Source organism: Neovison vison, chromosome 12, assembly GCF_020171115.1.
Source record: "Neovison vison isolate M4711 chromosome 12, ASM_NN_V1, whole genome shotgun sequence".
Taxonomy (NCBI): Eukaryota; Metazoa; Chordata; class Mammalia; order Carnivora; family Mustelidae; genus Neogale; species Neogale vison.
In genome coordinates this window covers 135,509,787-135,581,875 of record NC_058102.1, presented here as the reverse complement: position 1 = coordinate 135,581,875, position 72,089 = coordinate 135,509,787, and the positions used below count along the sequence as shown (strand labels likewise).

Here is a 72,089-nt window from a genome sequence, read left to right as displayed (position 1 = left end):
TTTTTATGACATTTCATTCTATACTATATATACTTAAGAAACCATTTCCCTAAAAGTAGAGGAATCATGGTTTTAAATAATAAAACTCTGCAACTACAGTTTCACGGAAAGTAAATTCAGTGGGTAGGAAAAAAGGGGTATTGAACTACACTAAGATCCCTGACTTTTCAGGCTATAAAAGAGGCAGGTAAAAAAGATGGATTCACAAAAAAAAAAAAAAAAAAAAAAAAAAAAAGATGGATTCACAATGGTGATAGAAAAATATAAGGTTACCAATTTAAAGAAGAAGATATATAACTTTCAAATCACAAAAGTATTTTAAAAGGAAGGACAAGAGTGATGAAGGGATGGGGGAGAGGGAAAAAGGAGACAGGATAAGAAATAAGAGTACTTGATTGATAGGTTAAAAAGAAAGTACAATAAATGGGAAACATACACCAAGGTCAGAGCTATAAGACTACATCAATTACTGCAGTAAAAATGAATGGGTTAAATCCAGCAAAAAAAAAAAAAAAAAAAAAAAAAAAATTCTTAGACTGACCTAAGAAATAGAAACAAATTAAATTCAGCTGTATGCTGTTTACAGAAAATGCGCCATAAATCAAAATGACACAAAAATGGAAGATAACAGAGTTGAAACTGATAAACGAGGTGAATGCTCACACTCGGGCACTATTAATGTCAGCCTAAACATAATCAAAGCAGAAAACACATTTTGTTTAAAAGATACAAATAAGAGAAGTGCCTTCTGTGTAACATGGAGACTCATAAAGTAAAAAGAACAGGAAGCTCTGTGAAACAAGTTACCAGTGGGCGAATGAGGACAAAAAGAGTGAGGGGTTATCCACACACCGTGGCACACTAGGAAGGTTCCCACCTCGGGGGGAGGTGGCTGAAAGGATACAGACAGACAAATACAGACTATGTCCTACTAAGGAATTTAGGCTGAGCAGTTTTATGTGAGAAAAGAGATTACTTTTTTACGGAGGCCTTACTGATTTGTCTTTTTCTTCTATTGAGATCACTGAAAACATAGTCTATACGATTTCATTCTCTTGAAATCCACTGAGACCTGTTTCATGGCTCAGGATATGACCCATTTTGGGTGACCATACCATGTGGGTTTCTTTTTGAAAGATTGTATTTTGAAAGAGAGTGCATGTGCGAGTGGGGGGAGGGGCGCAGAGAGAGAGAGAGACTCTCACGCAGAATCCACGCTAAGTGCACAGCCTGGTGCAGGGCTCAATCTCATGACCCTGAGATCATGACCTGAGCTGAAACTGCTATAGAACAGAGACAAATGTAAATGAAAACAGAAAATACCAAAATCTGTGACACAGTACGAGAGTGTTAAGGGGGAAATTTATAGGTATAAATGCTAATATTAAAATATACAAGAGGGGTACCTGGGTGGCTCAGTCGTTAAGCCTCTGCCTTCAGCTCAGGTCATGATCTCAGGGTCCTGGGATCAAGCCCTGCATCGGGCTCCCTGCTCAGCGGGAAGCCTGCTTCTCCTTCTCCCGCTCCCCCTGCTTGTATTACCTCTCTCACTGTCTCTCTGTCAAATAAATAAATAAAAATCTTTAAAAAAACCTGGAAAAAAAAACGTACAAGAAAGATCTCAAATCAACAATCTAATTTAGAAGGCACATTTCTTTAGTGAAGTGGCATTAAAATAAAAGCAGGGAGAGCATTATTTAAATACTGTAATTGTGTATATTTACTCAGATGCAACTTATCCAAGAGCTGGAGCTCAAAGTTGCTGCTGGTGCTGCAGAAATAAACTTACATAGAACTTCTCTACTAGATGCTAATAGAGAAACTAAAAAAAGAAGAAAGTAAACACTGAGCTAGCAGAAGGAAATAATAAATACTGGAGCAGAGAACAATAAAATAGAGAATAGAAAAAAAAATAGAGGAAGTCAACCTAACAAAAAATCAGTTCTTTGAAAAAATCAACAAAATTGACAAACCTTTGGCTAGATGGGCTAAGAAAAAAAGAGGGAAGACTCGAATTATTAAAATCAGAAATGAAAGTGGGAACATCACTACCAATTCTACAGAGTACTATGAACAACTATACAACAAACTGGATAACCTAAATGAAATTGACAAATTCCTAGAAACATAAAACCTACCAAGTCTACCTTATGAGACATAGAAAATCTGAATAGACCCATTACTAGTAAAAAGATTGACTCAGGGGTGCCTGGGTGGCTCAGTGGGTTAAGGCCTCTGCCTTCGGCTCAGGTGATGATCTCAGGGTCCTGGGATCGAGCCTCGCATCCGGCTCTCTGCTCGGCGGGGAGCCTGCTTCCCCCTCCCTCTCTCTCTGCCTGCCTCTCTGCCTACTTGTGATCTCTGTCAGTCAAATAAATAAAATCTTTTAAAAAAAAAATTGACTCAGTAATCCAAAATCTGGCAAGGAAAAGCCCAGGAACAGATGGCTTCACTGGTGAATTCTACCAACATTTAAATAACATCAGTACTTCTCAAACTTCTCCAAAAAAGTGAAGACACTCCAAGCTCATTCTGTAAAGCCAGCATTACTCTGACACCAAAGTCAGATAAAGACACTACAAGAAAACTACAGACCCATATCCTTTATGAACATTGATGTGCCTATACCCCCCCCAAATACTAGCAAACCAAATTCAGCAGTAGAGTAAAAGGATTATACACCATGACCAAGTGGTATTTATTCTTGGGTGTAAAGATGTTCAGAATACAAAGATTGACACATTAACAAAATCACAGACCAAAACTCATATGATCATCTCAATTGATGCAGCAAAAGCTTTCGAAAAAATTCAGTACCCTTTCATGAGAAAACACACACACTCAACAAACTAGGAATGGAAGGAAACTATCTCAACATAATCAAATCCATCTGTGAAAAATCCACAGTGAACATCATACCCTTGAACAGGAACAAGGCAAAGATGCCCATTTTTACCACTTCTGTTCTACCTAGTACTGTAAGTTCTAGCCAGAGGAATTAAGCAAAAGTAAATAAGTAAATAAATAAATAAATAGTATTCAAATTGAAAGGAAAAGGTAAAAGTATTTCTGTTCACAGATGATATGATCTTCTATGTAGAAAACCCTGAAGAGTTTACACATGCACTCACACACCAAGCTATTAAAATAAATGAATTCAGTAAGGAGCTGAATAAACGTATAGAGTTAACACAGAAAGCAGTTGTATTCTATGTATAAGCAATGAAAAATCTGAAATGGAAATTATAAAACTATTCCATTTTCAAACATCAAGAAGAATAAAATTCTTAGGAATTAACCAAGAAGATGAAAGACTTGTAAAATGAAAACTATAAAATATTGTTGAAAGAAAATAAAGATATAAATAAATGGAGATATATTCCATATTTGTGGGTAACAAAACCCAATATTATTAAGATGACAATACCACCCAAAGAAATAGACAGATTCAGTGCAATCCCCATCAAAATCCCAAAGTCATTTTTTGTAGAAAAAGAAAAACTTATCCTAAAATTCCTATAACCAGTCAAGGGACCTCACATAGCCAAAACAATCATTTAAAAGACTAAAGCTATAGGACTCACACTTCCTGTTTTCAAAGCTTACTACAAAGTTACAGTGATCAAAGCAGCCTGGTACTGGCATAAAAACAGACATGTAGAATAGAGACCCCAAAAATAAACCCTTGCATATATGAGCAAATGATTATTGACGCAGCTGCCAAGAACATTCAATGGGGAATTAAAGTTTTTTTTTTTTAAGATTTTATGTATTTATTTGAGAAAGAGAGAGAGACCATGGGCACAAGCAGGGAGAGAAGCAGAGGGGAAGGGAGGAGGTTGGGGGAAGAATCTCAAGCAGACTCCCTGCTGAGCGGAGCCCAAGGTGGGGCTCAATCTCACCAGAAGCCTGAGATCACGACCTGAGGCAAAACCAAGTCAGAGGCTTAACTGACTAAGCCACCAGGTGTCCCAAGACAGTCTTTTTAATAAATGATGCTGGGAGGGACGCCTCGGTGGCTCAGTCGAGTAAGTGGCTGTTTTCGGCTTGAGTGGTGATCCTTAGTTCCTGGGATTGAGTCCCGCATTGGGCTTCTTGCTAACTGGGGAGCCTGCTTCTCTGTCTGCCTGCCATTCCCCCTTGCTTGTGCTCTAACAAATTAAAAAAAAAAAAATGGTTCTGGGAAAATGCAAAAGAATAGTTGGATCCTTACCTAACATCATATACAAAAATAAACTCAAAATGGATCAACAACCTAAATGAAGATCTAATACTATAAAACTGAGAAAAAACATAGGGCAAAACCTTATCAACACTGGATTTGGCAATGATTTCTTGAATATAATACCAAAGGCACAGGCAACAAAAGAAAATATGTAAATTGAACTTTGTGAAAAATTTAAAAATTTATGGATCAAAAGACATTATCGGTAGAGTGAAAAGATAGCTAACAGAATGAGAGGAAATATCTGCAAGTCAAAAATCTGATAAGGAATTAATATCCAGAATATATTCTGAACTCCTAAAATTCAACAATATAAAAAGAAACAACATGATTCAACAATGGGCAAAAGACTTGAATTGACATTTCTCTGAAGAAGACACATAAACAACCAATAAACACATGAAAATATGCTCACCATCACTAATCATCAGGGAAATACAAATCAAAACTAAAATGAGATGCCACTTCACACCCATTAAGAAATCTAGTATTCAAAAAACAGTAATTAAGTGTTGACAATGATGTGGAGACATTGAAACCCTTGTGCATGGATAATGGGGAACAGCCATTGTAGAAAATAATATGGTGGTTCCTCAAAAATTAAAAATAGAATTACCATATTTTCTAGCAATTCCAGTTTTCAGTATATACCCAGAAGAACTGAAAGTAGGATATTAAAGAGACATTTGTAAATTCATGTTAATAGCAACATTAGTTATAATAAGCTGAAACTTGGAAACAACCAATGTGTTCACTGGCAAATAAATGGATAAATATAATGTGGTATACCTACATAATGGAGTATTATTCAGACTTAACAAGGAAGGAAATTCTGTAATGTGCTCCAACATGAATGAACCTTGAGGACATTTTGCTAAGTAAAATATGCCAATCAAAAAAAGACAAATACTGTATGATTTCACTTACGTTAATTAAAATGGTCAAAATCATAGAGACAGAAATTAGAATGGTGATTGCTAGGACTGGGGAAAGTGGGTTGTAAGGAGTGAGGAGTTACTATTTAATGGATACAGGACTTCAGTATTATAAGATGGAAAGTGTTGTAGAGATGAATGGTAGTTACGTTACACAACATTATGAATGTAATTAATACCACTACACTCTATACTTAAAAAGGGTTATGTTGGTAAATTTTATGTTATGTATATTTTACCACAATGAAATTGAAAAAGAAATTTTTAAAAATGCTCAATTTCCTTTATAATTTCCTTTATAATTAATCAAATATAACAAACACCAAAAAAGCTAAAGATCAAAAACGCCGTAACAGAAATAATGCCTTTGATGTGTTCATTAGTAGACTAGACACTGAGGCTAAATTCAGAGAAAAGAATCACTGAGCTTGAGGATATGTCAATAAAACTTCCAAAACACAAAAACAAAGAGAAAAAAATAATGAAATACAGTGGAACTGTGGGACAAATAAGTATAACACACACATAATGGAAATACTGTAGGAGGAGAGAGAGAGGTACAGAAGAAATATGAAACAATAATAACCAAAACTTTTCCCAAATTAAAGTCAGACACCAAAGCACAGATCAGGAAACCCAACAACAGCAGGCAGAATAAATGCAAAAATAAAACAACAATAACAAAAGCTAACTATTCCTAGCTGTATCATTTTCAAACTGCAGAAAATACAAAAGAAAGATAAAATCTTGAAAGAAATCAGAAGGAAAAACCTTACCTATAAAGGAGCAAAGATAAGAATTAAATCAACTTCTCCTCAGAAACCATGCAAACAAGAAGATAATAGAGTGAAATATTTACAGTGTTGAAAGAAAAAAACACCACTCACGATTGTGTATCTTATAAAATTATCCTTTAAAAGTGCTGGGAAAATAGAACTTTTTCAAACAAATTGAGAGAATCTGTTGCCAATAACCTGCCTGCCAGAAGTGTTAAAAGAAGTTCTTTAGAAAGAAAAAAAAAATATTATGGGTTGAAAACAGATCCACAGGGATGCCTGGCTGGCTCAGTCAGTATAGCACGCCACTCTTGATCTTGGGGTTGTGAGTTCAAGCCCCATGTTGAGCATAGAGCTTAAATTAAAAAAACTAAGTAAGTAAGTAAGATCTACATAAAGAAAGGAAGAAATCAGAGAATGAATACATGCAGGTAAAATAAAAACTTTCATTTTTCTATTCTTATTCTAATAGGAACATTTGTTCAAAATCATAATAGCAACAATGTATTTGATTATGTATGCTTCTGTGTATACTTGAGTTTAAGTGAAATGAAGGACAGCAGTGACACAGGGATGAGAGCAAAGATTTGGGAATATTTTGTTTTTATAAAATACTTGTACTACTCATAAGTGGTACAATATTATTCAAAGGTGGACTTGGATTAGTTGTCAGTATATATTACAAACTCTAGAGAAAACACCAGAAAGATTTTTTTACAAAAGCATAATTAGGGCAGATGGCTCAGTTGGTAGAGCATGTGACTCTTGATCTGAGTGTTATGTATGAGTTTGAGCCTAGTGTTGGGCACAGAGCTCACCTAAAAACAGTAACAACAACAACAAAGAGTACACTTATGAGGAGCACTGAGTAATGTATAGCACTGTGGAATCACTATATTGTACACCTGAAACTAACATGACACTGTATATTAATTAGACTGGAATTTAAAATAAAATAATCTCTTAAAAAAGTATAATTGAAAGGCTAAGAAAGGAGAGAAAATGGAATCATATAAAATGTTCAATTAAGCCCACAAAAGGCAGAAAAAAAGTGAAAGGAAAGTAAGAACAAAGAGCCAGGGCAACAGATAGCAAACAGTACAAATATAAAGACATCAAACTGTATCAATAATTGCTTGGAATGCCAATAATCTAAATGTACTACACAGAGTTCTCAGAGTGGGTCAAAAACAAAACCCAACTTTGTGTTGTCTACAAGTGACCCTCTTTAAAGGTAAAGACACAGGGCTGCCTGCTGACTTAGTAGAACTTGTGACTCTTGATCTTGGGGTTGACTTTGAGCCTCATGTTAGGTGTAGAGATTACTTAAAAATAAAATCTTTAAAAAAGAGAGACATAGCTAACACTAATTTTAAAAAGGGAGTAGCTTAATTCATTTCAGACAGATCAGTCTTCCCAGAGTAAGAAAATTATTAAGGATAAATAGGGATATTAAATAATAAGAGGGGAGTCAGTTTTTTAAGAAGACATAACAATTCTTAATGTGTATGTATCTGACAACACAACATTGAAATGCAGAAGCCAAAAACTGGTAGATTTGCAAGGAGAGATAGAAGAATTCACAATGATAGCGGAGCTCTCAGCATCCCTGCATCAGAAACAGATCAGCAGGTAGAACACAAAAAACACAGCTGAACTGAACAGAACCATCAATCAACTGGTTATAACTGACCAAAGACCGCTTCGCCCAACAACGAAATACATATATTCTCCTCAATCTTATGTGGAACATTCACCAACTTAGATATTCTGAGCCACAAAAAGAGACCATAACAAATCTGAGAGAATAGAAGTCATATATGCTCTCAGATGACAATGGTATTAATCTGGAAATCAGTAACAGGAACGGCGCCTGGGTGGCTCAGTCAGTTAAGCATCTGCCTTCAGTTCAGGTCGTGATCCCAGGGTCCTGGGACCGAGCCCCATGTCCTCTCTGCTCAGCCATTTCTCCTTCTCCCTCTGCTGCTCCTCCAGCTTTTGTCAAATAAATAAATAAATAAATAAATAAAATCTTAAAAAAAAAAAAAGAAGAAATCAATAATAGGAAAATAGCTGGTATGGGATGTTGATAGTGGGGGAGGCTGTGTATATGTAGGACAGGGCCTATATGGGAACCCTGTTCTTTGACTCAATTTTGCTCTGAACTTACAAGTGCTAAAAAAAAAAAAAAAAAAGTCTACTTCTTAAAAGTAGAGGGAAGAGTTAACGTAGAAACAAAAATTAAGTAGAAATGTTACTGATAAAAATGTAGATGTTATCAATAAAACCAACGCCTTGAAAGTGGCAAGTTGATCAAGAACATTAAAGGAAAAACGACTTCTAAAGCATCTAAAAATGACTCTACCATTATGAACGCATATTTATATCAAGCGCGTCTGTCATGACTCAGGCCAGAAATAGTGTCATTTAAGCAAAGTAAGCAGAGAAAAAGAGGTAGTGCCAGATTCTGATGAAGGATACAATGACAGAATTGTCTCATAATTTGAAACATTTGGGGAAGGAAGCCTATTAGAATTAAATGTATTCAATATACTGTAGTCAAAATCATCGAACAATTTAGTTTTAAAAGTTTGGTGGAAAATGAAGTGCAATTTTAAATCCTTTATTTTAACTGAGTGTTTCCAGAAAACAGTTCCTTCGTCACAAAAAGACTAATATAATCTAAATTTTAATCTCTAAAATGATTTGAAAGCAAAAAATATAAAAGTAAATAAATCATTTTAAAGCCTGAAATGAACCGTTTAAAAAAGCATCCATGGCATCCACATTTTATCTGTAATGCCTCTATCTAATCCTCAGAAACTTCTCTTTAAAAAGATAAACGCATATCTCCGGAAGGAAGCAATCCTCGCCTCTAAAATGCAAGATCAATTATGTTTCCATTTTCTCAGTCTCCAGCCAAGTCAACCTCTGTGGATGCTGAACTGTGTGTAATTTGGCCCTGAGGACTGTTGTGAAGTCTGCCTGTTGACTTCCCCATAACTGGGCCATTTCAGAAGAGGAAGGCTCAGAGCTAATAAAAAGGTGATCCATGGCTGAACTTTGCCAAAAAAAAAAAAAAAAGAAAAAAGCAAGAATGAGAAAGAGAGACAGAGCAAAGAAAGGACAAGAAAAGAAATCTGGCAACAACAAAAAAGCACAACCTGTAAAAATTCTCAGTTGCACAGTTACAGCCTCCTGAGGGTTTGAACGTGACCAGCACGGCGGGATTTCTCAGATACCTGAAGGGCTGCTGCCACCTCCTGGCCAACGGGAAGATCTCATTTAGAGATCTTGATGCTGCCGTCACATATTTACATATCGCCTCTCTTTTAATGAGCTTTTTCCTAAAAAAGCAACCACCACAAACATTTCTTATAGAAAATGCCCATTCTTCTTGATAGATAATTTTCCTTTAAAAGCAACTGGTTCCAGGCACCTGGGTGGTTCAGGTGGTTAAGAGTCTGACTTCAGCACAGGTCATGGTCTTGGGGTCCTGGGATCCAGCCCCATTGATGGGCTCCCTGCTCAGCGGGGAATCTGCTTGTCCCTTTCCTTCTCTCTCTCTCTGACCCTCCTCTCACTCGTACTCTCTCAAATAAATAAAACTTAAAAAAAATTTTTTTAAATAAAATAACTGGTTCAAATTTTGATGACCATAGTTACATAGTGTATACATCTGAAAGGAAGAAAATACTGAGTCTCACTTTAAGTTATCGTTACTTGGATTTAGATGTATCATCCAATTCTGTTCTTCAAACATGACTATGCAGAGAAATTGACATGGCAGGCTACAATTTTGTCCTGAACACACACTTTACAAATCTTAATAGCTCGGTTTCAAAATTGAGAGAACAGCAAAGTCGAAATTATCTTAGTGTTCCATGTCTACCCTCCCTGCAACATCCTCACTGAAAATGTGCTATCTTTCCTTATTTTTTTGTATTCTGTCTCCCCAATTTTGGGTTTTATCTCAAGCCATGCAATCCTAGCCATGGAAATGTCAGGCTCAAGAGTTAACATACAATAATAAATTCATTTCCAAGAAACTTTCATGTTTTAGTGGCATGTGGCAAACAATTGAGCCCTTTTTTGCAGGAGAACATGCAATAGTGTGGATTTTGATAAAGAAAAAAGTGATGTCAAAGCCCAAATGTATTTTTTTAATTGTTTATCTTGTCCCATAAGAATATAAATTCCATGAATGTAAGGAACTTGTCTGTCTTGTCCTGGGTTATAGGCAATTAAAAATATTTCTTAAAAATTTTTTAAATAAAAAAATTAAAATATTTGTGAGTGAGAAAATTAAAACTGGTTTACACAGGAACTGCCATTTTTTTTTAAATCCAGCAACTGTTTTCTTCCTCACATCCCTATGTTTATCAAAACATTTGATGCTATGTGGATGGAAATTTCTCTACCCATCCAAAATATAAGATTGGCTTTCTTTTAAAATCAAAAAGAATCTAGAATTCAATATAGCTTTCGAATCTACTGCATTTATTTCAACTCTGTTTTCAAATACTAACCTAGGAACAGTAATATTTATCCTTTATAAGTCAAGACCCATTTTTTAAAAAAATTTATTTATTTATTTGACAGAGAGAGATGACAAGCAGGCAGAGAGGCAGGCAGAGAGAGAGGAGGAAGCAGACTCCCCGCTGAGCAGAGAGCCCAATGCGGGGCTCGATCCCAGGACCCTGAGATCATGACCTGAGCCGAAGGCAGCGGTTTAATCCACTGAGCCACCCAGGTGCCCCAGTCAAGACCCATTCTTGAAAAAAAAAAAAGTTTTTTACTCCATTTTATGAGGTATAATTGGCTAATAAAGATATTTAAAGCATACATCATGATGAGTTGGTATACATATACATTGTGAAAGTATTCCTATTTGACACATCTAAGATATAATTTATAGAATTTACATTAATCTGTGGAGACTGAAATGGTATTTCTAATAGTTGCATCTTAATTATTTGGAACTAAGTAAGTTTCAGTATTTTTATGTCCTTCCCTTTGAGTGTTTTAACCACTTCCTTTTCTTCATTAAATTTGTATAGATTTGTATAAATTTGTAAGATTTTTATAATATTGTTCACCTATCTCTGACTTTGCTCCTAATCCCGTACACTTTTGAGCTCATTTAGACCTGAAACCCGTTTGAAAACAAATCTGAATTCCTGTATTTTGCATGTTCTTCAAGTTTTTCCAAACTTGGAAGCAAAAATCTAAAGGTAAATTCCTGCTTTTGATTTTATCACCAAGGCTGATGTATACAAAATCTGGAATTTCCAAAATTAAATTATACTCCCACACACACAACTAGTAGGATTTGAACATGCATTCATATTATTCTTTATAACATAACTACATTATCTAGATTCTTTATTATGAAGATGGAAAAAAGTAATAACTATACATATAAGAATCAAATCAAATTCGCCAAAACTCAAGAGCTCAACCAACTAAACAGGACAAAAAGGGAGTATTACACAAGGATAAAAGATAGAATCATAAAGATTATATACATTGTGTTTCCTTATGAACTGAGCATAAAGCTAAAACTTCTAGAGTTAGTTATAGGAACTTGCTAAAACCATCCATCATGATAATATACATAATACAACTCTTTTAGAATTTGACAGCTCAAACAGACAAAATAACAGCAATGCCATAGAAGATGTGAGTGATACACATCTTACTTAATAGAAGCATATGTATAAAACTTTGTTTTTTACAAATTATTCTAAATATCTTATATCCATTAAATATTTTTAAAAAATCAATTAAAATCCCAACTCTCTTTATTAGCTTTTTTGACCCTGGAAGTTACTTAATCTGAGTTTCCATTCCCTTCTCTGTAAAATAAAAATTTTCACACCTACTCACTAGATTTTAAGAATGTAATGATTTGTTTTTCTAGTGCGCCTATAAACATCTTTAATACACGTGTTTTAACATAATGTATTCCATACAGTACAGTGTGGTGAACACAATTAAAGGCCTAATGATTAGTACAACTGAAAGCCAAGCACAGGAGTTAGCATCTATGAGACAGTAAACAGTAGTGTTTTTTCTCTCTGTATTATGTTTCTTCTTGGTCTGCATCTTCCCTGACTTGAGTACTAAGCACCTTTTGGTCCCTCTTCCTAGTACAGCTCTTCTCTACTTAGAAAAACTTCAGATGCCCCAAACTGAACAGCCCAACAGAGTACATCATTGTAGCATGCCAGATGACCTAACTGCTCTTGCCCTTGGCTGCCCTGGTCTATCCAACTGCAAGTTTAAAATAGTAATGATAAAATATAAACCAACCAGAAAAAATGAGTCAGATTCTTGGTCATCAAGAAAACCCTAATGAATTCCAAAAAGCAAGAGAGATTTGTATATTCTATATTTAGATATAAAGAATATTTCTATATTCTCTAACCATAATTGAATTATAAACTAGAAGTTTACAAGAAGATGAAAAAATCGGGGCACCTGGGTGGCTCAGTGGGTTAATGCCTCTGCCTTTGGCTCAGGTAATGATCCCAGGGTCCTGGGATCGAGCCCCGCATCGGGCTCTCTGCTCAGCCAGGAGCCTGCTTCTTCCTCTCTCTGCCTGCCTCTCTGCTTACTTGCGATCTCTGTCAAATAAATAAATAAAATATTAAAAAAAAAGAAAGAAGATGAAAAAATAACCTCCAGGGAAAGAAAGAAAAGAGTCCTTAAATATGAAATCAAGTCACAATCCTTGAACTAGCTCTTACCCAAAGACATGATTAAAACTAATATTACAAATAAAAAGAATACTTGATATCAAAATAAACCATCCACAGGAGAAAAGAGCTTACATGTTTCTGTTACTTAGAGACTGCCAATAAAATAGGTATGCAACTAAAGAACAGTTTTAAATATTATAACAAAACAGAGTCACAGAGAATTATGAATCAAGGACGACAAAGCACCCATACTCTTTGACACTTCCGTCCACACAGAGTGTAAACGATTGTTCACGGCAGCATAGCCTGAAACTGCAAATGATTAAAATGCCCTACAACAGGTTAATAGATAAACTGTATACTATTGCATACTATTACTACTCAGCAAGAAAAATGAGAGAACTGCTGATACCTGCAACAACTCACATGGATGAAGGGCCTATGCAGAATTATTTTTAAAAAAGCTAATCATTTATATAACATTCTCGTCATGACAAAATTCTGTAGCTGGAGAACAAAGAACTGGTTGCAAGGGTCAGAAGTGGTGGGGGAAAGGGGGCAACTATGACATAACGGGATAGAACAAGAGAGATCTTTGCAGGATAGAATTGTCCACATCTTCGATATGGTGGGTAATCAATTCCCACATGATAATGTAGCACAGAAATATATACACATGCATTTAACCATGTAAATCTCCTGCTTTTGATATTGTACCATAATTACATGAGATATAACCACTGGGGGGAAACTAAGTGAAGGGTACAAGGGACCTGTCTGCACTATCTTTACAACTACTTGTAAATCTATAATTATTGTAAAACAAAAAGTGTAAGAAAAAAAAAAGAACGAAATTTTAAAATAGAAAATAAAAATAAATTCTTGTTCTTTGAAAATACAAATAAATACCTAAGTCTGACCAAGAGGGAAAAAGGAAGTAAATAAAAATACACAATTAAGAAAAAGAAATGAGATATACAGCCATCAAAAGAAATGAAATCTTGCCATTTGCGACGACATGGATGGAACTAAAGGGTATTATGCTTAGCGAAAAAAGTCAATCGGAGAAAGACAACTATCATATGATCTCCCTGATATGAGGAAGTGGAGATGCAATGTGGGGGGTTTGGAGGGTAGGAAAAGAATAAATGAAACAAGAAGGGACTGGGAAGGAGACAAACCATAAGTGACTCTTAATCTCACAAAACAAACTGAGGGTTGTTGGGGGGAGGGGAATTGGGAAAGGTGGGGTGGGGTTATGGACATTGGGGAGGGTATGTACTATGGTGAGTGCTGTGAAGTATGTAAACCTGGCGATTCACAGACCTGTACCCCTGGGGATAAAAATACATTATATGTTTATTAAAAAATAAAAAAATTAATAAAAAAAGAATAAGAAATAAGAAACAAAGTATACCCCCAAATACAGAAGGAATTAAGAGATCTTAATTAGCAGTTAACTTGAAAATTAGGGTAAAATGATCTACTACAAGTCATTTTTCTATAGAGGGTTTCCCTGGATGGCGATGAAGTTGTGCTCCCTGAGTCCATTTCCATAATACACAGTGGAATACCTAGAGGTCTACCAGGCAGAGGAGAGAAGCTTAATAGAATGTATGAACTGCCTTTTACAATTTTCTAAAGATAGATAAATTCACAAGCATTGTCCATGTCTTCATGTTGCTTACAGATGCAAAAGTTATAAGTAAACATATAAGTTGAATCCAGTAGAGTATTTTTTAAGAAAACACTTCTGGGGGCCCCTGGGTGGCTCAGTGGGTTAAGCCGCTAACTTCGGCTCAGGTCATGATCTCAGAGTCCTGGGATCGAGTCCCGCATCGGGCTCTCTGCTCGGCGGGGAGCCTGCTTCCCTCTCTCTCTCACTGCCTGCCTCTCTGCCTACTTGTGATTTCTCTCTGTCAAATAAATAAATAAAATCTTGAAAAGAAAAAAAAAAAAAAAAAAGAAAACACTTCTGACAAGTAATACATATTCCAAGACTATAAAGATGGTTTTGCAATAGGAAATCTTCAACGTAATTCATTATATTAAACCAAGCAATAACAACTACAAAAATTTACTTATATTACTAGGTGAAAAAAAAAGAATTTGAAAAAAAATTCAGCTGCGATTCCAAATAAGATTGAAGTAAAATATTAAAAGAATGAAGCCGCTTCAACATAAAGCCACATCAACATTCTAAAATAGAAAGACTGTTTCTTTTTTTTTCTTTTTAAAGACAGACAGAGATCACAAGTAGGCAGAGAGGCAGGCAGAGAGAGGAAGGGAAGCAGGCTCCCCGCTGAGCAGAGAGTCGGATGCGGGGCTAGATCCCAGGATCCTGAGATCATGACCTGAGCCGAAGGCAGAGGCTTTAACCCAATGAGCCACCCAGGCGCCCCAGAAAGACTGTTTCTTGAAGCAAAAAAGCAAATAGTACATTAAAAGGCAAAACTATTGCGATAAAATCAGTAACAAAATTATCTTTGCTCACACATATAATTATGAATCTAGAAATACACTAAAGAGATGAGTAAGATGCTATTTATAAGAAATATATGCACTGATTTTTATTCATTACTGAGAACAATTAATGAAAAATGAAAAATATTAAAAACACTTGGTACACTGTAGTAACAATAAAAATTAGGAAATGCCCAGGAATATTTTTTTTAAACTTTTTTGAAGATTGCCTTTATTTATTTGACAGAAAGCACAAACAGGGTGAGTAGCAGAGGCAAAGGGAGAAGCAGGCTCCCTGATTAGCAGGAAGCCTGATGTGGGGCTCCATCCCAGGACCTTGGGATCATGACCCAAGCCGAAGGCAGCCACTTAACCAACTGATCTACCCAGGCACCCCTGCCCAGCAATATATTAACAAATGTAGCTAAAGGATATATATGAAGCAGATTCTAAAATTATACTGAAGGATGTAAAATAAGAACTGTAACAATGGAAAGATATGCCATGTGTCTGGGTAGGAAGACTTTTTGTGAGTTTATAAATTAATACACATATTTAATACAGCTCACGTCAGAATTCCGAAAGATTTTATTTTGTACCTAGATAAAATGATTGGCAAAATAAATTGTTAAAAAAAGCAGTGAGGGGGAGAACTTGATTTACATTCTGTAAACCTAAATAGTTGACTTTGGCAGAGCATACATCGTTGGAACAGAATCAAATCTAGAAATAGATTAAACTTTATTGACTGAAAAAAATCCACGATCCATCTAGCATCGTGGCCTCCCCACCTCCAACTATCTATTCTTCCACTCCCTTACGTGCCCACACACGGTTATAATCTTGATTTACTCCCCAAATCTCAAAGTCAAGCATTTCTCTGACATTGCCTATCTTTCTAGCTCACTTATCTTCATAGGTGCACCTCTTGATTCTACCTTTTTATTTTCCTGTCAACAATTTCTTGTTGACCTCACTAGTTAAAGGACCAATGCTCTAGCTTAAGAGATACATGTACAAGCAACATGTTTCTGTGCCCTCTTGAGAACATCTTAAAAATAAAGGAATTAAAGACTAAATCTTAATACCGAAGGCAGGGAAGTACATTATCATTATTTCTGCAGATCTATGCAAAATGGAGAAAAGCTGGATGCCTTTAATGGATAAAAGGAGAGGAAAAGGAAGTCTAGAATATCCAGGTATAGACTGTAAGAGAGGCCAGAGCCCATCTGCCTGGGGTCCACAGAGAAAGCCCCAAGCAGCATTGCGTATGGTGGAAGTGGGAAGAAGAAGGGAACCAGACATTATATACAAGAGGACCTTTTGGTAATATGCATGTTCCATTATCTTTATTGTGATAGTGACTATACAAGTGTATGTATCTACGAAAACTCATCAAAATGTGATCCTAAAATGAGTGCTTTTCATATTACATAAAATATACTTCAATAAGCATTTTAAAAATTGACTTAGGAAGCTACCCAGAGAATGAAATGCATAGTTATTCACTGTCCATTCATGGGCCACGGGTTGAACAAGCTGTGCAATCTGTAACAGAGTACTGGCAACCATTAGAAAAGAAAAAAAGAGAGAGAGAGAGAATGAGGAAGAGCTCCATGGATCAATGATACGTAGAAAGATTTCTTCAGGTTACATTGTTAGAAGAAAAAGGAAGATTAAAAAGGAAGATTCAAAAGAGTGTATGTTGTATGCTGCCTTTTCTATAAGAAATGGGGGTGTGTGTGCCTGGTGGCTCAATGGGTTAAGCCTCTGCCTTCAGCTCACGTTATGATCTTGGGGTCCTGGGGTCGAGCCCCACATCGGGCTCTCTGCTCAGTGGAGGCCTGCTTCCCCCCCTCTCTCTGCCTGCCTCTCTGCCTACTTGTGATTTCTCTGTCAGATAAATAAATAAAATCGTTAAAAAAAAATGGGAAAAAAGAATACTGCATAGAGTATTAAAAGAAACACCGGAGGAATAAATCAGAACTTAGTAATAATGACTGCATATAGTGAGGGCATGAGATCAGGATGGCATCCGTAGGAATGGGAAAAAAATCATGAGAAGGATGAAAAAGAAAGCCCTAAAATTGAATATAAATAGGAGCAAAGGAACTTGTATCAAAAAGATAATAAACCTAATCCCTAATAAACCATAGGGGAAAGTATTCAAGTAACGTGAACACTTGATTGTATGTCCTTGGCGAAATTACACCTAAGGACAAAAAGAATGCTAATGAAGCTCTACTCTCTTAGCCGGTATCTGACTGGTAATTCTATTGGTATTTTAAGTCCAGCCATTTTGTAAGAGTGATTTAATCGTATTTCCATTACTGTGAAGTGAGCTGTGCAAGAGGTAAGTGTCAGCAGACAAGTTTATGAATGTACATGGTTAAGTTATCTGGTACAAGATTTATTAGTGTAACGTTACAGAAAACTTGGATGTCAGTTGTGTTTAACCTAAAATAGGTGGTATGAGTGTGACATGTGGGAATATTTAACCAGCTTAAAGTTCCTAGTGAGGAAATTATGGCTAAAGGAACATGAAGCTAAAAAGAACAAATGTCTTGTGGCAGGATGCGTGGCAAGTTGAATGCTTGGAGCTCCTGTGGTGTGTGTAGACACATGCGAAGTCGTGCAGCCTGAGGGGAGGCCTGTCAATAGAAGGCCTCGACAGGCGTTGGCAATAGAGAACCTGGCAGTGTTCTGAGTAAGTACCTTATCTGCATTTAATCTACTCTACCTAGAAATAACTGTATTAGTTATTTCCCGTTCACTGTCATAGACTACTGTTTTGCCTGTTTTAAAAGACAACAGAGGGGCACCTGGGTGGCTCAGTGACTTACAAGTCTGCCTTTAGCTCAGGTCATAATCCCAGGGTCCTGGGATAGAGCCCTGCATCAGGCTCTCTGCTCAGAGGGGAGTCTGTTGCTCCCTCTCCCTCTGTGATCTTGTTCCCTATTGCTCTCTCTCAAGTAAATTAATGAAATCTTAAAACAAAAACAAAAACATAGAGACAAAATGCTTACAAAACAAAAAGGAAAATACACATGAATGAGAAACTATAATTTCAGAAAAATAATTTCCACATGAGTATGTCCAATTTCGTTCCAAAAATTTTTTAACCCTCACAAGAAAAAAATGTACTGTTTTCTCTCTGGGAAATAAAAAAATTGATTTAAGGAACAACAGAAAAACTGAGGCAGCTAACAACTAGGATATACTACAGTAGGCGCGAACACTTCTTGAACCACACTGTGTCAAGCTTTATACTTCCAAGGGGAGGAGCAAGATGGCGGCGGAGGAGCCCTCACATCATCGGTCCCAGGAGTTCAGCTGGATGGTTATCAAGCCATTCTGAGCACCTACACACTCAACAGGAGATCAAAGAGAAGAAGAGCAGCAACTCTAGGAACAGAAAAACGACCACTTTCTGGAACATAGGACGTGCAGAGAAGAGAATCCGAAACATCAGGAAGAGAGGCTGTGGGGGGAGGGGCGGCTCCCGGGAAGCAGTGGAGCGGTGGAGCTCAACATTGGAACTTTTAGAGTCTGCGCCACTGAGGGACTTCAATCCGGAGGCTAAGCAGGGGGTGGAGCCCTCACAAGGACAGTGTGGTCTCGGGTCCCTAGGGTCACAGAAAGACCAGGGGTGTCTGAGTGTGGCTGAGCTCCCAAGTATCGGAGCGGGGAAGCTGGCTACAGAGACGGAGCGGAGGCAGGGCTCTCAGCTCAGGCTTACCTTAAACCGTGATCCGAGGCACAATCCAGGCTGCTCTTGGAGCAGAGACCACATAAGTGGTAGATCCGGGGAGTCTCACCTTCCTTCCCCTTCCGGGAGGACAGCATGAGCATGAGGCAGGAATGGGCTGGATTTGGAGACTCCAAGTGGGGCCGCACTGGAGACAGAAATGCTTGGTCCAGGCTGGGGGAGCTCGGAGTGTGGCTGGAGACCAGAGAGCTGGGAAGGACTGACAGCTTATCTCTGAGGGCCCACTGAGGAGTGGGGCCCCACGCTCTGGGCTCCTCCAGGGCCGGAGATTGGGAAGCTGCCATCTTCCTTTCCATCCTCCAGTACGGAAAGCGATCAGGGAACAAAAGCTACAAGACCAAAACCAAGCAGATTACTTAGCTTGGCCCCTGGCAAGGGAGGGTCAATTCCACCTCAGGCAAAGACATTTGACAATCAGGGCAATAGCCCCCTTCCCGAGAACATCAGCAAGAACATCCAGCTGAGCCCAAATTCACAAATCAATGAGAGTTAGGGGAAAGCAACACATGGGATTCATAGCTTTTTCCCCCATGACTCTTTAGTCTTTCAAAGTTAAATTTTTAAATTTTTTTTTCTTACTCAATTTTTTTTAATTTTCCCTCATTCCTATTTTAACCTTTTCTTAACTATTAACTATTTCTTAACTATTTTATCTTACCTTTTAAAAAAATCTTTTTAAATTTGCATGGTTATAGTCATATTCTATCCTTTCATTATATTTAACCTTATTTTTTGTATACATATAGGTTTTTCTTTCTTTAAATTTTTGAGATAGAGTTTCTTCTAATACATCAAAATATACCTTAAGTCTAGTGCATGGCTTTGTTCTAGTTTCCAGCCTGATCACATTCTTTCCTTTTTTTCCTTTTTTCAACCAACTTATTCCTTTTTTTTTTAATATTTTTAAATTTTCATCTTTACAGTCATATTCCATCCCTTCATCCTGTTTACGCTTATTTGTGTGTGTCTGTGTGTGTCTGTATATATACATATACATACATATATATATATATATTTTTTTTTTTTTCTTTAAAATTTTAGGAGGTAGTTTCTTCTAAGAGACTAAAATACATCCAAAATCAAGGGTGTGGCCCTGTTCTATTAGCCAGTCACACATGTGTAGGGGTGTGTGTGTGTGTGTGTGTGTGTGTGTATTTTATAATATATATATATTTTTTCTTCTTTCTTCTCCGCCCAGTTTCAGGTCTCTTCCAGGTTGGATAGTGTATATACTTCTGTGGTTGTTGCTACCCTTTTAGTATTTTGTTCTCTCATTCATCTATTCTTATCTGGATAAAATAACAAGGCAGAAACACTCCAGACTTCAAGCTCTATGACAAAGCTGTCATCATCAAGACAGTATGGTACTGGCACAAAAAACAGACATATAGATCAATGGAACAGAACAGAGAGTCCAGAAATAGACCCTCGACTCTATGGTCAACTAATCTTTGATAAAGCAGGAAAGAATGTCCAATGGAAAAAAGACAGTCTCTTCAACAAATGGTGTTGGGAAAATTGGACAGCCACATGCAGAAGAATGAAACTGGACCATTTTCTTACACCACACACAAAAATTGACTCCAAATGGATGAAAGACCTCAATGTGAGACAGGAATCCATCAAAATCATTGAAGAGAACCCAGGCAGCAACCTCTTTGACCTCAGCTGCAGCAACTTCTTCCTAGAAACACTGCCAAAGGCAATGGGAGAAAGGGCAAAAATGAACTACTGGGACTTCATCAAGACCAAAAGCTTTTGCTTTTGGCAGCAAAGGAAATAGTTAACAAAACCAAAAGACAACTGACAGACTGGGAGAAGACATTTGCAAATGCATATCAGATAAAGGGGTAGTATCCAAAATCTATAAAGAACTTATCAAACTCAACACCCAAAGAACAAATAATCCAATCAGGGAATGGGCAGAAGACATTGACAGATATTTCTGCAAAGACATTCAGATTGCCAAAAGAGACATGACAAAGTACTCAACATCACTTGGCATCAGGGAAATACAAATCAAAACCACAGTGAGATACCACCTCACACCAGTCAGAATGGCTAAAATTAAACAAATCAGGAAACGACAGGTGTTGGCGAGGATGTGGAGAAAGGGGAACCCTCCTACACTGTTGGTGAGAATGCAAGCTGGTGCAACCACTTGGGAAAACAGCATGGAGGCTCCTCACAAAGTTGAAAATAGAGCTATCCTATGACCCAGCAATCGCTCTACTGGGTATTTACCCTAAAGATACAAAGGTAGTAATCCGAAGGGGCACGTGCACCTGAATGTTTATAGCAGCAATGCCCACAATAACCAAACTATGGAAAGAACCTAGATGTCCATCAACAGATGAATGGATAAAGAATGTGGTACACACACACACACAAACACACACACAATGGAGTACCATGCAGCCACCAAAATACACGAAATCTTGCCATTTGCAACGACATGGATGGAACTAGAGGGTATTATGCTAAGCGAAGTAAGTCAATTAGAGAAAGACAATTATCGTATGATCTCTCTTATATGAGGAATTTGAGAGGCAGGGCATGGGTTCATGGGACATAGGGAGGGAAAAAGTGAAACAAGATGTGACCGGGGAGGGAGACAGACCATAAGAGACTCTTATTCTCAGTAAAGAAACTGAGAGTTGTTGCCGGGGGGTGAAGGGGTGGTGGATAGGATGGTTGAGTTATAGACATTGGGGAGGGTATGTGCTAAGGGAAGTGTTGTGAATTGTGTAGGACTGATGAATCACAGACCTGTACCCTTGAAGCAAATAATACATTATATGTTAATAAAAATTTTATAAAAGGCTTTATACTCCCTTGTTCATTTAATGTTTACAACCCAACATAGTTATGGAGACTATTATCCCATTTTCTCCTCCTCCTCCTCCTTCTTCTTTTTGAGAGCCCACACACTCTGGGGGAGGGGCAAAGAAAGAGAGAATCCCAGCAGACTCTACACCCAGTGCAGCCCAATGTGAAGGCTGACCTCACAACCCTAAGATCATAACCTAAGCAGAAATCAAGAGTCAAATGCTTAACCAGCTGAGTCACCCAGGTGCCATATCCCAATTTCAGTATGAAGAAAATGAGACCCAAAAAGGTTAAGTAATTGGCCCAAGATCACTCAGCAGTAAAATAACTGAGCTGGAACATGAACATACTCTGATGCCAAGTGGCCACACCCTTAACCAGTTTGCTATACTGACTTCTAGGAATCCTGCAATGAACAGAAAATATCCCTTTTTAAAATTAAGTATTTCAGCATGTAGAAAAACATAGGAAAATCTTCCCAATTTTATGAATCTCACAGAACACAAAGTTATCAACAGAAAGGACAGCCCAGTCTCACTATTACTACATTAGAAAAAGTCAAAATGGTGGATCCCAGGGAGAGCTTGGCCCAGAGAAAACCAAAAATGCTATGGCCTGGAGACAGCTGGGAGAGCTGGGCAGTGCTGGCCAAGGAGCAGCACAGGAGTGGCCTCTACAAAAGGCTGGGGGTATGCAAACCTTAACCGCTGGTGTGAAATGGGAGGTTTTCTCTACCCACTTTGTCAGGGCACAGACTCAAAGTTATCAAAACAAGATGCCTGCAGCTTCCTTTAGATAATACACATTTTAAAATAAATTATGTAATTGTTAGTTTACCTAAAAAAAAGAAAAAAAAATAGCAGCTCTAGTTTAAATTGAAGGAGCAAGCTGATTTGGCACCTGCATAGACAGAAAAGCAACTACACAGATTCTGAAATGAGAAAACCAACTCTATTCACACTAATGAAAAAAAGAATTCCTGAGAATAACTTTTAAGAAAGTTCAGGACCTATGCAAGGAAAACTAACAGTTTTTAAAACGGTAAAAATCTGGACAGACAAAGATATCCTTATGTTTCCTAATGGCAAGTAAAAATGTCATTCCAATTAGATTCCCAGTTTTTAAAACATTGATGAAAATGAATAAATTTCTGGTTTAAGATATTTTAATTGTGCAATATTTCAAACAAATCCAAAAGAGAAATCATGACTTGAGAGAAGACTTCAGCAATATATATTAATGGTAAAGGATTAGTATCTATATCATATTTTAGAAAAAAACTCCGTTATTTAAAAAATGGGCAAAGGATAAAGTGATCTTTAAGACTCATATGTAAAAAACAAATTGAAAAAGGATGAGAAAAGGCTCACCCTACTAGCCAAAAACACATTATAGAGCCATTAACATCAAAACTATTGTTTCACCAGACCCCTGAGACAGTCTGATGAAAGCTGCAGAGCCCTTCTAAGAATGTTTTTTAAAGCATGAAACAATATGCACAGGATTAAAGAAAACCAATTACACCGAAATGCATTAACTTGTAAGGTTAAGAGACCCTAGAATAGGCCAAAGAAGATTCCAGTACTTAAGGGAATTTAATCTAGGACAAAACTGGTATTTCAACTCAGTGGGGAAAATAAAATGTATTTAATGTGTAGTGCAGGCACACTGGATATTCATATGGAGAATATGATGGCTCTCTATCTTATGACATAAGCAAAAGTAATTCCAAGTTTTAGTGGTTCAGAAAGAAAAAAGAAAACCATGATCCCAGAAGAGGCTAAGGAGACTGCATGTACAATGTGAGAGCTGGAGAACCCAGAAGGTTTAAAATACAATAATAATAATAATAATAATAATAATAAATTGTATGAAAAACCACAGCATCATTAGAGCGAAAACACAAACACAGGTCAGAAAAAAAATGCTTAAAACATACACATACGGGTTAATAGCTATACTACACAAAGAGCTTATGGAAGATAAAACCCTCAAAACTGACAGAAAAACTGGCAAAGAATATGAATAATCATTTCAAAAAAGAGCAAATCCAAATGGCCCACAGACACGAAAATATGCTCTACAGAAAATATGAACTGAAGTAAGTTACACTTTGCAAATACTAGGTAACAAAAATTAAAATTTGGTAACACTTCCTGTGGCTGATGAGGAATGCTGGTGGAAATGTTCTTTGTTACACATTTTTGGAAAGCCATCTACAGAATGTATCAAAACTAAAAAATACAATTTTGTTTGACCCATGGATCCAACTCTTAAGATATATATCCCACAGAAACAAAAAGATCTGTGCACAGAATATTTATTGCAGTACCATCTGCAAAAGCGATAAATGGAAACAATAGAAACGCCCATCACTACAGCAGTAGTTACACCCTGGTAATCCATACCCCAAACCATGGAATATTAATATTGCACAATCACTGAAATAGATGTTAGATGCATATCAATTGGTCTACAGGGATTTTCACAATCTATGGTAAGGTAAGAAAGGAAATGGGGTAAACACACAGATGATGCCATTTGTTATATAACAATGTATATATACATATTGCATATCATTTTGGAGGCAACTATGGAGGCATGGAGAAATGCAAAAGGGGATACACGCCAGGTTGTAACTGATTAGCTCAGGGAGGAGAGGTTAAGAGCTGAGTATTCATGTGACAAAGGAAACTAAACCAAAAAACATGAGACCCTATAAACGAAGAGGTCCTTAAAATCACATGTATGAATACAACTTATTTATATGAATGTCTATAAAGAAATATATGAAAGTAACCTCACTAAAATACTGTTATTTAAGAGTAATAGCTTTTCAAGTGATAGTGTTACTTTTTTCTTCCCTATGCAAATAAGTATCAATATACTGAACTCGGTGCATGGAGAGCCCTTACAAAATAAGAACATATATACTCATGTGGCATACATTTGGTACCAAGAAAAAAGAAAATCCAACTCACACTGGCTTAAACAAAAACGGAGTTTATTGGTTCACATCAGTAAAAGGTCCATAATTAGGGCTGATTTCAGGTCCAACTTGATCCAAATGTTCCAGATTTCATCAGGGCTCCAATTTAGATTCCCTCTCATTTTTTTCGGGGGGGGGGTGGGTACAGCCCTGAGGCTGGCTCCTTTTGTATTAGAAAAACTAGTTGCAGCAAGTTCAAATGTGAATCTTCACACCACACTATCTTCCAAGAAGGTGTCTTCTTTCAGCTGTTCCTAAGGAAGCCTCTTGTATCTAAGCAGTCTGAGCTGGGTCAGGTGCCTATCCTTGAATCACTTATTTTGGGGGGTGGGGGAAGAGGGACCGTTAGTAGCAATGGTTAAAGGTAACCAGGCCAGCCCTACGTAGAGGTGGGGGCATGGCAAGCCCATTATCCAAAGAAAACGTGGATGGAAGTGAATGTTAGATGGGTGACCGTAACATATAGGAGCAAGGAATTAAAGAAAATACAAACATCCAATAAAATACTGAAAGTGCCAATCTCACTAGTAATCAAAGAAATATAAATAAATTGCACAATTTATCTCTTATCACTGGTTAATTAAAAAAAAGAATTAAGTGTGAGAGATGTGGGGGGGTGCAAGACTGCGAACAGGTGTGCACATAGTTGGAAATGTATGTGGAACACAACAGCTCTGCAACTCTCTACCACAATCAGAAAGAGCATGGGTTCCTAAATAGGAAACAAAAAGCTAATAACAAATAGTAAAATTTAATGCCCCAACAGAAGTTGATTCCTTTTTTGTTGTTGTTGCTGTTGTTCAAACTGGATGCTCCCATTTGGGGGGAAAAAATCAGAGATCCCTGGGAAAATCTATATTTATATTCCTTAGGCTAAGTCTGACTTAGCCTGTTTCTTCCTATTTACTTTTTTCAACATTCTTAGACAAAACCCATGATAGTGTCTCTAGTTAATTATCCAAGGGAACAGCTGGGGTCAGAACTAGGGTAATGTCTTCCGGAAACAGATTAAAGGCTTTTTCCCTCTATCTGAACAGACAAAAAACTTTCGAAGTATGACTAATGAAATGGAACCCAAGATAAAGAAGCAAAATACTAAATATTGAGAAGAACTACAATCCAGAGTACCTAGAGGATTATCCAAGTTTGCTTGAAAATACAAAAAACTATATACTGGATTGTGTTTAAAGATATTATGGAAATGAGGTAGGTCTGTGCCATCCCACAGAGAGAAAAGGTAGTGATATAAGGGTTCTTTTATGAACTATGGGGTGACAGTTCCAAACTTGTGCAGAATCACATATACTTCTTTGAGTATGCTAAGTACAATGAATCAAAATCAAGTTCAGTTCCACTGTGTTCAATTATAAAGTCAACTCCAAGTGTGAATCTGTAGATACAGCGATTAAATACTTCAAACGAAAACATTCCCCCAGTCCCCCAGATTTCAATTTTGAGCAAAAGACTATTCTAAACAAACAAACAAAAAAAGAGACTATTCCCAGATTTAATTTTTCTCAGGTCCAATTACAAATACAAATACATCTCCTGATTTTGTATCTTTCCAAAGTCAGGGATTTTCTTTCCATTCCAAGAAGGAAAAGGACTAAGAGACCAGTCTCTCTACTCCCTTAACTTTTAGATCAAATGACTTACCTGGTTAGTTTACATCAGTGGAATTTAATTTATAACCAAAAAATCTGACCTACTCTTATTACACGTAACAAAAAAATGTCTAAAAAAAATGACAGAATGTGTTTAATCCTGTTGTGTTACAACAAAAGAGCTAGTAGGCAGCCTTAGCAAAAGGAACGATGGTTGAAACCATGGACATATGAAAAATGCCTTCACTGGACTCCAGCTCCATCACTGATGACGCTTTGTGATCTTTGGGGAGTTACCTAGCAAACCTATGTGTCATTATCCTCATTGTTAAAATGAGCATAGTAGGTGTACAAAGCAATCTCTTAAGGTTGCTGTGAGGTTTAATGAAATAAAAATAATCCAGCTCTTGGAACAACACCTGCCCTAAGGAAGCTTCTGATAAATGTTAACTATTAATCTAATATAAACTGAGTATTTATTTGTTCATTTAGGTCTGTGTCAGTACCCCTACAATTCAAAACATGACATTCCAATTGTTCCAATTTGCACCATCTGCAAAAGGCACTTTTAAACTACTTCAAATAATTTGGAAATGAAGAATTAACAAAATCCTCACCTATCCAAGTGACTAATTTCAGATATCGTAACTACTTCAGTTAGGAAACCTCCACTAGGAAATAAGCTTGCAACAAAACAGTAGAGTGAAAGCCATATAACAGATGAGAATCTGAGTAACACTATATTCAGATGTTCCTCAGCCCATGAGAGTAACAGGGAAACGTAGAATACCTCCTGCACAAATGCATCTAGGGAAAGCAGGCTGTATTTATTTCGAAAACTATAAAAGGTTACAATATAAATCTATCAAACAAAATTAGTTTTTTAAAAGTGACTCATATGTATCCAAATTTTGACCAAATCAACACAAAAATCCAATGCACAAAAAGATTATTATATAGCTCAAGGAGCAAAAAGCAATAAACAGAAATAAATGTCTTGTCAATACAGACACAACATAAATATACAAATCTACAGCTTTAATGTAACACAAATCTTAAGTACATGTGTTAGCTACCTTTCTCCAACAGTAAAGGAGTAAATGCTTTATATTTAGTAAATACATATATAATGTATAAAACCTTTAATCACATATAGTGTCACAAGCACGAACCAAGTAGAATGCAAGGTTTTCTCACGTGGAAGATGTACAGTTCATAAAGGACCCAACTTGAAGTAAACCCACTATCACAAGTTATTGCAAAGGTGACCCAGAAAAAGTCTATCATTTGCAACGTATACAAAGAACAAACTGCCCAGAAATTAGTATCAGAAATCTTAGTGAAGGCTATCATGGTAACCTGCCTGAAAGGACAAATAACTTCCTTGGGGGCTTCATATAGCCGGTATCAATGTAAATTAAGTAACATACGAGTGAAAAAAAAATGTAATGTATAATAGCAAGAGGTAGAAAACTGAATACTGTGGAAAAGATTTATTAGTCTGTACAAGTTGGTTCTGATAAACTATTGGCTACTTGTTACAGTAAATTACCAACATTTTCAATGCAACAGTATTTTCCCACACACATCAAAATCTGGAAGCAATCCGTCTTTCTCATATTGTCATTTAGTGTTCTATTTTTCCCAACCCTCAAAACACAGATATAGGTTTCTGAATATCAACTAGCCATTTAGGGAAGTCATAAGATACAGATGTTCATCAACATTACACAAGCTACAACGGACATACCCGGACAGACGCCACCAACATTTATGGAAAAAGGTGTTGGTTTTTAAAGTGGTAAGTACTACATGGGTTACATAAACACACTATTCTTCTCCTTCCAAAACCAAAATGGGGGAAAACCTTACTGCCATTCTGCCAAACACCACAGAACTAAAAACGCTGCGCAAAGGGTCAGAGTCCAATGTACATGTCACAGAGTTAAAACTCCAGTGAACAACTGAGCTACTCATTGAAGAAAATTCAAAAGTAAGACCAAACTTCTTAAAACATCAATGCTGTTTTAGAAGCATCATCAGAACAAACAGAGATTTAATTATAAATTGGCCTGAACTGCACCCTGTAGAGAATTTTGCTTAGTACTAAAAGAGAATCTGTCAGCAAACATCCTACAAAAGCTGTGGAATCATGCTCTGTGTTATTCCTGAAAGGAAATCTGCCAGGTTTGATGATACCTGAATATCTCCCAGTGGTTCTGGGAGTTCTACATACCAATTAATTCAGTAATTGATAGGAGTAGTTAAGCAAAGAGAAGACCAAAAGTAGACCTTGTATCAACATAGACTAGATAGGTGGATTTTTTAATCACATGATAAATGTAAATCATAAAATCAAATGTACTTTAAAAAGTACACTTATTTTATGTTACATAAAAAACTGTAGACTGCAAACTGTGCATGCTTACCATAACATTGTACCTGGGAAAGCTGATGAGTCTGATTTCTTGCAAATATTTACTGCCATGATACAAAACAAATATGTGCAAACTGCAAGGTCCCTAAAATAGCAGTTAGAGTTTATATACAGAAAGATGTCACTATCTGATCAAATATGCAAGAGATGGAGTTTCCCAGAGTTTATAACATAGAGCAGTAACCACCACAGGCTCCTCCTCCAGGGCCTTCTTCCCTGTGTGTCAGTTTGACTCCTTTATTCTGGTTCTCACTTTCCCACAGTCCAGGCGTCTGAATGATCTTTTCAACAAGTTCCTCAAAGGCACACTGTACACCATCACAGGTTTTTGCACTTGCCTCTGAAAGTCAAGAAAAAAATGTGAGAGTCTATTCTTTTACGGTCCTATTCCTATGCTTTTCTGGAAAATTATTATGGCATAAATATCAGCCGATAGTATATACAGAGGCAAACCAGCAGTTTCTTCGCACAGGTTTAATATTCGTGAACCTCCCCCAACTCTCAAAGTTGAGCTATTCAATTCTATCCAGACGAAGAGTGGTATGTGAGCCCGGAATTTTGTGATATGCCAAAGCTCCTTCTTAATTTTTCAGTTAGTTCTTAAAGTCAACCCCCCCAAAACAGATTATTATTCCCATTTCAGAATAAGGAAATTCAGGCTCCCAGCTGAACAGTCTGGCTGTTCTGTGCTGGCAATGAGACACGATCTCCTAAGAGCATTTATGGCCCCCAAGAAACTCATGTGGGACAGCGAGCCCTGCCCCCCAAGCCTACCTTTCCCTCGTCATTACCTTTTTGACTATCTGAGATGACCCTCTTACTCCTTTATCATAAAATTCCTCTATCTCAGCTCTTCACCTAACTTTATGTTGAGAAAAACAGAAACCATCTGACAGGAGCTACTGATCTTCCTACCTAGAGGCTCCCCAACCTGCCGGCACTTGTAACCTTAGCTCTGTCTTCGCTCCTGTGACAGCGGATGAACTGGCCCCTGCTGCAGTCTAGGCGCATCCCCTTTCCCAGCTCCTCGGATCCCACCCCTTCTCAGTCACTGAAGAATCATGGGCCCTCACTCCTGGATTGTATCAGTCAGCCCAAAAGCCTGCCGAAATTACTGTCCATCTTCCTAACCAACCAAGCAACCACCCACCCTGCATTCCAGCCCGCGCACCCGACTCGCAGCCACCCCGGCTCTCTCATCTCTTTCAAAGCGAAACAGTCATCAAGGGTCACCTACGAGTTGGTGCAGCCACTTTAGAGAACAGTGTGGAGATTCCTCAAGAAATTAAAAATAGAGCTCCCCTATGACCCTGCAATTGCACTCCTGGGTATTTACCCCAAAGATACAGATGTCGTGAAAAGAAGGGCCATCTATACCCCAATATTTATAGCAGCAATGGCCACAGTCGCCAAACTGTGGAAAGAACCAAGATGCCCTTCAATGGACGAATGGATAAGGAAGATGTGGTCCATATACACTATGGAGTATTATGCCTCCATCAGAAAGGACAAATACCCAACTTTTGTAGCAACATGGACGTGAGTGGAAGAGATTCTGCTGAGTGAAATAAGTCAAGCAGAGAGAGTCAATTATCCTATGGTTTTGCTTATTTGTGGAGCATAACAAATAACATGGAGGACATGGGGAGATGGAAAGGAGAAGGAAGTGGAGGGAAATTGGAAGGGGAGGTGAACCACGAGAGACTATGGACTCTGAAAAACAATCTGAGGGTTCTGAAGGGGCGGGGCGTGGGAGGTTGGGGGAATCAGGTGGTGGGTATTACAGAGGGCACGGATTGCATGGAGCACTGGGTGTGGTGCATAAACAATGAATTCTGTTACACTAAAAAGAAATTAAAAAAAAAAAGTTACCTACGTATGCTATTTCCCCTTTCTTTTCTCACATTTTTTCTTCAAACTCTAAACAACCTTGAACACCAGTTTGAACTGTGCTATTCCACTTACACATGGGTTTTTTTCAATAAATACAGTACAGTACTGTAAAGGTATTTTCTCCTCATGATTTTAATAACATTTTCTCTAGCTTACTTTACTGTAAGAACACAGTATGTAAGACACAGAACATGCGGAGCAGGCGTTAACTGTTTATCAGTAAGGCTTCAGATCAGCAGGAGGCTATTAGCAGCTCAGTTTTGGGGGAGGCAAAAGTCATATGCAGATTTTCAAGGTCAGGGCCCCTAACCCCTCATTGTTCAAGGGTCAACTGTACTCTAACTAGGTCTTTGTTCTCACCACTCCATTGACATTTTCTTTTAAAAAATACCAACCAACGTTCTCCATCTCGTCAAATCTACTGACCTCCTCCTACTCAACATGCAGCAGTTGATCCGGCTGATCACTTTCCTCCTTTAAATACTTTGTTCACGTGACTTTCAGAAGGACACTGAACACTCCTCGGATTCCCCCTCTCACCAGCATGTCATTCATCACAGCCTTGCTGGCCGACTCCCCCTCTTGCTGCTGACCTCTAACTGTCGGAGCACCCCAGTTTCAATCTTCTGCCGTTTTCCTCCCAGTTATTCCTGTGGCCACTTTAATTCCATGACTTAAAATACCACCTCAAGGCCAATGACCAGCATGTCCACGGGTTCTCCAAAAAATGGTTCATCCTTATGATGCAAAGCGGAATTCCTGATTCCCCACTCCCTTACCCAAACCTGTTCTTACCTCACACGCTCATACACAGCTAATGGCAGCACAGTTCACCAGTTCGCTCAGGCCAGAGACTCAGAGTTATCCCTGACTGCTCTCTCTCCTCACCCTCAATACCCAGTCTATCAGCAGAGCCTGTCACCCTTACCATCCAAATATCTCCTTGATCTGCCAACCTTCCAGAAGCTACCCACAAGCACTCCCACAGTCAAAGCCACCAGCATTATTCATCTGGGCCACTCTAAGAGAATGACAAGCCTCTTGCTTCTGTTTCTCAGGGGCCATTTTCTGTACAAACAGGTCTTTTTAAAAGAATATCAGATTACAGCACCACTCCCCTGCTTTCCACACTTAGAATAAAATTCATTTCTTTACCATACCCTGTAAGGCCCCAAATGATCTTTTAAACTTCATCTCCCATTATCACCACCTTTCCCCGCAACATACACTATACTCCAGCCCACAAGCTTTCTTCCTGTCCCTTCAACACTCTAAACTCATTCCCACCTCAGGAAGTATTTGCTATTCTCTCAACCTGAGATAGCCTCCCTCTAGATCTTCATATTACGGTTTCTAGTTCGAATGGCACACCTCAAAGAACTTCCCCGAATTACCTCCCACCCCCCGTCATACTCTCTCTCCTTCACAGCACTACTTACTCAAGCCTGTTTCCTCTACTAGAATGTGAGCTTCATGAGGTCAGGGACTTTGTCCACTTTGCTCATCTGTCTGTTATATTCTCAGAGTCCAGTAAGCGTTTTCTGAACTAATGTATCAAAATGAAGGACACCCAGCAAGTAAGCAGAAGAGGTAGTACTCAATTCCTTTCCCAAATTCCCTATTATCTTCCACTTATAGCACCCAGCTTCTATCTATAGATGATGTTCTTTTATTTCCATTTCTTAATTCCTAGAAGATTCTAACAGTGGAATAGCTCAACCAATAATTCCTAAAGCTGGCTTCACATCAGAATCAACTAGGGTGTCTTTAGAAACTGTCTTCCAGGCCCCGTTTCAGACCTGTGAAAAGGATCCAGGGAACCTGTCATGTTAAAAAAGTTCCAAAGTGATATAGTCCGTCCACTTTTCTAGACAGGGGGTGGAACAAACTTTTCCTGTAAAGAGCCAGATGGTCAATATTTTAGGCTTGGAATGCCTTACGGTTTCTGCCATAACTACTGAACTCTGCCAGGAAGCACAAAAGCAGCCACAGACAGCGTGTAGATGACCAAGGAGGTAAGGCTGTCCTCCCATACAAATGATGGGACCAGATTTGGCCCCGTGCTATAGTTTGCTGAACCCTACACTTCACCGTGCTTCTTAAGTATTAATGTGCATACAAACTACAGGAAGATCTTGTCAAAACAGAGGTTCTAATTCAGAAAAGCTGAGTTAGGCCGAAATGAAGCATTTCTAACAAGCTTCCAGGTGGTATCACTGCCGCCAGCACAAGGACCACACGGTATAACTACAGGGCTGGGTGCCTGCCTTTACTGAATGCCATCATATCTGGAGAGGAAGGATCTGTGTCCTATGCAACTTCACATAATGAGACCTGTTTTTTTTTTTGTTTTTAACTGAAGGAAAAATGAACCTGGCTCTATAGTTAGATTTCATAGCACAAGAAAATGATGAACTAAGTACATACATTTCACAGTTCATAAAGAGAAAAATGTAGCAAAAACTCCATTTTAAAATTCCTCTTTAATAATGAAAGGATATATGTTCACACACCTACCTATAAATAACATGGAATGCTTTCGTGCAAATTTCAGGCCTTCGTTTCTATCAACTTCACGATTTTCCTGAAAGGTAAATATAAAGATTAAGAAGAGCTACCAAAATACAGTCAAGATGCAAAGTGTCTGACTTCTTACCTTATCAATTTTATTTCCAACTAGCATGTTTACTATGTCATTTCTTGTGCAGTATGTTTCCAATTCATTTAACCAATTATCCAATTTAACAAAGGTATCTCTTCTTGTGACATCATAAACTGAAATAAAAAGGGTCACTTATTAAATAAGCATTAAAAATAAGAAGCAATGACATTATATTTCTGATATGTGACTAAAAGCTAATATTTCTACGTAGGTAAGTCTGTTTCTAAGCCTTCAAATGTTTAACAGTCAGTAAACTGTTAACCCAGATGGAAGAAACAAGTGTGTTAAAAAATAAGAATAAACATACACTTACACACATTTCAATTTTATTAAGACACACTCTGAGAGAAATTAAATTATATCCTGTGCAATAACTGAAAATTAACTTAAGCAAAACAACAGCTGTTCCCATTGGTAATTAAAAGACATTGATCCAAAACCCAAAATGTTCAGATCCCAATCTGTGGCAAAATACCAAATTTCTTCCATGGATTTAAACAACTGTGACCCTGTTAACTTGTTTCTTATAAGAACCAGAATTTGCAACTTTTGAAAAAATATGAAAACTTAATGGACAGGATCCTGATTGTCTCCCTGTTATCACTTTCATCTTACATCCCACTACATTTTAATATGTAAAGAGCTTATTAATATAAAGACTTTATTAATTTAAAGTGTTTTCTAGGGGCGCCTGGGTGGCTCAGTTGGTTAAGCGACTGCCTTCAGCTAAGGTCAGGATCCCAGGGTTCTGGGATTGAGTCCTGGATCTGGCTCCCTGCTCAGCCTGCTTCTCCCTCTCCCTCTGCCACTTCCCCAGTCTGTGCTCTCCTACTCTCTCTCTGTCAAATAAATAAACAAAATCTTTAAAAAAAAAAAAAGTGTTTTCTAAACTTAAAGATGCTGAACCAAAATAAGAGTTGCTGTTAAACTGATAAAATGAACCTAAAACCTCACAATTAATGACATAATATAAAAAGATAATCTTCCCTAAAATTGATCAATATTTATTTTTAGGAAGTTTCCCAGGAATATTAATAACAAGTACTTTTCAACAACTTACAGTGAGAATCCATATTTGGCTTTTAAATTCTGTATGATTATGGATCAACAATGTTAAGTGCTTTGTTGATACTCTTTAGGACTAATAAAAGAGATTCAACTAAACAACTAGCACACTTCTTCCTTTATAAATGCACAGCAAATGTTAATACACTGCTGACTGAAGATCAGTTCCTGGTAACACTCTTAAGACAGACAATTATTTGTGGATTAATCCTCAATTATATCCTCATCAACATGTGCTTTTAAAACCAAATAAATTAATCGGATCTTTATCTTTCAATCGCCAGACAAAGAACTGAAAAGAAATTTCGAAAGTTTAAATATTCATTAATACTAAATGAAGTTAATATAACTTCAAGTTAATAAAGGGACCCTCAAGAAAAATAAAAACTTACTGACCTTCGCAGATAGGGAAAATCAGAAATTGCAATAATAAAACAACAATATTTAAAGCAGTATCACAAAGTAAAACCTTACCTAATATAACACCCTGCGCACCTCTGTAATAGCTGGGAGTTAATGTTCTGAATCTCTCTTGACCAGCAGTATCCTAAAAGTGACAATTATTATTAAATTCAAAAAGTGTAAAAAAAAAGATCGTCAACATATCAAGAGTAGAATGTCAAACTGCGTTATTAAAAATATCCATGTTCAAGCTCATTTAAAACTTGAAATTAGGGGCACCTGGGTGGCTTAGTCATTAAGCATCTGCCTTCGGCTCAGGTCATGATCCCAGGGTCCTAGGATTGAGCCCCGCATCGGGCTGGAAGTCTGCTTTTCCCTCTCCCACTCCCCCTGCTTGTGTTCCCTCTCTTGCTGTGTCTCTATCAAATAAATACATAAAATCTTTAAAAAAAAAATTGTAAAACCCGAAATTTAAATTGGATGTGTTCTCTTACTGACAAGTGTTCCAGAAAATAAAGAAATATTGACTCATCTCTAGAAAAACACATGTCAGTAAAGGGGTATTTTTTAAGATTTTTATTACACGTGGAACCCGTTTATTACACATGAAAAACCCATGGTTCTCAACTTCAGAAGCACAATGAAATTTCCTGGAAATGAAAAATTCCAACCCCTAGTGATTCTGGTTTCACTGGTCTATGATAAAGACCAAAAGTTTTCAAAGTCTCCCCAGGCGATTCTATTGTAGAATCAAGGTTAAAACCCACTTAACTTTTTTTTTAAAAGGAGAATTACAGGAGTATCTTATTTTACGTAAACAATTTTTAGGTTGGAAAGTATTTTCGGTGTATCTTCTTTTAGGAAAATGCATAAAACCAAATCACTTTCTATCACATGTTTCTGCCTCCTACTGGGCGAGAGGAACATAAGATGTACACCAGTCAGAAAGCGCAGGGTCCTGGGATCAAGTCCCATGTCAGGCTCCACGCTCAGTGGTGAGTCTGTTTCTCCATCGCCTTTACCCCTCCCCTGTTCATGCTTTCTTGCTCTCTCTCATAAATTAAAAAAAAAAAAAAAAAGACTAGAGCAAAAAAATGTTTTAATGTTAAAATAAAATACTGCACAATTGACACTTCACACACAAATATCTAAATCAGTCCAGTTATGCAGAGTCTTGGATTTTTTTTTTTGATCCACTTATAAAATGTCTGAGTAGGTATGATAATTTGGGCAAAAACCCTGTGCCACAATACTGGATCAGGATTTATAACACCTATAAAATTTATATGCTTAAATAGTCAAAAGTTAACATTTGCTTGTGTTTGTTTTCAAGATAGGAATTTGCAGTAACTGCAAAAGCATCCCTGGTAGGTAAGAAAAGCAAGCTTATTATCTGTGGTTTTCTTCTCTGACAGGAGAGGAGGAAAGAGATTATTAAAGATAGAAATGAATAGAAGACTAGGAAGGATCTGGAAAGGCTAAATATTAAAATGTGGGAGTATAAGTGAGGGCAGGATATAGAGAAAGCTTTAGAGGAGCCAAGGTAGGTCGTGATGTGTGTGCAGCACTTTCTAGTGGGGTACTGTACTCAGGCTGGACTCAACTACTCTATTTGACCGATCCTAGGAGGAGTGCCCAAGCTGGAGAGGAACTGATTTTACACATATATTTTAAAAACCACAGAAGAACCAGAAGAAGCAATGGTTTCATGTATTTCTACTAATGAGTGAGGAGGTCTTCCTAAATATGATCTAACACCCAAATTCATGGGGAAAAAATGGTTTGACCACATAAATATTAGAGCTTTGGTATAGCAAGAACATCCTTCTTGACCCCATCCATACCCCATATACACTCTCATCCTAAACAAGCTTTGAAGGCAAAGGACAAACAGGAAAAAAACATTTGCAACATATGACAGAGTTGGTAACGTGCGCGTGCGCACACACATGAACATTAACCTCTGAAGCACCTGCATGGCTCAGCTGGTTGAGCGTCTGACTCTTGATTTCAGCTCAGGTCATGATCTCGGGGTTGGGAGACTGAGCCTCTCACTTAAAAAAAATTTATATGCCTATGATAAAGATGTCACTTCGGTAATACCTGCCAACCTTTTTATTACACAGGAACTAAAAAGTAAATTTTAAAAACCTCTTGCATAAAAGAAAGATCTCACAGAAACAACAAGCCTTAGATCCAACTCTAACACGCATATCTCACAGAACAGTAGCAAAGGCAGAAAGAAGTGATAAATTCAACCATGAAAAGTATATGGACACTGGGTGTGGTGAAAAAATAATGAATAATGTTTTTCTGAAAATAAATAAATTGGGGGAAAAAAAAACCCAAAATGAAAAAAAAAAAAAGTATATGGAAAATCAGGCCCCCGCTTTTGTACAGGAAGAAGCCAACATTCTTAAATTGTTCAGTATATTTTATTATGGTGTAGTCCAACACTTTCCAAATTGTTTTCTGTTAGACATTACTATTTTGATTGATATCATAATTATATTTTGGGGAGGGGGCAAACAGGCTACCAATCATACGAAGTATTATATGTTAGAAAAAAATTAACAGAAAAACATGAGACACATTTACACAGTTCCATGTTATTTGGGATAAAATGTGTATTAGAAATACTATGCTGTTCAGAGAATGCCAGGAAGATGAATCAGATCATACAGTGCATGAACAGTTGCTGTTTCAATCTGTAACTGATGCCCAAACATTTACTATTTAATCACCATGTTGAAGTACATCTCAACATTCTAATATTTATTAGAAGCAGTTCTAATATTATCACAGGCAATAAAACATATTTATATATCTAATTATCATAGTACATGTGAGAATCAGATATATAGGAGCATATTTTTATAAATTATACATGTAATATAATATATTAGCAATCATTTAGATATATATAGAGAAGTAGGCAGGTAGATAAGAGCTGGGGAGAAACAGGCAGACAGAGATAGACACCGAGAATCTTGGATGTTTTTGACAATTAATGCTACTTTATTCAGTCAGCACTATCATGAAAAGGTCTAGTTAGGAAAGCAACATGCATCAGAATGTTTGGGTTCTCAGGCAAATGAAAAGGAAGTGAGTAAAGACTGGGTAGTGATGTTAAAAAATAAATCCAAAGTTGGCAAAATCAAATTTCAAAAATATTTATACTAAAAACAGGAAAAAGACATTTTTTCCTGAGCATCACTTCATCCTCTTCTCCCCAACAACTGCCATCAGTGTGAGCTGAGTAGACACTGTCTTCTTCAAAACTTGGAAGAAACATATTCAATAACAATAATCCTCTCTGGCAGACAAGATGATTTTTCTACATTCTGGTTTTAAATATTCTTGAGTGATTACACACTTTAAAATTTGGGGTAAGTAAAACAAGTCTCTGCCTCATTACCCAATTATAAGACATAACCATTTATTGTTTATCCCTTAACCAACAAATTGTCCAAGTTATTTAGTATAAATCGTTTACCTCTAGAACTCTATACACATCAATTTCTGCTTCTTTAAAAAACACAAGCTGAATATTTATACAAAATACATTTTTAAAACTCTTACCCAGATTGCAAGTTTAGCCTTATTTCCATCCACTGAAATTGTTTTCACCTTAAAGTCAACTCCTTGAAAAAAATGAAAACATTGATAAGCATCCCAGTAAAATGACACTTTAAAAATCAATTACCAAGAAAACAGAAAAGCCACTTTATGAAACACTCAAATTCATACCCCAAATTCTTGGAGTTATGGATGTGAAAACTTAAAAGTGTGCCTAAAGTTCAGCAGCTTAGGATTTAATCAGGATAAATGAAAACCAAACGCTTGCAGAATTCAAACACTTACCTACCCATACTTGCTTGAAAAAAAAAAAAAACACTATAATGGAAAAATAAACTTCAGTGTAAGGTGATTAACAATGCACATTAAAAGCCAAGTGCTGGAATTCATGGAGCTCACATAGAGAAGACTATCCAGGCTGACCCTGGATCAGGGCCGTTTTCTAAGGGGCTCCAAATGCCACCTACACTCCGACATTAAGGGTGCTGTCCACAGCCAGCCCATCCCCTAACTCAGATTCTGTCTGGAAGCAGCTTGGTAAAAACATAAAAAGGCCACTTACTCCTTGTCTTATGAATTCTTTGTTTTTAATCCTAAAAAAAAGTATTCGTTCTATATAACTTTATCAATGATCCCTTGCTACTGCACAACTGCAAAAGAATTTACACACAAAAACATCTGTGCCCAATCCTCTAAGAATCTTCATAAGTGAAAAGGAGGAGTGCTCAAAGTGCTATGAAAATCTGCTGTAAATACTAATTTATGTAAAGAGAAGAGTTCCATAAGAAGACACATAAGGTTTTACTATAGTGCCCCCACCTCCAAAAAAAATAAATAAATAAAACCCTTTCCAGGAAAAGGAGTTGACACAAGCCATTGGCTTAAATCAACAGTAACTGCCCACGTGTCTTTCAATCAGCAATAATCGCGCCTCGGATAAACCTCATTGGCTACGATACTGCCACTGCGCATGTCTTTAAAGAGTATCAAAATTAATGTGCAGGCTACCCGACTGGCCAGAGGGAAAGCATTAGCTCAAGAAGCTTGGAAAGAAACTTTGAAAAGATCTTATTAGCTTGTCACAATTAATTCAGAACAGCCACAACTAAGATGAACAGCACCCTCATATACTAAATGCTTACGAGAACACCTGTCACCAATATGGAAATACATCAGTATTTCTTGGATGATTTCAGGTGATCCATTACAAACACAGAGTAGGTAATAAAAATGCATTTCAAATATGCATTATGTCAGGTCCTTCTGTATGCCAAAGATTAAGAAAAAAAAAAAAAAAGTTTAGTGTTCTGGGCTAGGGTGATAAAGGAGCTGATAAAGCCACACTCAGAATCATGGGCAATTGTTCGTTAAAGGACAGTGCTAATAACATAGTCCAAGGAAAACCTGAAGTTTCTTTGCAGCTAAACATATAAAAAAATCTCCTATTAAATAATCTTGCTATCATTAGATCTAGAAAATGAAATACTATGCCACACCACTTATATACAAAGTATGAAGGGCGCCTGGATGGCTCAGTCAGTTAAGCATCTGCCTTCGGCTCAGGTCATGTTCCCAGGGTCCAGGGATCAAGTCCTACCTTGGGCTCCCTGCTCTGTGGGGAGCCTGCATCTTCTTCTGCCCTCTCTGTCTCCCATGAATAAAATAAAAATAAAATCTTTCTTTAAAAAGTAGGAAATTATTTACATTTTCTTTGTAGTACTTTAAAAACAAAACCAAACCTGAGAAAATTCAGATGAGGGAAATGGTTCTGACTTGGTACAGGTACTAAATTAAGGCCACTGTAGACCATACATAGAGATAATCCATCATACATACTCTCCAGTTAAATTCTCCAAGTTTTTCAGAGAATAAAGAACTCTTTTTTCCCTAATTACTCCAGACAACATGCTCAAGGGCAGACTGGCTTTTTGCCAGCTACCAACTAGTTCACCTAAGAAAAGAAACTCACTGTTTCCAAAATGTTTGTGTTTACCTCCCCTCTCCCAATTTCCTTCTTCTCTTTCACAATTTCCTGTTTTTCATATGTTTCTTGACAGTCTAATGATAGTCTCTGTCATATGTATCACTTATGTGTTGTTAACTGTTTCCAAGTTACTCTTCTGGGATATTAAATCTGCAAGTTACAGATAACATCCTTAGGAAACAATGCCCACTGATGTCCTATCATCAAAGTCAATACACACAGGTAGCCTGGAAAGGGCACCTCAACTGCAAGTCCTCCAAATCATCCTTCCTTCGTCCCTCTGGGGAATCTCCTACGCAAACTTTAGCTTTCATCTGCTCAAATTGCTTCTTCACCAAGTCTGGTTCTTCTGTTTTGCAAGTGGCTCTTAACTTCCTTTTAATGATAGCCACACTGGGAATCTTTTTAATAAACCTGATTTTGCCAACTTCTTACTAGATTTGATTAAACTATCTTTTCAACTTCTTCATGTGGATGACAAGGAGCTTGTAACAGAAGCTGAACGTCTAGGGGAAAAAACCCACTCCTGTGTATTTCTTCTACTCTCCTACAACACTGAACACTTCTGTGACCATATTGTGAGGGGGTTTTCCCACAAGCAATTCTCGACTCTCTGGGGACATCGGTGTCTTATAATTCAATTCAGTCTGATAGAGTCAGATCCCACAGGGGAAGGGCTAATTAATAAGTCCTATAAGACTACTGCCCTCCCATTTCAGATGCCATCCCAAATCCAGGTTGTTACCTGTGCTTCTGACCACCTGGCTATTAATCAAAGCTTCCCACAATCCCCTCCTTTGACTGGATTAATTTGTGGCTCACAGAATTCAGAAAAAGCTACTTATCAGAGAATCATTTTATATAAAAGGATATAACCCAGGAACAGCCAGATGGAAGAGACAAATAAGGAAAAGTATGCGGAAGGCACAAAGCTCCCATGCCCTCTCCAAGTATGCCATCTTCCCAGAACTTCCATGTGTTTGTCAAAACAGAATTCTCAAAACCCTTAAATTTAGCATTTTTATGAAGGTTTCATTATTTAGGCAAGACTGATTAAATCATTGTCCTTCAGTGACTGAATAAAATCTCCCAGCCCTCATCCCTCTCCCCTCCCCTGAGGTAGAAAGGAAAGAGGAGGACTAAAAATCCCAACCCCGTAATCACATGGTTGATTCTTCAGGCAACCAGCCTCCACCCTTAGAGGCTTTCCAGAAGTCACAGCACCAACATAAACTCAGGAATCATTGAAAGGGGCTAGATATGAAAAACAAAAGACATCTTTACTGCTTTGATCAGTTAAGAAAATCAAAGGGTTTTAAAAACTCTGTGTCAAGAACTAAATATATATATTTCTTATAAATCAAAATATCCACAGAAGAACTGTAATTTTGGCTTTTTCTTGTTGTTCATTTGGGCTTGCACTTTTAATAGTTAATTCAGGTTTTTTAAAGTAATCTTTTTTTTTTTTAAAGATTTTATTTATTTATTTGATAGAGAGAAATCACAAGTAAGCAGAGAGGCAGGCAGAGAGAGGACGAAGCAGGCTCCCCGTGGAGCAGAGAGCCTGATGCGGGGCTCGATCCCAGGACCCTGGGATCATGACCTGAGCCGAAGGCAGAGGCTTTAACCCACTGAGCCACCCAGGCGCCCCTAAAGTAATCTTTTTAAGGCAGATGAATAGTTCAGTTAAAACTAGACATTACAGAACCAAGATGGCGGCTCCCGTGGATCTGGAGTTAAAGAAGGCCTTCACAGAACTTCAAGCCAAAGTAATTGACACTCAACAGAAGGTGAAGCTTGCAGACATACAGATTGAACAGCTAAACAGAACGAAAAAGCATGCACATCTTACAGATACAGAGATTATGACTTTGGTAGATGAGACTAACATGTATGAAGGTGTAGGAAGAATGTTTATTCTTCAGTCCAAGGAGGTAATTCACAGTCAACTGTTAGAGAAACAGAAAATAGCAGAGGAAAAAATTAAAGAATTAGAGCAGAAGAAATCCTACCTAGAGCGGAGTGTGAAGGAAGCTGAGGACAACATCCGGGAGATGCTAATGGCACGAAGGGCACAGCAGGAAATCTCTAGCAGAAGCTTCCTGCCCCCTCCCATTCCTGGCAAGGGCAGAGGGGCCCATGTGGGGAAACAGCCTCTCTTCTACCCTGACGGACTTTTTATTTGGATGATCTGGTAACCCTATATTTTCTACTTCACCCTGATCCCCTTTCAGATCCCAGCTCTGTATTTTTTATCCTGGCTCTGTCTGCCACCCCTCCCCAGAACACTCTTCTCCCCTAGGGGTGAATCACCAACTCCCAGGAGAGGGATGATGGGAGCCAGGACAGACAGGGGAGCTCTGTCCAAGCCTATTACTCGTTACACTGCTTAGACCAATAAAAGGCATCTGTTCCCCCCCCCCCAAAAAAAACACAAAAAAACTAGACATTACAGTCAATAAAACCTTTAAAACAAGCAGTAAATGGAACATGAAAGTTTACCAAAGATAGTATCAACTCTATTATACAGAGACACTCATCAATGAGAAATCAGAACACATCAATGAAATCATATGCCATGTCAGAATTAAAAAGCATTGATCAAAAGAAACTAACTCAAAACTAACAAAAATTGGGCGCCTGGGTGGCTCAGTGGGTTAAGCCTCTGCCTTCGGCTCAGGTCGTGATCTCAGGGCCCTGGGATCGAGCCCCACATCAGGCTCTCTGCTCAGCAGGGAGCCGGCTTCCCCCTCTCTCTGCTTGCCTCTTTGCCTACTTGTAATCTCTCTCTCTCTCTGTGTCAAATAAATAAAATCTTAAAAAAAAAAAAACAAAGATGCTAGAATTAGCAAACAATAAATTAAAAACTAGTCTAAACGTATAACCTGTGTTGAAAAAGTGAAGTAGACATGAGAGATTGAAAAGACCCAAATCAAACATCAAGAGATGAAATGACGAGGTCTGAGATGTAAATTACATGGGATGAGATTAACAAAAATCAGACATCACAGAAGAAAACATAAGTGAATATGAAGACACAGCAATGAGTGCCTGGAAGGCTCAGTCAGTTTAGCAGCGGCCTTTGGCTCAAGTTATGATCCTGGGGTTTGGGATCAAGCCCCATGTCAGGCTCCCTACTCAGTGGGTATTGTGCTTCTCCCTCATTCTCTGTCACTCCCCCCAGCTTGTACTCTCTCACTCTCAAATAAATACATAAAATATTTTAAAATAAATGAGTAAAACTAAAAATCAATGAAACAAAAATAATTGGTTCTATAAGGAAAAAATCAATATACTGATAAATTCTAGCCAAAGTGATCAGGAGAAACAGAAACAAAAACTGCCATTATAAAGAATGAGAAAGATCACATCACTACAGATTGAACAGAGGTTAAAAAGCTACCAAGGAAATGTTATAAACAAGTTCATACCAAAAGTTCATGACAATCCAGATGAAATGTCAATTTTCTTCAAAGATTAAAAACTATCAGAACTGACTCAAAAAGAAATAGACCACAAACAAAATACCTAAAGAATATAAACAAAAGGAAATATAAAAAAATCAACTAAACCCAAAAGGCAGCAGTAATGGAGGAAACAAGGGAAAAAACTGTGTAAGACACACAGAAAACAAACAGCAAAAGGTCAGAAGTAAATCCTTCCTAATAAGTAATTATATTAAAGACAGAGATTAGCAGAATATATATAAATATATACATAACTATATATAAAAGATCCAACTATATGCTGTCTATAAGAGACTCATACACCAAAGGAAAGATCCCAATAAATATGAAGCAAACATTTACATAACTGAAAGGAGAAATACAGTATTAGTTTTAGATTTTAATATACCGCTTTTAATAACAGATAAAACAGCCAAAGAGATAAGACGGAAATAGGATTTTTGAACAACAATACAAACCAGTAAGACCCAATAGAACATGCTACCCAACAACATCAGAATAAAGTTTTCTCAAGCGCACATGAAATATTCTCCAAGACACACCACATGTTGTCTACAAAACAAGGATTAATAAATTTTAAAAGAGGGGCGCCTGGGTGGCTCAGTGAGTTAAAGCCTCTGCCTTCGGCTCAGATCATGATCCCAGAATCGAGCCCTGCATTGGGTCTCTGCTTGGCAGGGAGCCTGTTTCCTCTCTCTCTCTCTGCCTGCCTCTCTACCTAGTTGTGATCTCTGCCTGTCAAATAAATAAATAAAATATTAAAAAAAAAACAAAAATAAGTAAATTTTAAAAGACTAAACTCATATGAAGTATTTTTTATCATAATGTAATGAAACTAGAAATTGGTAACAGAAAGAAAACTGGGAAATTCACAAACTGCACAAATTAAATAACACCCTTTTAAACAACTAATAGACTAAAGAGAAATCATAAGAAAAATTAGAGACTACTTTGAGACAAATGAAAACACAGTACACCAAAACTTGAGATGTAGCAAAAGCAGTGCTAAGAGGGAAACTTATAGCTATAAACACATACATTATAAGAGAAGAAATATCTCAAATCAATAATCTAAGTTTATACCTTAAGGAACTAGAAAAGAAGAGCAAACTAAGTGCTATAAAAGGAAGGAAATAATAAAGAACAGAACCAAGATAAAGGACACAGGGAACGGATATACAACAGAGAAAAATCCATGACCAAGGGCTGGGGTTTTTTGGTTTGTTTTTACAAAAAGATCAACAAAACTGACAAGCTTTTAACTATTCTAAGGAAAAGAAGAAGATTCCAATTACAAAACTCAGATATGAAATTACTACTAATATATAGACAAAAAAGATTATAAGAGAATATTATGGACCATTATATACCAATAAGCTGGATAAACTAGATGAACAAATTCCTGAAAACACATAACTGACTAAATTGACTTATCAAGGAAAAGAAAATCTGAAGAGACCATTAGTAATCAAAAACATCTCAACAAAGAAAAGCCCAGGACCAGAAAGTTTCACTGACAAATTCCACCAAATATTTAAAGAGTTAACACCAATTCTCACTTTTCAAAAAACAGAAGAGAAAGGAACACTTTCAAGCTCATTCTAAGAGGCTAGCACTATGCTGATACCAGAACCAGACAAAGATGTTACAAATAAAGAAAACTACAGACCAATATCCCAGAGGAATACTGATGCAAAAATCCCCAGTAAAATACTAGCAAACTTAATTGAGCAGCCTATTAAAAGGATTACACACCATGATAAAGTGAGTTGTACTTTTGTAATGTAAGACTGGTAGATTATGAGCAAATCAATCAAAATAATATATCCCATTAAAGAATGAATGGGGGAAAAACACATGATCATCCCAATTCATGCAGAAAAAGCATCTAACAGAACTCAACATCCTTTTATGATTAAAAAAAAATCAACAAACTAAGAACAGCACAAAATTTCCCTAACATGATAAAGGCTATATAAAACTCATAACTAACATATTCACTGGTGAAGGACTGACAGCTTTCCCCACAGATCAGAACAAGACAAGGACATCTACTCTCACCTCTTCTATTTTACAGAGTACTGGAAGTTCTCGTCAGAGCAATCAGTCAAGAAAAGGAAATAAAAGGTATCCGTATTGGAAAGGAAAAAATAAAATGACTTCTGTTCAAAAACATGATCTTATATACAGAAAATCCCAATTCTAGTACATACATACGTACACACACACACACACAAACACACACCCCAAACAAATAAAAAACGTGTTAGAACAAATGAATTTAGCGAAGTTGCAGGATATAAAATCAACATGCAAAAATCAGTTGCATTTCTATATACTAGCAATGAACAATCCCAAAAGAAAAATTTTAAAAACTATTCCATTTACAGTAACATCAAAAAGAAAATAATTGGGAATAAATTTAACCAAGGACTTTTAGATCTGTACACTGAAAACTACAAAACACTGCTGAAAGAAATAAAAGAAGACGTAAGTGGAAAAAGTGTATTTATGAGTTGGAAGACTAAATATTTTTGAGATGACAATACTACCCAAAGCAATCTACAGTTTCAACACAATACCTATAAAAATTCCAACAACTTTTTTTGCAGAGAAGAAAAAACTGATATTCAAATTTATATAAAACAAGTAGTACTAAAGAGCAAAACAACACTGAAAAAGAAGAATGAAGTCTAAAGACTCACACTTTCCAACCTCAAAACTTACTACACATCTACAATAATTAAAGCAGATGGTACTAGCATAAGGACAGACATTTAAACCAACGGAACAGAAGAGATAGCCTAGAAATACACCCCAACATAGAAAACCAATTGATTTCCAGCAAAGGAGCCAAGACCATTCAATGGGGAAGTACGGTCTTTTCAACAAATGGTTCTGGCAACAGTGAATATCCATATATAAAAGAATGAAGTTGGACCCTTACCTTCTACCACACACAAAAGTTTACACAAAATGAACAAAGACATAAACGTAAGAACTAAATCCTTAAAATTCTTAAAAGAAATTATTGGGAAAAATTTTCATGACACAGGATGCAGAACTGATTTTTTGGGTATGACAACAAAAGCACAGGCAACAACAACAGCAACAAAAACAGATAAACTGGACTTCATCAAATTTACAAACTTACGTGCATCAGAAGTCACTATTAAGAGGATAAGACAAACCACAGAGTAGGAACTATTTGCAAATCATATAGCTGATAAGGGATTAGTATCACTAAAATATGAAGAACTATAATTCAAAAATAGTAACAAAATAACCTAATTCAAAAATGAGGAAAGGATTTGAATAGACATATATACAAATGGCCAATAAGCACATGAAAAGATGCTAAACATCATTACCCACTAGGAAAATGTAAATCAAAAATCAAAACTACATGAGATATCGTTCTTCAAACCCATTAAGATAGCTATTAAAAAAATAACAAAAGGTGACAAGGATATAGAGAAACTGGAACCCCTGTGCACTGCTTGATGGAATGTAAAATGGTACAGTCACTGTGAAAAATAGTTTGATGTTTCCTCAAAAAGCTAAAAATACAATTACCATATCATGCGGCAATTCCACTCTTAGGTATAGCCAAAAGAAGTAATAGCAGAAACTCAAACAGATACTTGCATAACAATGTTGATAACAAAACAGATACTTCACACCAGAAGGCCTAAGCAACTCAAGTGCTCATGAACAGAAGAAGATAAACAAATGTGGTTTTTACATATCATGGAACATTACTCAGTCATAAAATGGAATGAAATTCTGATATATGCTACAACATAGATGAACCTTGAAAACGTTAAGCTAAGACAAATAAGCTACTCATAGAAGGACAAATATTGTATAATTCTAGAATAGGCAAATTCATAAAAGCAGAAGACAGAATAACGGTTACCAGAGGCTGAGGGGAAAGTGGAGTAAAAGCTATTGTTTAATTGGTGCAGAGTTCCTGTCTGAGGTGATGAAAAAGTTCTGAAAATGGATAGCGGTGATGGTTGCAAAACAAAGCAAATATACTCACTGCCACTGAACTGTAAACTTAAAAATGGTTAAAATGGTAAAATTTTATGTTTATTTTACCACAATAAAAAAATAAATAGGCAACTGGGGAGTCCTGCATCTATTAAAGAAATTGAATCTATGATTAAAAAGCTTTCCATGAAAAAAATTTCAGGCCCAGAGTGAATTCTACTGAACATTTAAATAATAATCCATTCTAAACAAATGCCTCCAGAAACGTGAAGAGTGAATACTTTCTTAGTCACTCTATCAATTGTACATTACCCTGATACCAAAACCAAAGACATTATAATTAAAAGCTATATAGACTAATATTTCATGACTCAGATGAAAATCCTAAACAAAATTTTATCATAACTAATCTAAATATGTATAAGAGAACAACACAACACAACCAAGTGGGTGTTATCCTAGGAACAAAAGTTTGACTTAACACTGAAAAAAAAAATCAATAGGGACTTTACTACACTAAAAAAATAAACTTCAGGGGGTGCCTGGGTGGCTCCATGGGTTGAGCCTCTGCCTTCAGCTCCGGGGCGGGGGGGGGGGGGGGGGGAGGGGTGGGGGGGATGGGAGGGTGGGGCGGGCTTCATATGATCACCATCAAATGCAGGAAATGCACTTAACAAAATCCAACATACATTCCTGATAACACCTCTCAGCAAACTAGAAACAGAAGGGAAATCTCCCAACCTGATAAAGGGTGTCTATGAAAAAATACAGATAACATCACACTTAATGGTAAAAGACTGAATATTTTTCCTCTTCATACCAGGAACAAAAGACAAATCCCAGCCCTCTTCACTTTTATAAGAAAAAAAAACAAAAACATTTTTTTTAAAAGCCAGGGCAGTAAGACAAGAAATAAAAAGAACCCAGATTGGAAAGAAAAAAAAATGTAGAAATTCAATGGAACCTACAGGATTAAAAAAATTAAATAAAAAAACTTCTAGAAGTATAAGTTTAGCAAGGTTGGAGGATACAAACTAAATGTTTAAAAAAAATCTATTGTATTTCTATATATCATCAATGAACAAAGGATTTTTTAAAATTTTAACATTTTTAATGAAACTCTATTAAATATTTAGGGCTAAATCTGACAAAAGATATAAAAGACATATAACCACTCTGAAAGAAATTTTTAAAGACCCAAATGACTGGAGACACATAATTTGTTCTGTGATTATAAGACCCAATGTTGTTAAAAGGTCAATTCTCCCCCAAATTGATCTATATAGAGTCAATGCAACCCCTATAAAAATCCTAGAAGGCTTTTATTTTTAAATCAACAAACTGATTCTAACAGTCATTGGGAAATACAGATTCTAGAGTCAAAATAACTCTGAAAAAAGTAACAGAATTGGTAGACTAAGAATACATGACTTCTAGGCCTACTATAAAGCTACAGAAATCAGGACAATGAGGCACTGACATAGACAAATAGATTAATGAGATAGAATAGAGTCCAAAAATAGACTCACCATATATAAACAACCAAGTTTTTAGAAAGGTGCAAAAGCTATGCAGTGCAGAAAGGACATTCTTTTCAACGAATAGTTTTAGAACATACAAGGGAAAAAAAAAGGAAAAGAACAGAACTTCGCTTCATATGCTTTACACTATATACAAAAATTAACTCAAAATGAATCACAGACCTAATGTAACACATGAAACTAAACAACTTCTAGAGGAAAACATAGAGAAAAATCACTGCAATGCTCTGTTAAGCAGAAAATATAACACTGAAAACATTAGAAAAAATTGACAAATTGGATTTATCAAAATAATAAACTTCTGCTTTTAGAAATAAACTGTTAAAGAGAATGACAAGAGGAGCCACAGTCCAAGAAAATATCAGCAAAGCATATATCATGTAATAAGGGGTTCATATGCATAATATATAAGAACTCTCAAAACTCAACAATAAGAAAAAATAAAAAATGAACAAAAGATTTATTCACATCACACACACTCAAAATACAGCTCAATAGATAGCAAATAAGAACTTTTTAAAAAGACTTTTATTTTTATTTTTACTTGTTTGACAGAGAGACAGAATACAAGCAGGCAGAGCAGCAGACAGAGGGAGAGGGACAAGCAGGCTCCCTATGAGCAGGGAGCCGGATGCAGGGCTTGATCCCAGAACCCTGGGATCATGACCTGAGCTGAAGACAGACTCTTAACGGACTGAGCCACCCAGGTGCCCCAGCAAGTAAGAACTTTAAAGACACTCAACATCACTGGTCATTAGACAATGCAAATTAAACCACAATGAGACTACCAACACATACAAACCTATAAGAAAGGTTAAATTTTTAAAGTCTAATCATGCTAGGTGTAACAGGTGAGGATGTGGAAACAGGAACTTTTATATACAGCTAGTGGATATGTAAAATGACACAATCACTTTATTAAGAAATGGATGAACTATTTTCCAAACTTAAACATGCATTTACCATATGATCCAGCAATCCTATTACTGGGTATTTACTCTAAAGAAATAAAAATTTATATTCATATAAAATCCTGTACCTAAATGTTTACTACAGGTCTATTCATAACCACCAAAAACTGGAAACAATCCAGTGTCCTATAAAAAGTGGATGTAAAACATCCACAAAATGGAATATAACCCAGCAGTAAAAAGAAACAAACTACTGGCTTGCAAGAACATGGATACAGCTCAAAGGCAATATGCTAAATGAAAAAAAGTCTGAAAAGTTTACATTAGATATTCCATTTATAGGACATTCTCAAAAAGATAAAGTTATAGTGATGAAGACTCGCCAGTGGTTGCCAGAGGCTAGAGGCAGGAGAAAAGTATGACTAAAAAGACACTCGTTTTTTAGAATTATGGAACTGCTTCATACATATATACATTTGTATAACACGTTAAAATTCGAAAAACTATATAACAGAAAGGGGTCAATTTTACTGTATGGTAATTAAAAAAAACAAAAACACTGTCTACTCTTATGCTAGGAATATAAAATATAAAAAATATTTTCTAAAAGAATAAATTACCAGAGAACATGTATTACAAAATTTCTGCTTCTTTCTGATTTACGATTTACTTTGCTACGAAGTCCAAGACTGATTCTGTAAAACTGTTCCATGCGCTTTTGAAGTAATGAGCTCTTCAGTCAAAAGATTTGATTGGGGCACCTTGATGGCCCAGTTGGTTAAGCAACCAACTCTTGGTTTCCGCTCAGGTCATGATCTCAGGGTCATGAAATCTGAGCCTTGTGTCAGACTCCACATTTAGCACAGAGTCTGCTTAAGACCCTCTCCCTCTCCTTCTGCCTTTTCCACCCCCATCCTATCCCCCTACCCCAGCCAGGATCTCTATCTCGATTAAATAAATAAATATTTAAAAAAAAAAAAAGTGTTGACTAACAGGTGTCTGGCTGGCTCTGTCAATAGAGCATGCAACTCCTGACCTTGGAATGGCAAGTTCAAGCCCCACGGTGAATGCAAGTATTTTTAAAATCTTAAAAAAAAAAAAAAAAAAGTTTATCAATTGTGTTATTCTATTTTCCTACGGTCTCATTTGTGTCTTTTGGATCTATTTAATTATGAAAGAGATTTAACAAGTCTCCTAATATAACTGTATTTTCATCAAACTCTCATGTTTTGAACAGGTTTTGCTCTTATATATAACATCTATGTTTGGTACCTACTTGTTATGATTGTTACAGCTACTTTGTTAATAAACTGGGCCTCTCATTATTACCTACTATCATATTTCATTATATCCAGTGCATTAACCTTAAATTCTACTCTAAATTACATTATATTACCACATCTGTTTTTATATTGCTTGCAATTGCCTAGCTCATCCCTTTATTTTCAACCTTTCATTATTTAAGTACTCTTCAAGTCCATCTGACGATGTGAGTTACTAGAATTGGACCAATTCACATGTAATTAACACATATTTTAATTCTGTTGCTTCCTTCTTATGTTCAACATTTTTGACGTTCTGTTCAAATCTGTGTTTGATCCTTTTTATTTCTGTATTACTACGTTGTGATTAAAAGAATACCAAGTTAGAAGTTAGGAGACTGGGTTTAGTATCTGTTCTCTTCCTGAGGTCTAGATAGGCAGAAGCCTAACCTTCTGAAGTCAGTTTCCTCCTTCTCATCAAGGAATATAAAAATTCCTGCTTTACCTGCTAGTTATTTTGGAAGGAGGGAGGGTGAGAACATCGGGGTAAGAGGACATCAACAGGGGTACTATAAAAACTTTAAGGATCCCATGGAGAAATGATTATGAGGACCTAGATCCCCAAAAGTGAGTTTACAAACTTGAAAAGTATCAACAATAAAATGAGGTAAGGGCTCTGCTACCCCAGAGGACAGAGTAAATATATTTTAATAGTTGAGAAGGAGGGAAAGCTGGGTGTGAGAAAAGACATACAAAACCTTATGGAGATTAAAGTTTTTGAGATGAAGAATAACGTGGGAAGCCAGGGCTTTTTTGTTGGCTACTTAAAGGGAGATATACAGTATGATGGTTTTATGGCAAAAAGTAACAGTGAGATAAAAAAGGTTTAGGGAGGGGCCCCTGGGTAGCTCAGTTGTTAGGGTCCTTGGAGTGAGCCCCCCATCGAGCTCCCTGTTCAGCAGGAAGCCTACTTCTCCCTCTCTACTTCCCCTGCTCGTGTTCTCTCTCTCTCTCTCTGTCAAATAAATAAATACATAATCTTTAAAAAAAAAAAAAACAAACCCAAAAGTAGAAAGGAGAGAAAGTAAAGAATAAAGCAATTTCTCAAACAATTAAATAAATATATTCCTCAGGGTGCCAGGGTGGCTCAGTCGATTAATGTCCAACTCTTGATTTCAGCTCAGGTCATGATATCAGGGTCGTGAGATCAAGGCTGTACCAGGCTCTGCACTGAGTATGCAGCCTGCCTAAGATTTTTTCCTTCTCCCTCTGCTCCTCCCCACACTTGCAAGTGCTCTCTCTTCTCTCTTTCTCAAATAAATTAAAAAAAAATCTTTAAAGAAAAAGTAGAGAACTTGTTTCAAATTTTATTTTAAAGAAATAAATTTTCTAATTTTTTTATTTGAAAAATGTTTTACTCAAAGCACTTTTTTAAAAGTACTTTTTATTCTCAGTCACCTAAAACAAGGTACATTAAAAAATTAAAAACTTTAAAAAAAAATAAAAACTTTTAACATGAAGGAAATTTTGCCAATTTAATAAGCTTATATAAAATCAGTGTAACTAATTTCCATAAGCAGAAAAAGAAACCTGATGCCTTTTGTTTTTCCAAACATCCCCTTGAAATAAAAACAAAAAACCCGGTCAGAATATTCTTATAATTGTGTGTGTCTGTGTGTGTTGTCTATGTGTGTATTTATTTTTATGTCAGAAATATTATCTTGGATTATATAAATATTTGTTGTCTCATTCTATTTCTTCTTCTGAGATTCAAATATACATATGCTGAATTTCCTTTTCTAATTTCCATATCATTTTTTCTCTCCAATGTGTTTTAACATTTTCATTCATTTTGGTAAATTCTACCCACTTTTTCCATTTTTAGCTTCTATTGTCCTTTATTTTGTTTTTCACAGTCTCTACTATCCCTTGTGATCCTTCTAATTTCACCTTTATTTCAGTGATGGTTTTATTTTCTTACCTTATTTTTCTTTCCTCTCCATCAGCCTACACTGCATTTTCTCATGCAGTCTCAAAGTCTCTTCCTGAACTCTTGTATCACTGCTTTGTGCTTTCAGTAGTAAATGCTTCCAAAAACTGTGTTACATTCATAGCAAAACAGCTAGGCATGATTTTCATCTTTTCTACAGAAATATTTTTTCTGCTGAACATTCATCTGTCTGTTGTTTTTCTGCTACTTTCTTTCTTTTTGATTCTTGAGTGGTCGGGGTGGCCTAAAGCTGAAATCCTTTTCATAATTCATCTTTAAAGGAGGTAAAGTTTTTCTGGACAAGCTATTTGTAAGAGATTCATGCCGAAGGCTCCAGTGGTTCTAGTTCTTGACCATCAAAACTATGTTTTGGTTCAAGGTTTCATATGAGAATCATTTAAGTTTTTCTATTTGTTTGTTTTTTTACTTTTCAACAACCAATGGAGATAGGCAGCCTTGAGGTTTTCACAATGAAAAGCCATTATTTCCCCTACTGCTTCAGAGACAGACAAATGTAAAAATGTCTTGTTTGTGTGATTCTTTGTTTGGCTTCATCTCCCCAACTTCTAAGAATCAAACCAGGTGCAGGAAAACTCCTGCCATTAGCTTAAAAAAACAAAACAAAACAAAACAAACAAGAAAACCCATTCTGCTTTCGCGAACAAGGGATTCAGGCTTTGCATCTCAGGGTGGGCCTCTCGGGTTCCTGAAGCTTCTCTTGCTGGTTCCAGGCTCTGCAGTTGTGGCATCCTCACTCTACTTCTTCCCACATACAGCCTGCTTAGACTCACTGCCTTTGGCAGCCATTCCACCTATTTTGTGGCCTAGGGTTTTTAGCTTTCTTCTATTTTAGTGGAATATGGGGTTTGTGTTTTAGTTTATCCCTCTCTTTGTTGTTATTCTAGTTAACCACCAGAAAGCAAAAGAAGAAAATGCCAACTTTACTGTACTGTCCTCGGATTCAAGATCCAATAATTATGTTAAAAGAGTATTTTATACAAGATTGAAGCTTGAATGTCTCACTATATTACTGAAAGATAAAGGTGTGCTTTCCTATTGGACAGCTCTGTATAAACGAATGAAGCTTGACCATCCTCTTACACCATACACAAAGATAAACTTGAAATGGATAAAAGACCTCAACGTGAGGCAGGAATCTATCAAAATCCTAGAGCAGAACGCAGGCAGTAACCTCTTCGACATTGACTTCAGCAACTTCCTTTAAGACATATCTCCAAAGGCAAAGGAAACAAAAGCAAAAATGAACTTTTAGGACTTGATCAAGATAAAAAGCTTCTGCACAGCAAAGGAAACAGTAAATAAAACAAAGAGGCAACCCATGGAATGGGAGAGGATATTCGCAAGTGACACTACAAAGGGCTGGTATCCAAGATCTATAAAGAACTCCTCAAACTCAACACCCCAAAAACAGATAATAATATGAAAAAATGGGCAGAAGACATGAACAGACACTTCTCCAAAGAAGATATACAAATGGCTATCAGACACATGAAAAAATGTTCATCATCAGTAGCCATTAGAGAGACTGAAATCAAAACCACATTGGGATACCACCTTACACCAAGATAGAATGGCCAAAATCAACAAGACAGTAAACAATAAGCATTGGAGAAGATGTGGAGAAAGAGGAACCCTGTTATACTGTTGGTGGGAATGCAAGTTGGTACAGCCACCTTGGAAAACAGTGTGGAGATACCGTAAGGAGTTAAAAATAGAGCTACCCTGCAATTGCACTACTGGGTATTTACCCCAAAGATACAGATGTAGTGAAAAGAAGGGCCATCTGTATCCCAATGTTCATAGCAGCAATGGTCACAATCGCCGAAATGTGGAAAGAGACAAGAAGCCCTTCAACAGATGAATGGATAAAGAAGATATGGGCCATACATACAATGGAATATTACGCCTCCATCAAAAAGGGTGAATACCTAACATTTGTATCAACATGGACGGGACTGGAGGAGATTAAGATGAGTGAAATAAGTCAGGCAGAGAGAGTCAATTATCATATGGTTTCACTTACTTGTGGAGCATAAGGAATAACACGGAGGACATGGGGAGAAGGAAAGAAGGGAGTTGGAGGAAATCAGGAGGGGGAGACGAACCATGAGAGACCATGGACTCTGAGAAACAAATTGAGAGTTTTGGAGGGGAGGGGGGGTGCAGGGTTGGCTGAGCCTGGTGGTGGGTATTAAGGAGGGCACATATTGCATGGAGCACTGGGTGTGGTGCATAAACAATGAATTTTGTTACACTGAAAAAATAAAATAAAATTTAAAAATATAAAAAAAAGAAAGAAAAAAGAAAAAAAAAGGTGTGCTTTCCTTACTATTTTACCAGTAAAATACTAATTTTCCACAAAATACTAATTTTTACAAGGCCATTAGCAACTGAACTAATTGTTTTAGTTTAAGAGTTCATGTGTATATTAGTTATAACCTCAGGCAGAAAATAATCTGATGCCTAAATGTAAAAGACACCTTCCAAGACCCAGAGCCCATTTGGGGAACAAATTATATACATCATTAGTAAGCCACAATCTTCGTATTTATTTTTAAAGCAGACAAAGGCTTTTTAATAATGAGGACAATACATAATTTGTCTTTGTCCAACTCTCCAGATTTCCTTTGGGTTTGAAATGCAGACAGATAACTTTATATCATATATTGATCATTCCCTTAGTAAAATTTTAATTCTAGGCAAATTCATTTTCCTGCCCATTACTACTCTTCTACTCCTTGCTATCCATTGCTAGGCATGTACTAAGTGAAATGAAGTTTTATTACTAATTGTTTAAAGAATAAATAATAGGGCTCCCCGCTCAGTGGGGAGCCTGCTTCCTCTTCTCTCTCTCTTTCTGCCTGCCTCTCTGCCTGCTTGTGATCTCTGTCTGTCAAGAAAAAAAAAAAAAAAAGAATCTTAAAGAACAAATAATATATCAAAGCTGAATTAAAATAGATTTTAAATTACTTGTGCTTTAAATGATTCCTTTTCACATACATAAATGTAGATCTGTAAAAGTTAATATGCCACATAAAAGCTAATAATGCCTGGTATAACCTGTTAAACATTTAGAGGCACTATGAATTCATATTGATAAAAAGAAACAAAAAAGACCTCTTTCTTAAAGAATTCTAAATAAGAAATATAGGCAGAATGATGGAATCTAAAAAAATCACTGTCTGACAACCACCATAGGTAGAATGACAGGGTGACACTTTAAAGGAATTCGGCACATATCACCTTAAGTAACCAGTCCCATCACCAATCACGGTACAAATATATGGTACAAATACACACTATGCTCTGAGAAGCACTTTGTGGAATTCCCACAAAAAATCCATAAACTGAATCTAAACACAAGGACATACCTGACAGATGTAACTGAAGGATGCTCTACACAACTGAGCTGGTGTGTACTCAAAAAATGTCAAGGCCAGAAAAGACAAAGAAAGATCACAGAACTGCCCAGATTAAGACACTGAAGAGAAATAACAACTAAACTCAGTTGCAATCATGGACTGGATCCTGGACCAGAAACAATTTTTTTTCTTTTGCTAAGTAAGACTTTAGGGGGACAATTAATGAAATCTGTCTGTATACAGCAGAACTGTATCTATGTTCATTCAGGAAATACACATTAAAGTATTTAGAGGAATCTTGTCTGCAATTTTACTCTCAATTCAAAAAAAAACCAAGAACACTGTGTGCATGTGTGTGTGTGTGTGTATTTAGAGAGAGCATGATAAAGCATATGTGATAAATATTAACATTTGGGGACATATAAGAATTCTTGTACTATTTTTACAACTTTTCTCTAGTATGAAATTACTTAACATTTGAAAAAAAGAAAAAAATACAAATCCCCACACGCAATAAATGAAAACAAAGCCAGTTAAGAGAAACTCTTTATTTTCCCTAATAATAATGCTAGGAACACATTTATTACATTCCACTGAATAGATCATGAAATTTTAGAGCTGTAAGAAAAACACATTGCCTCTCACCAAAACTCTTCCATTTATCGGTGAAAACAGTGAGGTTAAAGGACTTCCTCACGATCTAGACAACTGGTTTAAGGCAGAGCCGAGCCCACTCCCCTACTCTGACCCAGCTCTTTCACAATGCAAGTTCTCTCTTGATACATTTACATTGTCATCTACTCCCTGAACATGGGTGCACACACTAAACAGCTCAATCTTCTCATATATTCTAGTGAGCTAATGGGGCAAACCACTTCCTAGCAATCTAAATTTCATTTTAAAAAGGCATTATAGAGGGCACGGCTTGCATGGAGCACTGGGTGTGGTGAAAAAATAATGAATAATGTTTTTCTGAAAATAAATAAATTGGAAAAAAAATAAAATAAAAAAAAAGAAACGCAGTTAAAAAAAAAAAAGGCATTTAGGTATTATTGCTCCCAATGATATTTAATAACTAATGTCAGTAAACATGTGAGTTCACAATATACGCAGGATACAGAAGCAAATGCTAAAAACGCAGAATTAACACACTCTACTATTAGGTGATACTGGTAGGTCCGTGATGGTAGACACCGAGTACATATTATTCATCATTATAACCCCACCCTTCGGAGAGTGCCTGACAGACAATAAATACTCAGATATCTGCATGTTGCTAAGTGAAAGGCAATCCATAGTACAAGAAAAAATGTATGTACAGACAATCGTAATATCCGCGGTGTTAACCAAGTGCCATGAAACAACAAATGAGTTATTTTTGCTTGATGAGATCTACAAAGACTCCAGAAATGTAATGAAACTAGTTCAGGCTTGAATGACAAAGAATTCAAAAGACATGGAAGCAATGGGGTAGTAGATGGAGAGTAGAAAAAATTAAATAAAACATACTGAAGGCAAGAAAATACCTGGCATTTCTACTGAACTTTAAACATAGGCTTACCTATCGTTGCGGCAAGTTCAGGATCAAAAGTATCATCTGTGAACCTCAAGAGCAGGCTAAAAAAGATGTTAAAAAGAGAGATTAGAAATTTGTCTTTTCTCCTAAACATTTCACAAATGTTCATGATTATTTCATTTTGTCACAAATGAGACACAGATAATGGGCGCCTGAGTGGCTTAATCGTGATCCCAGAGTTCTGGGATCAACCCCCATGCTGGGCTCCCTGCTTAGCAGGGAGTCTGCTTCTCCCTCTGCCCCTCACCCCATTCGTGCTTGCTCTCTCGCTCAAATAAATATAATCTAAAGAAAAAAGAGCCTCTTTTAAAAAATAAATTAGACACAGATAAGAATAGCTGATGTAGATCTGCTCCCACAAATACTACCTCACTGCAGGTAAATAAAGAGGATTTAAATTATTGGAAAGGCAATGAAAAAATCCCAAGAGCAAAGCAGTTTACCTACTATACTACCCATGCTCTGCTACACAATTCCCAAGTGTGAAAAGATTTGGGTTTGGGTTTGGTTTTGATTTTTAATTGTAATGGTATATCCTTGTGAGAAAATAGAATCAGCAACATGGACAAAGGGGGTGAAAATCAGTCTCTTGAAATGCAACAAATTAATTTTTTGTTTAAATCTGATGTGCACTACACTCTGAATTCAAGTGAAACAGAAAGCTGTGAAAATCTATCATCTGGTAACAATTAGTAGTTGGACTACTTCCTAAGCGGGAAGAAAACATATAGTTAAAAGTGAAGGTAGATCACACCAGAGCCAGAGAAGGTATACTCTAGCAAATGATAGGTAGGGTGTGTGAAATCAACTATGAACAGGAAGTTCTGAAAGCTTTTATTTAAAAAAAAAAAAGAATGGAAAGAACTGCTCCACATTTTGAAAAGTTAATGCCAGCAAAAAAAATGCAAGAAAACTAATCGAAGACAACTGCCATGGTTATGGTGAGAGTAAGAAGGACTAAACCTAGGAAATAGTAAACAAACTAGAAAGAAAGAGATGAAATAATATCACAAGACACCATTTGAGCAGGAATTTAAGAAACAAGACAGAGGATCATAGGGGAAGAGAGGAAAAAGTGAAACAAGAAGAAACCAGAGAGGGAGACAAACCATAAGAGACTCTTAATCATAGGAAACAAACTGAGGCTCACTGGGCAGAAGGGGAATGGGGAGATGGGTAACTGGGTGAAGGGCACTGGGGAAGGTATATGCTATAATGAGCACATACAGTAAGACTGATGAATCACAGACCTGTAGCCCTGAAACAAATAATACATTATATGTTACTTCATTGAATTTAAACTTTTTTTTAAAAAGACACCATATGAGTACTCAAAGATCTTATATATTCCAGAATTATTTATTTAATATAAGGTGGAAGTGTCAATTATTAGAAGCTCTTCAAAAATGCAGTTTAAGCTTTTGTTAAAGCCCAAGATTTATAAAATTAATCAATCTTCATTCGCATTATCTCCTTTAATAGACCAAGACTGTTCTATCGACCTGCATGCATTAACAAAATCAAGAATATAGCTATCGGATGTCTGAAATGCAAAAAAAAACTTATGCATATTTCTGTAGGTTGTAATTATTACTGCTAGAGGTTTTTTTTTTTCCCCAGAGTATAATGCAACACATAATGGCCTTTTAGTATTCAAAATCCAGTGCCATTAATTGTATTTAAAAGATTAACTCCCCCTTTTTTGGTTTTGCTTTCTTGTGTCTATCATGAAACCAGTACCACAAAAGTGAAATAGTAGATTTTCCACTTAACACTGTACCCTCTTGACTATAACTTTGTTTATTCCAATGTGAGTCAGGTGACAACACTAACAAGAATCTTAAAAGACTGCACTTATAAAAAATTTTCTTCTCTTCCCAACAGTAAGTTTTTAAATTAACAAAAGTAAAAATTTCACTAAAAATTTAGTTACTCATATTTAAGAATGAAAAAGGTAAATATCCATTCTTAGTCACCACACTAAATAGTATTACATAAAACAAACTTGCAGAGTAGCAGTGGCAGTAGTAACAATAATACCAGAATAATACAAATAAAAAACAATGGTATTGGCCATTATTTATTGAACATCAACAATGTGCGAGACACTTGAGACTGTGTTTCTTCTTACATAATTGCTAATCCTTATGATAATCCTTGTCATTAAAGGTCCTTTGTCAGGAAAGGCAGGGAACTGATACGGTACAAAGCAACAAATTTTAATACTGGCTCTAAATGTAAGGAGATCTTAGCCACGGGTATACTGTGAGCTGGAAATGTATTCAAAACTCTATGTGATGCTTTTTTCTAGGCAGAGTCTATTTCTCTGTTAAAGTTTTTAAAGACTCTCCATGATTAAGAACCACGCTTTAAAGGATATATAGTTAAGCATTCGTATTTTCAAAGTCAAAGGAACAAAACACTCTCCACACAGAGCTACAGGTAGAAAGAGTAACTACCTCCATATCATTTAGAGAAAACCAAATTTATAATAAACAGTGTGATCATAAATAGTCTGCATTTCTTAATTTACACCTGAAATTGGCCAAAAAAGATGTGGATAGAGACACAGAAGGACAGCAATTTAATTAACAGAAGGTCTCTATAATCCCTCCCAGATTCTGAAACACTTTGCTACTTCTTTACTTCACCATGGCTAGCCACAGAATCAAAGCGCCTTACACATTTAACCTTAGATAAGGTGTGAGGGATTTCTATTCCAACCTCATTTTTCAAATAAAAAAGAAGACCTAGAGTGTTAAGTATCACACACAAGGTCACACAAGTGGCAACACCAGTTTCCTAATCTTGGTCTCCTGGCTGCTACCACACATGCTCATCACACTGAAACAGTCTGAAATAAACTGGAAAAATAACTCACTAATTTGAATTACTTAAGATGTCCTTTCTCGTGCAACAATACAAATGATATTTCACTTCCCTGAACTCTAGATCTGTAAAGAAACAAACTTACTGGTCAGAACAACCCTTAGAGATTATATTCCGGACAAATGTTTGTGTACTAACTCACCTTAAAAAGAACAGGCTTCTGTGTTAGTAGAGTCATTTATTGTCATCATACCCAGGAAGAATAAGTGTTCGAAGTTGTTTTCCACAGCAGAGCACATGCACCAATAATGTTCATCTAGCTAGAAAAATAAGCCAACTTTCTCCCTAAACATAATCCTTTCTTGAAAGAGGCAAAGGTTAAAATTTTGCAGTGAGCGGCTGAAAATTCACCATTAAGTACTGAGAAAAGTTTGGAGCAGATTAGATCCAACGAAGTTCGTCTGAAGCGAGGGAACTAAAGAAACGGATAAATCCGCCTAACTGATTTAACACTAAAGAACCTCAATTACGTAAACACTCTAAACTTCCAGAAAATTTTAACACAGTTAACTGGTCATCCATCCAATACGTTTAGGAAAATGCTGCCAACCAAACCTGGATTGGGCTGAACCACGCAAAATGACATTCAACCACCCCTGACCTCAAAATCAGCCATTTCATATGCCTTAACCTAAATGAGGGTCACATCTCAAGAAAGAAAGATCATGAGGCTATAGAAGTCCTATTAAAACAATGCTCAAAATATTAACTTTTTAACCCTCAAACAGTGATCATGAAAAGTACTTTACTCAGTCCTTTATTTTTTTAAAGATTTTATTTATTTCTCTGAGAGAGAGAGACAGCATGAGCCAGGGGAGGGGCAGAGAAGCAGACTCCCCTCTGAGCAGGAAGCCTAAGGCAAGGCCAATCCCATAATTCTGGGATCCTGAACTCTAGGATCATGGACTGAACCCAAGGCAGACACTTAACCAACTAAGCCACCCAGGTGCCTTATTCAGTCCTTTAAATAATGCATACATACACACACATACACACTCCCCATACTATTTTGCTATCCCACAGTATTTCATTAATTCATTCCTTGTTATGTACAAGTCCCTCACTCCAATATACACGGAGGTAAATGAGAAAAATTAGAAAATTATTAAGTGAGAAAAATTAGAAAGCATACTGTCACACTTTTAAAGTACAAAAAATTGCAGAACATATTACAGAACAAAATTCAAATTAAAGAAGTACAACTTGGGGCATCTGGGTGACTCAGTCGCTAAGCTTCTTCCTTTGGATCGGGTCATGATCCCAGGGTCCTAGGATCGAGCCCCGTATAGGGCTCCCTGCTCAGCGGGAAGCCTACTTTTCCCTCTCCCACCCCCCACCCCCCCCCCCGCTTGTCCTCCCTCTCTTGCTGGGTCTCTATCAAATAAAGAAACAAAATCTTTTTTAAAAAAAGGTACAACTTGATGAAGCGATCTGAAAGATAAGTTTAGCAGCAGATGTAGCTAAAATATGAAATTACAGCTCCTGGAATTGGAATATTGTTTAAAAATCCAGATAGCCAAGAATATAACCTAGTAATCATCACCACCACCATCATCATCATCCTAAGAGGGCAAGGAGAACTTTACCTAGAGAACTTTGTTCTAAGCCTTGGATGAAATCACAACCGGCTTGCAACACTCACTGGGCGTCATTGTTCTTACCTGATACTCAACTACTGTCAATTATTCTTTTCCCTCCAGAAAAAGTCAAGAAAGAATACACAAAACACGAATTCGCTCTTTCACCTCTAAACGATGCGGCAGAATGCGAAGGGACAATGACACTTTATTCTCCAAGGCGGTCCAGAGCTTGAACTCCCCGACTAAAGCCAATGACTCAAGCAGTCAGAGACCCGAGAGTTCTTTCACAGCTGACTCAGAGGCAGAGAGAGAAGCGGCAATGGGCGGCCCCGAAACAGGCCAGGAATGTGACCCACGGCGTCGCGAAACTTCCTGAGTGGAATACTACGTGGTCAGAGAAAGCCTGACAGAACCACCAAAGTGCTGAAGTTACGGCTCAACTCGCGGCGTGACAGTGAACCTGAACCCCAGGGCCGAGTCCGGGCTCCGCTCGCGGCCACACTCGGGCCCGAACCCGCCCGCCACGCCCTGAGCTCCTCGGCCGCGAAGCCGCCGACCGAGACGCGGCCCTCGGAATTGTTTTTGTCTTTGATACGACAGGACGGGAACGTATCCAGACAAGTCGGGCCTGCCCGGGGCCGACAACCAGGCGGGCTTTGGGGGCAGGGGCTGCAGGACCGCGCGGCGGAGAGGCCCGGGAGAAGCAGCAGAGCCCGCCCCCAGCCCGGCCCGCACCGGCCGCCGCCTTTACCGTTCCCGACGCGGCCCAGCAGACAGCCCCACCGCCCTCGTCGCCGCCCGCAGACCCGCCTCACCTAGACTTGCCCACGCCACTCTCGCCGATGATGAGGATCTTCAGGGTGGTCAGCACGTCCTCGTCCATCCTGACGCCGCTCCGCTGTGAGCCCAGCTGGCCACCCGGTTCCGGTTCTCAACCCTTCACCGGAGAGAGGTGCCCGCGCATGCGCAGCGCTGCACGTCTGCCACCTTCCTTTCTCCCCGGGTGTTTAGGTTGCAGAAGTCCGGGTCGCCCCAGTTCCGCCTTGGGGAAGCTCTGCGTCTGCGCAAACTCAGTGTCCCGGGCGTCTTTCCGGAGAGCTTATTCATCCTCTGCGCAAGCGCAGAAGGGAAGGGCCGCGTGTGATTTCGCCCTTCTGTAGGCGGTTACGCCTCCCGTCTCCTAACCTAACCCTCCTTCAGTGGTGTACTCGGGAATGGACTGAGCTGGCAGAGCATAAGCTCTTTTATTTCAGCGGCTGCTCGTAACAGGTGCAATGCAATAGGAAAAGCTTGTGCTTGAAGGCAGATATCTTAAATTTAGATCCCAGTGCTACCTGATGAGGAATCGGAGCAGGAAAGTGTTCACCCTCAGACCAAAAGGCTGACCTGCGGCCTGCATAGTTTTGATAGGGTTCAGATATGTGCTGCTTGCTATAGTCTCATGACTACCTGTACGTCTTACTGGTGGCTAATATTGAGCTGAATGATAAGCACCAGAGAAATCTTGTAAAAGTAGTTCCGGGTGTAGAAACAGGAAGAAAACATTTATGATCTAGTATTCTCTGCATGTCTCTCCTCCCCCTTGAGCACTAAGCATATAACCACCAGCATCATACAGCAAAGAGTACAGCCCTTTCTGCTCACGGGTCCTGTCCCCATGCTACTTAAATAAACTCCTTACGCTGCACCATACAACTCCTCAAGAATTCTCTCTGTACTGTTGTGCTCAGAAACCCCACAAAATACCATATAGCCATGTTACATTATCTAGCCTTCTGAGCCTATTTCCTGTCTCACAGTCAAAGCCAATAATACTTCTTAGAATAATATTGACTTAAAATTGTTACGAAGATTAAATGAGATAATTAATGAACACACTTTGTAAACTCAAGTGCTTTGTAAAAGCGATAGGGTGTTATTAACTTCTGTTAGGTTAAAGACTAGTACCAGTCACATGTCAGTTCACTGTGGAAGGGAGATGTAAATGTCAGATCAGGTGCATACAAACCTCTGTTGGTACAAATTCAAGCCAACTACTGCTCCTCATTAGAACTGCTACCCCTAGGGACGCCTGGGTGGCTCAGTTGGTTAAGCAGCTGCCTTCAGCTCAGCTCAGGTCATGATCCCGGCGTCCTGGGATTGAGTCCCACATCGGGCTCCTTGCTCGGCAGGGAGCCTGCTTCTCCCTCTGCCTCTGCCTGCCTCTCTGTCTGCCTGTGCTCGCTCTCTCTCCCTCTCTCTCTCACAAATAAATAAATAAAATCTTTAAAAAAAAAAAAAAAAAAAGAACTGCTACCCCTATAACTGCAGGAATTGTAGGTACATGCTTTGTCTTCACTAATCTGCAAATCTTCGTGAAAGTACCGACCCTCACATATGTTTAGCAAAGTGCCTGGTACATGGCAGACACTAAATGAACATTAGCTCTCAAATCTTCTTTCCTTTTTTTTTTTTTTTTAAAGATTTTATTTATTTATTTGACAGACAGAGATCACAAGTAGGCAGAGAGGCAGGCAGAGAGAGAGGAAGGGAAGCAGGCTCCCGGCTGAGCAGAGAGCCCGCTGTGGGGCTCGATCCCAGGACCCTAGGATCCTGACCCGAATCAAAGGCAGAGGCTTTAACCCACTGAGCTACCCATGCACCTCCAAATCTTGTTTTCTTAATACTTGCAGCTAATGCCAGGTACAATAGATATCTCATTAGAGAATATATAAATAAAATTTAGAATTAATTTTAAAAACTAATTATTTCAAATACCTAGAAAAGCTTTTCTGCCAGACAACCAAATGGCTCCCTCACTTACCTTCAGGTCTTTGCTGGAATGTTGACTTTGCTCAAATGAGTCCTTCTGTGTCCCTACTACTGAAATGTGCAAATCCTTCCAACAATCCCTATACCTCTTTGCATTATGCTTCTGCAGAGTTCTTACCATGCTCCTGTGCCCTATATATTTTACTATTTTGTTGACTGTGTAGTCTTACCCAACAGAAGGGAAGCTTCATGAAGGGGATTTTTGTCTGTTTATTGTTATATCTTTTGCATCTGAAAGTTACTGGCATAGAATATGTGCTAAATAAATATTTGGGGTTATTTAAAAGATTTATTTATTTATTTTTGAGAGAAGAGTATGTGCATGAGTTGGGGGGGAGGGGGTTACAGAGGGAGAGGAGTCGTGGGAGAGAGAATTCCAGATTCCATGCTGAGCACCGAGTCCAACATAGGACTCGATCTCAGGACCCCACGACCATGACCTGAGCTAAAACCAAGAGTCCCACACTCAACCGACTGAGCCACCCAGGCACCCCTAAATAAATATTTGTTGAGTGAATTCACTGAATGAACATTCTTGAATCCATTCCTATCTTTGGAAGTAGTACCAACCCGGTAACCTCAACCTCTCACAAAATAGCCCTTGAAAACTCAGTCGACTCTATCTGCCTTAATTTTGACTACAGTATCAAGAGTTTATTTGTGAAGTTCACAGTATTGTCAAGCTTTCCCACTCTGGGGCAGTTAAATATAATCCCCAGAGCCCTAGAGGTCCCTCTCAAGGAGTCTGCAAAGCAGTCAAACTATGTTCATAATTATTTAGGACGTTATTTACTTTTAGGGCACCTGGGTGGCTCAGTTGGTTGAGCCTTTACCTTTGACTCAGGTCATGATCTCAGGGTCCTGGGATCAAGCCCCACCATCGGGCTTTCTGCTCAGCGGGGAGCCTGCTTCCCCACCTCCCTGCCTACTTGTGATCTCTGTCTGTCAAATAAACAAAAAAATCTTAAAAAAAAAGATGTTACTTACTTTTTTCACTCTTGCTCTCTCATGATAATACAATAGAATTTTCCAGAGGCTACACAAAACATGTGACAGCAAAACAGACTGAAGACAGACCAGATAGGAGAATCCAGCTGTTTTCTATTAAGCCAGACATTAAAGAGATTTGTCAAAATGTAAAATAATGCCACTGTCCTAAGTTTTTTTGTTTTAAAATAGTTACTTTTATAAACACATTAACTAGTAATCAATAGGTTTATTATTTATTAATTAATATGTTTAAAGTTTTGTTTTAATTTCTAGTGGAGTAAATATTAATAGATCTAGCCACAAAATCAGCTCTGATTGCTCAATAATTTGTAAGAATGTACAATCATTTGTAAAACCAAAAAGTTTGAGAACTGTTGCACTATAGTATTCACACCAAGGTAAAAACCAAAAACCTTCTCATAAATAACAGGCCTGGATTAACTGATATTGTATGTAACATTGTTAACCTACTTAGGCAACACCATGTTTTCTTAGATATCCTCCTACCTCTGGGCCACTTTTCAGGTTTGTTTGTTTGTTTGTTTTTAATGACATCCTCTTGCTTGTCTTTTAAACATTTTGTTCCCTGGGTTTTAGGGTTTGGGTATGGCTTTATCTATTGACTTTACACACACTTCTTACTCTACGCTACTCTATACTGTCTTCTGGGACTTATACAGCTTCCTTATCCCACTTGCTTGAAGTAGTCCCGAAGTGACATCTCCGGCTGAGATTTCTGTCCAGAGATTTAGGCCAGTGCACACAGCTGCCATGACATAGCCATATGGGTCTACCCAGGTGCAGAACACCAAGCTAAACACGCCTGACAGCAAATGCATTATCTTCTCCAGACTAGCTTTTTCTCCTGATTTTCTTCTTCTTTTTTAAAAGATGTTATATATTTATTTGACAAATACAGATCACAAGTAGGCAGAGAGGCAGGCAGAGAGAGAGAGAGAGAGAGAGAGAGAGAGAGAGGAGGGGGAGGAGGAGGAAGCAGGCTCCCTGCTGAGCAGAGAGTCCGATGCGGGGCTCGATCCCAGGACCCTGAGATCATGACCCAAGCCGAAGGCAGAGGCTTTAACCCACTGAGCCACCCAGGTGCCCCACTCCTGATTTTTTTCTTATCACATGGCACTAGTATCCATTTAACTCTCTCTCTCTCTCTCTCTCACTCCCTACACCCACTTAGTCCTCCAGTTCTACCATACGCATCCTTGAAATTTATCTACTTTCTCATCACCACCACTACTATGATTAGGTCATCCTCAACTTTTTGCTGGGTTACCTACCATTATCAGCAGCCCAGCTGGCCTGCCACCTCCGCTCTCCTGTCCCCTCAGGCTATCCTCTACGCAGCAAGCAATATGGTATTCCCCAAATATGAATCTAATGTAGTCACTCAGCCTTCAGTCCACTCCTCACTGCCCTCACAAGTGTTTATTATCTTATCATAAGCCCTGATTGTCCCTCCAACCTCATCTCTTGCTTTCCCATGCCCTGTACTTTGTGTTCCAGCCGAATTAAATGCCCTTCGTATTTCCAACAAACCAAATTTTTCTTGTCTCCAGGACCCTACACGTGTTGTTCCTTCTGCCTGGAAGTAATCTCCTGTCCCCCATTCCCCACCCCATCACTGCACATGCACTCACACGCACTTTCACGTAGGCAACTTCTACTCATTCCCCATGTTCCTGTTTTGGGATCCCTTTCTCTGGGACAACTTCTGTGGCCCCCCGGGTTGGCATTACATGTTCCTATTATGTGTTCTGATAGTGCCTACACATCTATTGTGATGTGCACTCCACGGTGTTATAATTGTGTTGAATTGTTTGTTCCCTGGTCAGAACATGCATTATGGGAAAGCACTGACTGCTGTCCTTCATTGTTCCGTCTTCAACATCTAGTATAATGTCTAGCATAGAGGCATACAGTAGTTGCTCCAGAAAGATGATCAATTTAAAAACCCCAAATCAGCCTCAGGAAATTGGAATGATGTAAAATCTGCTTGCTAGTTTCTTTTTATATAAATTGGGATGTCTCTTGACTCTCTGTCTTGAATATGAGGGAGAAACCTCAGTAACTCTTAATGCACAACGATTACCAAGTACTGCTAGAAAGGAAGCCAGCATTCATGCACAGATAAGCCAAAGTAGCATTTTGCGTGTGTGTGTGTGTGTGGGTGCGTGTGCATGTGTGCACGGGCTAAATGACCGATACAGACAATACATGTTCTGAAAAGTCAGATCAGAGCAACTGGACACTGAAACTTAGAACAACCAGAAAAGGCTTCACAAAGAAAGCAGGACATGACAAAATGTAGAATTTAGATCAGTACAAGCAAGGAAGCAACATTTCAGGCGGAATGAATTCAGTATAAACAAAGGCATTGGGATGATAGGTAAATAGAATCTTTTAAATGGATAAATCTAGCTATGTATAGGAAGTATTCAGAAAAGGGCGAGAATGTGGTGGTAGCAGGAGGCTTAGAAAGGGAAGGCTGCCTACAAAAGACACAAGGGATAATTGCAAGGGGCAATTGGTGAAAGGCAAGGAGAAGAAAGGGAAGAGAAAAATATCAAGCATTTGTCTAATATTTAAAGTTTTAGTACTACCCATAAGAAGGAAAAGGCAGAAAGAGGGAGGAAAATGAGTTAGGTTTCAACCATGGTGAATTTCATATGAAGGTGGGCCTTGACACCAAAGTTTTCTGAACTCTTTTAGAGCTGTGGTTCTGAAATTCAGGGCAGATGCCAAGACACCAAAACAGAACAATCAGGTCAATGACATTCTCAACCAACAGTTTGGCCTGGGTGCCCTATTCCACATATACACTATTATGCTTAAATCTCTGGAAAAAGAATCGTTCTTGATTAGGCTCAGACATACCTTATTATGGTTCCACGCTAATATTAATTCTTTCTGCCATATTCAAAAAATATGATCAGCTCAATCAAAGGCAAGATGCTTAAGACAACCTATGAGGAAGCTCAGTATGGAGGGGAAGGGGTTGTAAGTATGAAACCACTTGGAAGTGTGACGGGGTAGTCCTTCTGAGTCTGTGCTGACCACAGCATGCCCCCAGCATGTTGCCAAAAAGGGACAACAGAGTAGGAAAAAGATCACATTTGGGCCGTTGACTTTTCTGCAACTTTTTGCTATGACTCTCAGCATCGGGGTGGAGAGAAGAGAAATGCCGCTTGCAAAACGTGCACACTCTAACAGGCACCAACATGAACATTGTGACTCATGGCTTGCACAGGGCTGCTATGTCCAAGTACAATAAGTCTTTGTGGCTGGAGTTCAGGTGCTACTGGTGCAGTCACACATCCTCCTTTCCCACTCTCCCTCCTCCCCCAAGTTCCATTTGTCCCTGGCTGAGCAGAGTTTCTCAAACCAGCTGCACCTTCTGGGTATTTCCTTGTCTCCATTGATGCACAGGAAGTTTGGTCTGTAGCCCTACACTGAGAGGGGTCAGGGTCAAGAGCTGGAGTAGCCATATTAGGCTTCCCCCCTCCATTATTTCCTTTTTCATTTTATTTTTTTATTTAAATTCAATTAATCAACATATAATGTATTGTTTGTTTCAGGGGTACAGGTCTGTGATTCGTCAGTCTTATCTAGCACCCAGTGTTCATTATAACACCTACCCTCCCAATGTCCAGCACCCAGTCACCCTATCCACCTACCCTCCGCCCCTTCAGTAACCCTCAGTTCATTTCCTATGATTAAGGGTCTCTTATGGTTTGTCTCCATCTCTGGTTTCTTCTTGTTTCATTTTTTTCCCTCTCTTCCCCTGTGATCCTTTGCCTTGTTTCTTAAATTCCACGTATCAGGGAGATCATATGATAACCGTCTGTCTCTGATGGGCTTATTTCGCTTAGCCTAAACCCTCTGGCTCCATTCATGTCGTTGCATATTTGGCTTTGTAGCTAGACACAAGCAGGGCTGTCTCAGGGCCCAGGGGGCAGGGTAGCTGAGGCTGAGAAGAGGACCACTGCCCGGTTTCTCCATTTGACCCCAAGCCCATTATAACCCATGAAATACCACTCCCTACCAAGGAATTCATTTGTGCAGCAAAAGAAATGTGGCAGAGGGCTCATGCAGGCCCTTGGACTTGAATGATGTTATCATCATATGCCCCACCCTGAAGCAGCAGGTCTGACAAACTGTGGAATAGCTAGCTGAAGGCAGGCTCAGTTTAGATGTCAGCATAAGGACAATACCCTGTAAGGCGTGCTGTCCTTTAGGATGCAGAAAAGCTTGAAACTTGCAACTTCAAATGATGCTGCTTTTCTCATAGAATTCATAATCTATAGAGAGCATCTGTCTGACTTCTAGATGACCTGCTCTAGTCCCAGCTCTCACTGGGCTCTGGTACCATCACTGCCTGCCTCTTCCCCTTTAGGTCTAGAGTGGAAAAGTCCTCCCACTACATTAATCTCTGAGTTCCTCCCTTGTTGTTTGTTCTAGTGTGACCATGCTACTGTAAATAGTTCCTTGATTATAGTTTCCTGAGACAGCTAAGTTAGGTTCTGTTCCTTGCTGGGACCTTGACCGATGCAGCCATTCTCTTCACCAATTCAATGAAGTAAGCACTTAATGTTACTCCCATTTTTTAGTTAAAGAAATTGAGTCACGGGTGCCTTGGTGGCTCAGTGGATTGGGCTTGGGCTCAGGTCATGGTCCCAGATCCTGGGATCGAGCCCAGAATCAGGCTTCCTGCTCAACAGGGAATCTGCTTCTCTCTCTCTCTCTCTCTTTCTCTCTCTCTCTCTGTCCTTCCCCCTGCTCATGCTCTCTAGTCTCTCCCTCTCTCCCACACATTCTCTCTCTCTCAAATAACTAAAATCAAGAAAGAAAGAAAAAATGAAAGAAAGAAAGAAGAAACTGAGTCACAAATTTGAAGTAATTTGCCCTAGGTTATACGCCAGGTATGAAAATTGAATCAGGATTATATCTCCTGATAACTTCCATTATCTACATCATAACATTACCAAAAACACGTACACTTTAGCTAAACTTGTAAAGGTTTATTTCCTCAAATGCCAGTACCCAGTGGTATACGAAATTTACTTCTTGGAACACTGACTAAACGGATAGACGTTCTCTGCTATTCAAGTATTTGCATGAAGCTCATTTTTGCTACTAACTAGAACATTTTAGATATTTCACATTGATGATGATATTTTCAGTTCAAAACTCCAAGTGAGCATTCTGATATTTGAAAATGGAGTAGACCATAGATTTTCATGAAGACATATTAAGTGAATCGGTAATATTTACAGTGAATGATGTCAACAGACAACAACTTAAATTACCAAAAGCCAGGAAGAGATAAGCTAACAAAGGACTTCAAAAGAAAATATAGTGTTAG

General features: G+C 37.8%; 2 protein-coding genes and 1 pseudogene across 2 annotated transcripts; 1 reads left to right on the top strand and 2 right to left on the bottom strand.

Moving 5' to 3' along the window:
- Window positions 1-27,100: 27,100 nt before the first annotated feature.
- RAB18 (RAB18, member RAS oncogene family) lies at window positions 27,101-63,926 on the bottom strand. The gene is made up of 7 exons (XM_044229190.1): window positions 63,727-63,926; window positions 58,428-58,483; window positions 38,336-38,397; window positions 34,826-34,898; window positions 33,281-33,399; window positions 33,142-33,208; window positions 27,101-29,071 (listed from the first exon to the last, which is right to left on the bottom strand). The coding sequence occupies exons 1-7, from the start codon at window positions 63,792-63,794 to the stop codon at window positions 28,896-28,898; spliced, it is 621 nt and encodes a 206-aa protein (XP_044085125.1). The 5' UTR covers window positions 63,795-63,926; the 3' UTR covers window positions 27,101-28,895.
- Window positions 39,177-39,308, bottom strand: LOC122892743 (annotated as a pseudogene).
- LOC122892546 (prefoldin subunit 1-like) lies at window positions 42,002-42,734 on the top strand. The gene has a single exon (XM_044229191.1). The coding sequence runs from the start codon at window positions 42,029-42,031 to the stop codon at window positions 42,512-42,514; it is 486 nt and encodes a 161-aa protein (XP_044085126.1). The 5' UTR covers window positions 42,002-42,028; the 3' UTR covers window positions 42,515-42,734.
- Window positions 63,927-72,089: the final 8,163 nt, after the last annotated feature.

Excerpts from the sequence above, each read along its gene's own strand:
- LOC122892546 (XM_044229191.1), top strand. The coding sequence starts at position 42,029 with ATGGCGGCTCCCGTGGATCTGGAGTTAAAGAAGGCCTTCACAGAACTT.
- RAB18 (XM_044229190.1), bottom strand. The coding sequence starts at position 63,794 with ATGGACGAGGACGTGCTGACCACCCTGAAGATCCTCATCATCGGCGAG. Across the intron at positions 58,484-63,726 it reads AGTGGCGTGGGCAAGTCTAG|CCTGCTCTTGAGGTTCACAG; the intron begins GTGAGGCGGGTC and ends CATCTTTTTTAG. Across the intron at positions 33,209-33,280 it reads TTGGAAATAAAATTGATAAG|GAAAATCGTGAAGTTGATAG; the intron begins GTAAGAAGTCAG and ends TTTACCTTTCAG.